Below are 60,567 nucleotides of genomic sequence, written 5' to 3' on the forward strand. Positions count from 1 at the left end.
GTTGAAATAGAGCATTATGAAATGGTGATCATGTCATAGTTGTGAAAATTCGATGACCCTGAATCCCTACTACAACAACTGATTAAATTTCTCCTACTTGTTAATTTCTTAATCAAGTTATTTACAAGTTTACATAGTAAACATCGAAATAAAATCTACTGCAGCCTTCACAACATAAAATACTGTGGAAACAAAACACTGCACATGAAGGAAATAAACACACACACGTACACTGTTATTTTTGGACCAACATCCCCAGAAAAACCCAACTTGGGAAAATCAGTGCAACAATTGAAGGTTTATTATTAAGCAGTGGTTTTTTTAGTACAAATCATTAGATGCCCAAACTGGTTATCCGCTACAGAGAATAAACTGGCAAAGAGGTGGTGAGAAAATATCTCACATTGTCATTGGAGATCTGACATTGATTTGGGCTCTAGATGAGTTTCCCTACACTATCTTTGCACAGTGTCTATGTGGGCTCACGCAGTGACTGCGTCACAGCTCAAGGGACTGTGTCTCCTCCTCCTTCTGACCTTCTGCCAACTGGAAACCTAACCCTCTGGCCCTCCTGACTCACACCCCAGCTTCTCGCACTGGATCTTGACCACTCAACAACATTGCAGACTCCCTCTGAAGCACTATGTTGCCTCTGTGTGGCACTATGTTGCCTCTGCGTGGCACTATGTTGCGTCTCTAGACCTCTCGATGCCTTCTCTACCTTGCACCCACCAGGACTGGAAAAATCCCCTCCGGTCTACTATCTCAACCCCTCGTTGCAAGAAAATCACTCAATCTCTCTCCGGCAACTCAGCGCTGCTACTCTAGAGAATTCGATCTCTAGATCTCAATATCTCGGTATGTTCTCCAAGTGCCGATCAAGCTCCTTATAATCTCTCGTTGGAGCACCAACGACCAAGATTAAAACATAATCAAAGGCTAAAATTAACTGTGAGTTGATCCTCGTCTTTATCTAGAAGATTCGCACTGGATTTAAATAATATTCTTTAATAAATCACATTTCCTAAGTTTATACTTAGGAATACATTAAAAATGATTAATTATTTTAATTAAACCATCTCTTGGTGGAATTTTCCCAAACGATTTATGGGTTTTGGAGAATACATGTATTCTAGCCTCTCCACAAATTTTCGTGGCTAGAACACATCCGATGCTACAAAAATCAACAATAGTTTCATTGTTGTAGAGAACAGTGAAGTGCAGATTGGGTTTACACCAAAGTTATTATGCCAACATATAAATTGTAGAGTGAATGTTTTATTGAACAAGATAAATTCAAACTTGGGTGAGTTTCCCCCGAGTCAAAAGAGAGCATTTGAGCTTTCTATCCAGAGTTGCGAGAATTTTAATTTCCTATCCCTAATAGTTGCAGGAACAGTTGAGGAGGAGGTTTTGAGTGAATTGATAATTGCTGGTAGCATTAACAGCCTACCAGCAAGATGTGATTATTTTGTACATCAAAATAATGAGCATGTCAAACCAACTGGGTCAGAGCTGGAAAAGAATAGAACTGACCAATAGGGTGGCAGGTAACATTATAGAAACACTTGGGTCAAAATAGCAAATTTGATGGGTTAAGCTAATGGCAGACAAGATGCAGAAATGGCCACAACTTGTGGCTCTTGCACAATTGAGCAGGCTAGGAAGGCACCTGCTCTAACACAATGTTAAAACACAAACAAAATTGATAGCCGGAATATAAATAATCGTGGAATGCATTCAATTAAAAATATGATACACAGAAATACATATCTCAATGACCCTTGGTTTTCATTTTCCGAGAGGTCTATCGGACTCCCTGTTACAGTTCACATTCGTGCACACCAACCCTGACAGATTATGTGTCCAACACGGGGACAAATGAACAAACAATAGATCTATTATTATCCTTGATTCAAACACGGCTAAGCCAGTGAATATCTTGGCCCCGGTCAAGTGAGCCTTCACCGCTCAACTTTGTCATGTTACAATGGAGAATCTCCAAGCATTTTAAAGCCTTCCTCAAGTGTAATACTATGGGCTCAATATCACTGGCCACTAATACCAAGTGCTTGAAACTACAACTGTTAACCTAACAACCTTAACTCTTTCACCTAATCAAATTTACCTAACAGTGCAATGATCGTTACAATATAACATACCCAAAGGGGCATTCTACAACTCACTAGGGAAAGATGTTCAAAATGCTTCAAATGTGTAATTGTTTTGTGTCTCTGCAATAACATCAGAAATGATAATTCTTAACAATTACTTTGTAAAAAGGTAAAAATAAAGGAAACTCCAAAATTTCAGATAGAATAGTATGCGAGGGAGAATGCGTCTTTAGTGAAAGAAGAAATATTAGTGAGGTAATAGTTTTACTTTTAAAGGAGGGGAAAATAATGCCAAATCATACACAAGCGCATATCCTTTTCAAAATGTCCCACAAAGAAAAGGCAAAGGCAACTTAATTGCCGAAGTGAAACCACAAGTCAAGTAATGTCCAAGAAATTAATTATGCACAATGGTGTTATTTTCAGATAAACACATTCATAATATACAACTGAATCACATTTCCTTTTCGCAATGCTGTGCAAATTACTCATGTCGACTCCCGGATCTATAAATGATTAAAAAAATTAAGATACAAATTTCAACCTTTTTTTTCCAAGTTTATTTTTTCTCTCTCTATACTTAGAAATAGAGGGTTAATATAGATCTATCCTAGAATTTGATCTGCTACTCATAAGCCTAAATTGACCTAAAACTAAAACCGTATATAAATAGAATCCACACCTAGTCGCTGAAACTCTGCAAGCTGAAAACGCACACGTCTAAACCTCTCTCGACACTACCAGACCTTTAGAAAAAACATAGGCGTAATGTTGGGATCCATACATGTTCAAATAAAATATAGTATTTACATGTTTACAAACCCTTTGGAAGGAATGTCATCCAAGGTTAATCTGGCCAATCCTGAACAACTTTTTCTTAATCTGGTCAGCCATAATCCATTATTCAATTAAAGTGTATTGAATCCGTTCTCCAGCAATTTCTAGGTTATAGCTAGTGTATCATCCTAGCACAGGCCGTTCAATGTTGTGAATTTTAACTGGCTTTTTTGTACTTGTACCAATGGGCACAAGAAACATATACCAGCAAATTCAAGAGACTGAGTGAGGCTAATACCCAAAAGTAGTAATCCAGGTGGCCTTCATTCAAATTATCAGGTATCCATCCTATTTTCCCTCCTTTCGTAGTTGCAAACATAACAACTGTAACAATAAGGCTACTCAAATAGTTCCCTAATCCTATAGTAAGAAGAGAAAGTGCACTGCATAAACTGCGCATAGCATCAGGTGACTGGTCATAGGAAAATTCCAGCTGTCCTACGAAGGTAAAGACTTCTGATGCACCAACCAAGAAGTACTGGGGAATCTGCCAAAAAATGCTCATTGGAATTGGTGTCCCTTCATCATAGACCAACTCATAAGTCTTGGCAATATTCAACCGTCTGATTTCAACTAAAGCAGCTGCTACCATAGGCAGTATCGATATAAAGAGACCAATTCCAATTCGTTGCAGCTGTGTAAAGCCCCGCTCTCTCTTAGTGTACTTGCGAACAATTGGCACAATCAAACAATCGTAAACTGGAACCCATACCATGACGCTCAGAACTTCAAATACGGATAACGATGCTGGGGGAATATGGAACATTGACCCAATGCTAGAGTCCAATGTCATGCCCTGTTCAACAAACATTGTGGAAGTTTGGGAATAAACAGCAGCATACACAATACCAGTCGCCCAGATGGGAACCATACGAAGAAGAATCTTCAGCTCTTCCACTTGGGTCACAGTACATAGCCTCCAGGGATTAGAAAAGCCACCCTTCCTAATATCATCATCTGTTATTATTGCTGCTTTGTCAAGACACCTTCACAAAAATCAAATATCAGAAACTGCAATAATTTGGCTTATACTGCAACATGCCAAATTCCAATTTCTGAACTGCACGATATTTTAGCACACATAGACGACTCATTTAAAGGACTTTCAGATCAGTCTACAAAAAGAAGAAAATACAATGTAACATATATATACAAGAGACATACTTGAATTCACTGGTATGTTCCAGCTTTCGGCTTCCTTGAATTGCAGAATTCCTGTCTTGTACTTCGTATAAATGGAAATAGTCAAGGGGCACTTTCTTTCGAAACTTGCGCAATGATGCAACTACAACCTGGCACATCCGTGTCACAGGACTGCCTCCAGGCTTTTGAAGTCTATAAAGTGGTGTACCATAAAAGAAACTCCCTATGGCTAGTCCCATAAATACTGTAGGAATCCCAAAGCCCCATCCCCAACCAATATTATCCTGGACCCAGACAAGAATGCTATTTGAAACAAGAAGCCCAACATTGATTGAAAAGTAAAACCAATTGAAAAAAGAGCCTTTTTTCTTCTTTTCTTTTGGATTAGTGTCATCAAATTGGTCAGCTCCAAAAGAAGACACACAAGGTTTGATGCCTCCAGTTCCTAATGCGATGAGGTAAAGTCCAAGGAAAAATACAGCATACTGCCCTATGCTTGCCGCTAGGCAGACACTTCCTACGCAGGAAAGAGGCTTCAACGAAGAAACAGACGCTGAAAGAGTCAAAGTCGTCATTCCCTGCAAAACTTAGTGCATACTTGTCAGTAGCATTGTCTCAACAATGCAGCAATCAATATAAAATGCGATTAAACTATTACAAAGAATGGTAGATTTAGAAAAAGAATCAGCATTTGAATTTCAAAGTTGAAAAATGAACTCAGGATTTCGGATATGTTTAGGTATACAATGAAATAAATTGTTGAGAAGGCTGCAATGGTCCAATATCGTCCCCAGTATGCGTCAGCCAAAACTGCCCCCAAAAGAGGTGTGACGTAGCAAGTGCCAGCCCAGGTAGTGACACTCTTTGCAGCAGCGGCATTTCCCTGGTGCAGGCTTTTTGTCAGGTAAGTCACTAGATTTGTATTGATTCCATAGAATGCTAGTCGCTCACAGCATTCATTTCCTGCAATGCAAAAGTGAAAATTTGTTTTTGAAACAAATTAGTGGGCTTCAGTACCTGAACCCATCAGGCAGGCATTGATAACGTCAATCAAACATTTCACATGGATTTTGAAGAACCTAAAATGAATGGGCAGGCCCTCCAATTTCCAGTATTGTCTTTCACAGAAGGCCTTCCCCAAAAATCAACAGATCCATCCCCCGTGAACTTTTCTTCACTGTCCTGAGAAGTGAAAATATTAAATTGAGTTAGACAAAAAATCAACCAATCCATGTCCCATGTACTTCCATTCTTAAGTGGCCTGAAAAGCATCCAAACATCAACCATATAACATTGTCATGGACGAAATTTGAGACCACCATTTATTGTCAAGGACTTAGAAAAAATTACCATACTAGTAACGAACAAACCCAATTTCTACAGAGCGATGACTTATGCAGAGGAACACCATATAGGAACCATACTAGCAACTACTGGCTCACCATATGACAATCAGTGGGAGCACCGGTGAGAATCAGTGGGCGAAAAAAGGCAACGCAATCTGTTAGCGCCCTGTAATTAACCTCTAGGCTGAAAAAGGATCACAGGGGTAACCTCCTTTTAGGCTAGAATCCAGCCTTGTTAGCCTTGGAGAGGGCTCTCTCCTTGTGTTCTTCTCTCAATCAACTAAATGACAGAAAGTTTCTAGATCTTAGGTTGGCTATGATGGTCAAAGGGTAGTTTTAGGCTTGATGTCTGAAGATAAGTGTAGGGAAGTAAAGCTACTCCAGATCAGATCACTGTTTTAGATCCAAGTGAATAAGGGATGTGATGAAATTTGAAAAGAGGCAAGATAGGCAGACTTATTGATATCAAATCAAATTTCGTTGCAGTGAATGGGTGAGTGGAGCATGAGGAAGGATGACAAATTGAGCATCGAAACACTGATGAATTCATATTGCCATAGAAGAAAAGAAAACACATATATGATCAACTAATCTAAAACAGAGCACTAAGTGAATTCAGAGATAGTCTTTTCAAGTTGAACATGAAGAATGTTTACACCATGGAGATATATATTATAAATAGATCAGAAGGAAACACATAAACAGATCATAAGGAAACACACATACCAATAAGTACTGACACAAGAATCTCTGTCAAAACCAGTGAAACATGAATCTCCGATCACTCACGATTAATCGCTAGTCAAACTCTTGTTGACCGAGTTTGCCTCGTGGTCAACACGAGTTTGACCTGCAACTGACCGATTAATTGCGATTTAGGCGACTGAGGTGAATTTCAGCCCTCAACTCGGCAAGCACGGGTCTTAAATTTTAGGGTTCCTGCATTTTTGCTGCGTGGTTTAGTTAGGTTAAAAATTAAACATCGGTCTGTAACTAACTTCTGACTGCTCAGGCCCGTAACTCATACACCGAGAAGGTAATAGAGGCATGGTTTCAGTTTCAATTTTCCCCGCGTATGGGAGTCATAGTGTGCAATGTGCTCCAGTGTAGCTTCAGCATGTGCTCTATCAAAGATTTCAGTAGCAAACCATTATCATATCATTTTAGCACCAATCAAGAGATTTCAGTTACTGTTTTTTCACTTATTAGTATGCAGTATTTTATAAACTTTTAGAAGCAGATACTTTATGTATTCACTGGTTAGGAGTCAAGACTTAGTGCTTTGTGTGAGAATTTCTGAATCTACACATCAGAAATCCTACTGCAATCACTGGTTTATCATCTCCTACTTGTTCTTTACATTCAACAAGTTATTTAATTATTTAAACAGCGATGAAAACACTATTGCAAACTACACATGCATACAGATCATGAACTGAAATAAAATGAGACAATGACACAAGGGACACCGTTATTTTTTGGACAATCGTCCCCTGAAAAGCCCAATTCGGGAAAACTTGTGCGGCATATAGAGGGTTTGTATTATTAAGCAGATTTATGAATACAACTAGGGTACCAAATCCGGCTCACCCAAAAGAGAATAAACCTGGCATTAGTACCTCTATCTGGAGACAAATATTTTGGCAAATCCAACAATTGGATGATCAAACCCCACAGATGACAATGTTGTTCCTAGTACTAGGCAGTGATGGTTGCTCCAAGCTTTGCGCTAGAACTGTGTCACCTCCTCTAGGAGCTGCATCACCCTCCCAGTGAGTCTTCCTTGCTCAAAAATCAATATGTTAAATTGTTGCTCTCTGCCTCACAGAAACCCCAGCGCTGCCTCTAAATGACTGCGTCAACCCCTCTGGCTTCTGTGCCACGCTCTCTAGAGTCACGTTGTCTCTCCTGTTGTTGCTCTACCTCTCTGTTATGTATTCTTGGCCTTGGACTGAAGTCCCTTTGCCGAACTGCCCCTCTCTCACTGCAACTCAAATCACTAGCTCGATTTTCTTTGCAAACCACGCCCCAGAAAAATCGAATTGATTTGATCACTTGGTGTGTCTCCAACTGACCCTCAAGCCTCCTCTTATACTTTTCCTGTTGATAAATCAACGACCAAGATTAAGTCCCTAATAAACAGCTAAGATTAAAATAGACTTGATCCTCATCACTTAGAAGTTTCTCACCCATATTCTTATTAATACCCATTAATATTTTTATTTTCCTAAGTTTAGACTTAGGAACCCATTAAAAATATTAATTATTTTAATAACTCCTCATCTGGGTGGAATTTGTCCAAACGATTTCTAGGTTCTGGAGAATTCATGTGTTCTAGCCCCTCCACAAAATTTTGAAGCTAGAGCACATCCAACGCTACCCAAAATCAACACTCCCTCTTAGCGAGGAATGTGCTCTAGCAATACTTCTCAACAGAAGCATCACACTGATCCACGGCATCAGTCCTCTACGTTGTTGATGCTTGGCCTACTGCCCTTCATCCACTGCACTGCTGCAACCTGTACTGCTGCCCATGACACTGCCATTGTCACTGCTACATTTGTACTACAACTCCCTCTCAAAACGCTGCCTCATGTTGCCCATAGCACTGCCAATCTGCCACTACTAGCGACTGCGCTACAACTCAATTATTGAGAAGTAAGTAACTAAAACTTCACCCAAAAACTGACATGTTGGTCAGTCTGGATGCCTCGTGATGTTGAAGCTACCTTTGCTGCTAAATTGTGTTGAACCTCTGCTGCTACTACGTTGCTGCAACCCGCTATGTGCCTCTCGCACTGCTACAACGTCCACTGCGCTACCTCAGACTTTGGCACTCTAGCTCTGCCAATGTCGCTCCATCACACCACACTCCAACCGATACCCGTCATTTTGCTACTATCGTTAAGGGCTCCCGTAGCTGTATGTGATCCAAGAGTTTGGTACCTCAAGGATCCTGCCCCCATGTAGTCTTCTCGACTACAACTCCATGTCGCCGCACCTCTTCTCCAAAGGTGCATGAACACTCATGGCGTAATCGTCATCCTCTCCTTCCTTGTCAGCTTTCGCTGCAGCAACCTTCGATTCAGAAGCTTCCCCCTTGCCCTTCTACCGGGGGCACTGAGTGGCATAATGTCCCAGTTCCCAACAGTTGAAGCATCTGACCTTGGTTATGTCCTTCTTCTTTCTCTTTTATTGCCCTTGTTGTCCCGATGATGTGAAAGCTGCATCCTCCTCCTCGTCCTTCTTGACCCGGGCTCCTTTGTCGCTACTCCCTGTCTTGGTCAACCTCTTGAGCTCTTCTTGTCGAAAAGCTACTCACATCTCCGCCCAACTGGGGAGAGTTGCTCTGCCCAAGATAGTTTGGACAAAAGTCTCCTAGTCCTCGGTGACTGCATTTAGGGCAGTCCTAACCATAAACTCAGGATCTAGTGTAGACCCCACAAAAGTCAACTAGTCGCGAATCCCTTGCACTTTAAGAAGGTATCGATCTCCTCTCCTTTATGCATCTAGTAGTGTCTCAATGGATTTTCTAATAGCATCTTCTGTTGGACAGAAGAGCCCTGGTACAAAGTGGTCAGCACCTCCCACATCTCCCTTGTTGTGTCCTTCTCAACAATGTGTGGTACTATATGATCTTTGACCCCATTTAGGATCATGCACTTGGCCTTATCCTGGGCTTTCTCATACTTCTTCAACAGATCAGCGTCAATCGGCACAGCAACTACCTTCAAGGCATAGTCCTTGATGCGACGTTTGTCCAGGATTGCCAAGATCCTAACCCTCTAGATGACAAAATTGGATTCTCCATCCAATCTGTCTTGATCCCTCAACACATTCACTGCCATCTCCACTAAAAAAATAGGACTAGTTCTCTTCTCTCTCTCCTGCTGTCAACCTAGCAAGACTTGGATCTGGATTTCTTTGGCGCAAGAAACTCTCTAAGGAACAAGCTCCTCTAGACTCCCTCTGAGTCATGATTTCCTTCACAGAAATCCTTTGGCCAAATGTCGAATCACTCCTCTCAAATCCTCCTTTGCTGCTGCAACACGGATCTAGATTTCTTTGGCTAGAAATTTGTCAAGCCAGTGACTCCCTCTACCTCAGCTCTGTCTCCACAGACATTGTTCTGCACCAACAAAAACGTCTCACCAGCTCCTCAAATCAAATTTGCTCTACTCCTCCAGCCCTAGCAACTGGTTGATTCGAACCTTTTAGGCTCTGCGCTTGCCCAAAGAGCTGATGCAGTCACTGTGTGGGCTCCTCTCTGGCTCTGCGTCACCCTCTGCAGGCTCGAAATGCTGACGTAGGCACTGCGTGAGCCTCTGCGTCACTCCTACAGCTGCTCCTCTGCCTCTGAAACAACGTTGTCACTCGGGACAACTGCTTCTCTACAGCAAATTCTCTGGATCTCTCGGCTGGTGTCTTCAGTCTCCTATGATCTGCAATGCTCTAATACCATGTGAGAATTTTTGAATCTACACATCAGAAATCCTACTACAATCACTCGTTTATCATCTCCTACTTGTTCTTTATTTCAACAAGTTATTTAATTATTTAAACAGCGATGAAAACACTATTGCATACTACACATACATACAGATCATGAACTGAAATAAAATGAGACAATCACACAAGGGACATCGTTATTTTTTGGACAATCATCCCCGAGAAAACCCAATCTGGGAAAACCGGTGCAACATATAGACGGTTTGTATTATTAAGCAGGTTTTTGAATACATCTAGGGTGCCAAATCCAGCTCACCCAACAGAGAACAAACCTGGCAGAAGTACCTCTATGTGGAGAGATATTTTGGCAAATCCAACAACTGGATGATCAAACCCCACAACTGACAATGTTGTTCCCAATGTTGGGCAGCAATGGCTGCTCCAAGCTTTGTGCTGGAGCTGTGCCACCTCCTCTACGAGTTGTGTCACCCTCCCAGTGAGCCTTCTTGCTCAAAAATTGATATGTTGAATTGTTGCTCTCTCTGCCTCACGAAAACCCCAGCGGTGCCTCTAAATCACTACGTCAACCCGTCTGGCTTCTGCGTCACCCTCTTTGGAGTTGCATTGTCTCTCCTGGTGTTGCTCTGCCTCTCTGCTATGTATTCGCGGCCTTGGACTGAAGTCCCTCTACCAAACTGCCCCTCTCTCTCTGCAACTCAAATCACTAGCTCGATTTTCTTAGCAAACCACGCCCCAGAAAAATCGAACTGATTTGATCACTTGGTGTGTCTCCAACTGACCCTCAAGCCTCCTCTTATACTTTTCCTGTTGATGAATCAACGGCCGAGATTAAGTCCCTAATCAACAACTAAGATTAAAACAGACTTGATCCTCATCACTTAGAAGTTTCTCACCCATATTCTTATTAATACCCATTAATATTCTTATTTTCCTATGTTTAGACTTAGGAACCCATTAAAAATATTAATTATTTTAATAACTCCTCATCCGGGTGGAATTTCTCCAAACGATTTCTGGGTTCTGGAGAACTCGTGTTCTAGCCCCTCCACAAAATCTCGAAGCTAGAGCACATCCGATGCTACCCAAAATCAACACTTTGGATCATGTTTGGACTCATAACATATATGAGATACTTATTCACTCATGATATTTTGGACATCTATTGATATTATGCATTGTTTGTACATGGCTTTATTGAATATCAATGAAAAATCTTTTTTTATTAATTTAATATATGTGTATATCTTCATTTATTGAATTCACTGATTTTTCCCCGATCCAATTAAAACTCTTTGCTCTTTTGCCTCGCCGATTTATTGTCGGTTTTGAGTCTGATAACATTGGTCAAAACTACACCTGCCTTCTTTTCGCTTGGGCAAATGATACAAAAATTTCACAAAATGTAGACTAGCTCCCTTTCCACACTAACCCGAACCTTTCACAATGTTTTTACATCATTATATACAATATGGAATTCCTATTACCACTCTAGGTGGTCGAAATCCCTTCATAGAAGTCAAAACTAAGCTAGATACATTGCATTCTTACTTACTGAGCTGAAAAATAGGAGCAGTTTCACTATTGACAATACATTTTCAAAACACTAACTAAAAGGAATATTTGCTTAACTTGAATTGCATAATTCAATGCTACTAGACACATATTCAACTACTCAAAACTGCTTCGCGAAGTTCAAAACTTCGAATTTGCAAAGAAAATAGCTGACTGTCTACTTGCGCATCAGATGCGTAGCGGAGTGTAGCAGACCTCATGGTTGATATGGTTGCAGAATTTTCCTGGAAAAACATAGCAATTGGGTATGTTTGGAATGGCAGCGTGATGGTGTAGAACCCCTAAAGTAGTTTTTCCAATGCCTGCAGTCCTTCAAGATAGTTGACACCAACTTGCGTAGCAGACTCTGAACTTCAAATTTGTAATTAATTTTTCCGCCTCAAATTGATTGAGGAGCATACTTATCATCTACATACACATTATAACACCTTGTCCATGCTTCACAACTCTAAAATTCCCATCATTTCATCAAAATATGGCTCTATGCAACTTGCGTAGCAAAACCTTGCTACACAAGTGTAGCTTCAACAAAAATTTGACTAAACAAGGCATATGCGCAAAATTTCAAAGAACAAAAACTGATAACTTTTCTCCTTTTGCAAAATTTATTTTTGGGGGATAGCTTCAACCAGAATATCAAGTCTTTTGCTCCTTCTTTTCCTTCCAAACTCCTTGGCCTCAATGAGCTTTTTCTTAACCAATCTGAATCTTCTTTTAAATTCAAATTTTGCACATACAAACTTTTCACTTGCCTATGCAAAGGCAAGGTCCACTTCAATTTGTATTTAGCCTTGTCAAGGATAGGCTCAACAACTTCTAACTGCCTAAACAAATACAATTTATCCCTGTGATCCTTTTCTGCAAGTTGGTCCACCTACTGTTGAATTCCTTCAAGTTGTTCCAATAACTTCTCATATTCCTTCTGCTCATCAAATATTGCCTTTTGCTCTGGAGGAAGAGTGTCTTTCATCTTCTCTTCTATTCTAGCTTTTGACCTTGTTCTGGGCTTCCTTGGTTGTTCAGTTGTCTCCTTTATCTCTTCAACATCAATAATCTGTTTACTTTTTCCTTTTGCAACATGTACCGATGTTTTCCCTGATGGTTCTCCTTCACTGGGCTGAACAGTTCCTTGGGATACTTTATGCCTAAGTTCTTTGTTTTGTTGCTGCAAATATGCCACCATGAGATGAGCTTTGTCAAGTTGGTCTTGCAACTCCATGATTCTCAGATCCTTGTCTTCCATTTCAACCTCTTGGTCACCCACATCAAACTCCTCTAGTACATCATTTGATGGCTCTATGGTCTTTTTAGGAGTAGGCTCCTCAATTATCTTCTTTGCTGCATATCTGGTTCTTGGTTTGTGAGTCACTTTCTCTTCCTCATGTGCAAATTGCAGTTTCTTACCTTTCTTTTTGTTTGTTGTCCTTTTTTCCATCAAAGGCTTCTTAACTGATTCTTTTGTTGTTGGTGAAGCTTCATGTGTTGTCACAAAAGGAGTGTCCCTTTCTGTCTTAGTACTATCAGAGTGAGTCAAAAGGCTTGAAGTTGCTAAGAAACTATCCCAAGTCCTCTTCCTCTTCTCAAGCTCCTTCAAAACTAACAATTTGACTAAAGAAAAATGGAATAAGTTGGGCACATGATTTTCTCCCTTTGACTGGACCCTGTCTGCCATCTTACACAAGCTCTTAAACAGATAATGAGGCAAATTTAGACTTCTCTTTCCAGTAAAATGCATCAGGAGCCTTATGTGATATTGATATACCTTGCTGAAGCGCCCCTCACAAGTGAAGTACCTCTGTATGACTTTAAGAAGTTGGTTGTAATGATCTAACAGGTAGCTTCTTGGAAATGTAGGCTCAAATTTGTTCTTATATTGAGGTTTGAGGAAGTCTTTGTAATGTGACACATCCAATTCCATGCCCTTAAACCAGTTTTCTCCTGTCAAGGGTATTGTGAGATGGTTTCTTCTGAAACAGTGAACTCAAGATCTCCCACCTTGACTTCATTACATTTGAAACTAAATGCAAAGAGTCTAGTGAGTTGAAAATGATGACCTGTGGCTTGAACCCTCTCACAAAAAGTAATGCAACCTGTTTGTTCGAAAGCAATCCGAATGGTTGGGTTTGCATTGACTAAATCAAGATTTTGTGGTTCATAATGCACTACATCTCCTCCTATGGACTTCTTTTTGTTTTTTGGAGTCTCCATTTGGACTGTGCAGGATTAAAAACCCTCCCCAAGACAAAATTGTGCAGAGGAAAATGGAAAACAGAGTCTCGATGAAACATGGTATTTCGCGTAGCAAATGCACAGCAAGACGATGGAGAGTTTCGAATGGGGATCTGGCTCACTCTTAGCTGCGAGTAAGGACTTGAAATTTTGAAGGATGATAATTAAAATGCAAATTAACCAATAAGATGACCAAAAACAACATTACACGCACAAATAGATGATACACAGGCTTGCATAGCAAGGGCGAATGCACATCGAAGGTTATCATATACCCGACTAAGTCACTTGACACGGGGACACGGGCCACAAAGGACACGGGGATTCGAGTGTTGGACATGGACACGTTGACCCCCCAGAACAGGACACGTTAGGACATGTTATATATTATTTTATTAAAATATATATATATATTAAAAATTAGATATTTCTTACACAAATTCTCATTCATGATACAAATTCATTGATTCAAACATAGATCTTCATCTAGATGTAAGTTTTACAAAGTAACATTATGCATACAAATACAATTGTGACATAAATGATAAATCATAATACATATTCAATTCACCAATGATCCAATAGGAGAAAGACAAGATATTGTAGTTTTCTCATTAAGTCATCAAAATCAAAATGTGTTACATAGATCGTACAATGCTAATGGAAAATAGAAATAGCAAATACAAAACAACTACAAGTCTACAAGCCTCAAGGCAGATGGTAGCTCATGAGTCATCAATCCTCATCATCAAAATGAGCATCATTGTACTCATCATCATGGTCACCACTGCTCTCCTATGTTGCATTCTCCTTCTCTATATCCAAAGTCATCTCTGCATCTACTAGAGTGGAGGATGACCCCTCTACAGTATCACCATCATTAAATGTGACAGGCTCTAGCACTGGCTCATTGAGATCCAAGTTGGCAAATGCCAACTCAACACTACTATCCAGACCCATATCATCAAGAAAGACATCCCACATCTTTGCCTTTCCCTTCAACCACTCATCCCTCTGCCTGTAAATAAGACGAAGGTTGGTGTGCACATACACCATCGTCTCTGCCCTGGATTGCTCAAGCCTGCTCTTCTTGACACTATACAAATTCCCATATGTGCTCCAATTCCTCTCGCAACAAGAGGATGAAGTCTCCTGAGAGAGGAGCCCCATGACTAACTGTTGTAGAGGAGGGCTTGTTTCCCCATGAGTTGCCCGCCAAGAATAGGGCTTTTTAGGCCCCCTGTCTCTAATCACATCATATCCTGCAAATCGACCAGTGTCAGTGGAAAACTCTACAAAGGCATCCTCCACCTCATCAAGGGATGCTCTATCATAAAAAAACTGCCTGAATGCATCTTGAGATTCTACTGTGAGGAGGGAATTTGTGGGAAGGTCCACCATTCATCCACTCATGGTCGTAGTATATTGGGTTCAATGAGTGAGCCAAACAATGTAAAGGTGTGTGATTCTTGTCCCATCTGCTGACAAGAATATCTTGTATGGGGGTGAAGGCAGCCTCTGATGATGTCTCATACTCGAGGCACTCACTCTGTAAAATAATGCTCCTCACAGACTCAATCATGCAATCACATCACTCATAAACCTCTCCTAGGATGGGTTGGTCTGTATCTGCAAATTGAAGCAAAGAAATGATAGCGTCCATGATCTTAATAAGTAGATCTACCCTCTCCCACCAAGCATCATCTAACAATATGTCCTTCACTTTTTTTGAGGTTGCTTGATCTCTCTTTCTCCAAAAAGGCCAAAACTCTGAAATAACCATGGCCCCAAGAGCGGTCTTGAGTTTGACCTCCCTCAACCTCTTCAACATGATGAATGAAGAGGCAAACCGTGTATCTGCAATCTTCAACAATGAGGTGTACTCCTTGTAGATAGTGAGGGCATTTGTATGATTTTGTACAAAGTTGCGGATATGTTACGCATCGTCAATAATGCTTCCAATCCAAAGCACATCAGAAGCAATAGATTTAAGTGCTAAGTTCAATGAATGGACAATGCAAGCTATCTAAGTCACCGGATTCGTCCTAAACCCCCTACGAATCCCGAATCCAGCAAATCCGACACGATTCGGTCTGGATTCGTGTCCAAATCATATGACACGTCGTGGAATCCTCCCATGTGGAATCTTCAGCTGATAAGTTCTTCCACTTGATAAGATACTCTGAAATTGATCGATTTCGTAGCTGTCGAGTTCTTGTTTCTGTAACTGCTTCCGGTTCCAATATAATTTTTCCTTCCTCGTCAAGTTTTGGCAATATTGTTTGAACTGGGAGCTTGTCGCCTATAACCTTCTTTAAACATAAAACATGGAAAACTGGGTGCAATCGAGAAGCTGCAAGAAGCTCCAATTTGTATGCCATAGTACCAATCTTTTGCAACACCTTGTACGGACCATAATACTTTGGTGATAATTTATTATCCTTCTTAGCTTGCTTGAGGGACATTTGCTTATATGGTTGTAGCCATAGGAATACCCAATCACCTACATCAAAACTTCTTTCGCTGCGATGTTGATCTGCCTATTGTTTCATTCTATTCTGTGCCAACACGAGTTTATCCTTTAAGAGTTGGAGGACTTGTTGTTGATGTTCGATGTGATGTTCCACTGCTTGAACCTTAGAATTTTCCCTTAAATATGATGTGATGGATGGTGGCTGATATCCATAAAGTGCCATAAATGGGGTCATTTTTGTTGCTGTATGGAAGGAAGTGTTATACCACCATTTAGCCAGAGGCAACCATTTGACCCATTATGTCTGTTTATTAGTTACAAAGCAATGAAGATATCCTTCCAAACATTTGTTTACTATCTCAGTTTGCCCATCAGATTGAGGATGATAAGATGAGCTATGAGCTAACTGAGTACCAAGACAAGAAAATAATTATGTCCAAAAATTTCCAGTGAAAATGGGATCTCTGTCACTTACAATAATCTTTGGGTTTCCATGTAGCTTTTGAATTGTTTCCACAAATGCAGTAGAAACCGTACTGGCTTTAAATGGATGTGATAATGCACAACAATGTGCATACTTGGAAAGTCTGTCAACTACCACCATGATGACACTCTTTCCCTCAGACTTGGGTAAACCTGTGATAAAATCCATTGAAACCTCCTCCCAACGTTGGCTTGGAATGGATAAAGGTTGTAATAGACTCGGTGTCTTAATTGTTTCAACTTTATTTTGTTGGCAAACCAAACATTCCGCCACAAATTTTTGAATGTCCGATTTAAGGCCATCCCAAAAAAATTCCTTCTTAACCCTGTGGTAAGTTTTTAAAAATCCTGAGTGCCCTCCTAAGGGAGAAGTGTACAATTCCATAAGAATCTTTTGTTTTAGTTGGGAATTCTTACAGAGGTATAAGCGATCTTTGTACCATAAATAATCATTTTGCCAGCTAAATGTATCATACGTACTGGAATCTTGTTGTAACTTTCGAATAAGTGCCCATACTTCTTCGTCATTCTTCCATTCCTTCCTTGCTTCGTTTATCCAATCTGGTTGGATAATAGAAATGGCACACAACAATCCTTCCACATCCTCATCCTTTCTTGAGAGTGCATCTGCCACCACATTTTGCTTCCCTTTTTGTAGATGATTTGCCCATACTTCTTCGTCATTCTTCCATTCCTTCCTTGCTTTGTTTATCCAATCTGGTTGGATAATAGAAATGGCACACAACAATCCTTCCACATCCTCATCCTTTCTTGAGAGTGCATCTGCCACCACATTTTGCTTCCCTTTTTGTAGATGATTTCAAAGTCATAACCCAACATCTTTGTGACCCACTTTTATTGCTCTTCAGAGGATAATTTTTGTTCTAAAAAGTATTTAAGGCTATCATGATCCGTTTTTACCTTGAAGTGTCTTCCCATTAGGTAGGGTTGCCATTTCTTAAGTGCATGGATTATTGCCAACATTTCCTTCTCATAAATAGCTTTGTGTAAAAACTTTCCCTTGATTGGACGACTTTCAAAAGCAATGGGTCTTTCATCTTGCATTAAAACAGCACCAATTCCATTTCCTGAAGCATTGCATTCCACAATAAAGGTTTTTGTGAAGTCTGGTGTAGCTAAGACCGGTGCTTGGCACATTGCCTCTTTAAGATGTTCGAAGGCCTTTGTTGCTTTTGAAAATGCATCTTTCTTCAATAATGTTGTTAGAGGTGCTGCTATTCTCCCATAATTCTTAACAAACTTGCAATAATACCCTGTCAACCTGAGAAATCCTCTCAGATGCTTTATGGATGTGGGGATTTTCCATTCCTTAATGGCTTTAATTTTGCTAGGGTCTACCTTAACTCCTTCATGAGTTACAATATGACCCAGATATTCCACCTCTTGTATTCCAAAGAAACATTTGGATCTTTTTGCATATAATTGTTTCTCCTCCAATAGTTGTAGCACCCTGTCAATATGTTCAACATGATCCTTCCAAGACTTGTTGTAGATTAGTATATCATCAAAAAATACTAACACAAATTTTCTAAGGAATGGTTTGAAAATGGAATTCATCAAACCTTGAAATGTTGAAGGTGCATTGGTAAGGCCAAAAGGCATGACCAAAAATTCATAATGACTCTCATGAGTTCAAAATGTTGTTTTCGAAATGTCTTCAGTCTTCATTCTGATTTGATGATATCCTGAACGAAGATCCAACTTGGTGAAGTAAATTGATCCATGCAATTCATCCAGTAATTCATCAATGATGGGAATGGGAAATTTATCTTTAATAGTGAGCTTGTCGAGCTCCCTATAATCCGGACACATGCGCCGTGATCCATCCTTCTTGTGCACTAATACTACTGGAGCAGAGAAAGAACTTTGACTCGGTTGAAATATACCAGCCTCTAGCATTTTTGCAACCATACGTTCAATTTCACTCTTTTGGGCATAGGGATATCTGTACGACCTGATGTTTGGAGGAACACTTCCTGGAATCAAATGAATAGCATGATCATGATCACGAATAGGTGGAAGACCTTTGGGAGTCTCAAATACCTTGGAATGATTGTCCAAGACTTTTTGAACATCTGGAGAAATAGATGATTGCAATGTGGAAACATCTAGCGAACATAATTGTGCAATTACACCCCTTTGTTCCTTTTTTAGAAGCTTTGTCATACCATTAGAGCTAATTATCTTTCCTGGTTTCCCTGCAATACCCCTTAATTCAACTTCCTTTCCTTCCACGGAAAAATTCATGAAAAGTTCTTGAAAATTGAAAGCTATTGTACCCAAGGATTGTAGCCATTGTACTCCTTGTACAACATCAGCACCTCCCATTGGAATGGAAAACATTGGGCTAGTCAATACATATTCTCCCATCGATAGCTTGATATTACGACACTTTCCACAGCGATTTATTGCTCCTCCATTTGCAACCATCACTTGACACTCTGGTGCTGGGTATAAGAAGCAATTCAATTCTTTTGCTACCTTACAATGAATAAAATTGTGGGTACTTCCTGAATCAATCAACACTAGTACCTTTTTCTTCTTGACTTGTCCTTCTATCTTGATGGTTTGAAGAGTGGTAATTCCCGCCAATGCATTGCAAGATATGGTCGGATTCATTTCTTCTTTATCTAGGCTTTGTTCCTGGAGTATATCCTCTTCTTTTGACCTTTCTTGCTCCTTTTCTTCTTTCTCTTCACAATCTATGTAGAATAATTTCTTCTCAGCACACTTATGACCTTTAGTGTATTTGCTATCACAACTGTAACAAAGCCCTTTTGCTCTTTTTCTTCCAATTGTTGTGGTGTCAACCTTATAGGTTGTGGAAGACTAGGAGCAACAACACTTCCATCTTTATAGTTGTGAGTGGTATGCTTCCTGGTTGCCATAATTTTGCTTTCCATTTTTCTTGCTAACCTGAATGCCTTCTCTAATGAATCAGGTTCCCAAAAGCGAACATCATGTTGGATATGATCCTTTAAAGTCCCTATGAACACATCAATCCTATGCTCCTCTGGAATATCTTTTACCCTTATGTTCAATTTTTGGAACTCCTCAATGTGCTCTATTATTGAACCCTTTTGTTTGAGACTTATCAATTGGCTAAAAAAAATGTTGCTTTTTGTGTCCTCATAATGTGCTATCAATTCTTCCGTAAAAATTGCCCAAGTGATAATTTGTTTACGAGAGCAAAGCCATTAATACCATACAAACTGATTTGGTTCCAAATATAAAGTTGTAATACGTACCTTTTGTGTGTTTTGCACATTATTGAGATCGAAAAATTGCTCCATTTGTAATATCCATGTTGCGGGATCCTTGCCATCAAACTTCCTCATATCAATTTTTGGAATATGGTGGGTTTTCGATCCCACATTAGAGTCTAAAAAATCATGATTAACATTTCTGTTGTTCGCATCATGAGTTTCCTTTACTACCTTTTCACCATTGGTAAGTATTTCTTGTAGAAAATTTGTCAAATCTGTCTTCAAATCTGCCATGCCTGTCTTCAAATTTGTGTTCAAATCTATCTTCAAGTTGTCCATCTTAGCTTCCATGCCATTCATCTTAGCTTCCACACCATTTATCTTAGCTTCTGTTAGCTTTTGTGACAGTGACATTTGTTGCACTTGTTCTTGTAATTTTGATATATCATGTAGCATTTCAGGTTCCTTACTAGATGTTTTCATTTTCTTTCCTCGGGGCATCAGTTACCGATAATAATGCTCTACTATGCCCTTTGAATTCCTTCAAAATAAATTTTCAAACCAACCTTAAGCAAAAATTTAAGAAAATCTACACACCTTTTTTCACTTTGTAGAAGCTCGATATTGCCTCTGATGTATCTTTGTACTTTCCGATCATCTAGTTCTGAATTTGTGACCTGCAGTAGCCCTTTGTGTCCTCTTTCCAATGCCACAAGTCTGACCCAAATTGGATTCTCCAAGGAAGAGTTATGCAAAATCTCCCGCAGTGACTTGATTATAGACTAGTTCAGTAGAGCGAACTTGTACGACATGCCACGAGTCACTGTTTCAATCTTTGGATCTGAAAAATGCATATAAGAAACTACAGTCCGTCCTCTTTCTGTACCTTCTTACAAAATTTCAATCCGATCCCCAGAGAGAAAGTTATGACGATTTTCCCCAGGTCACCTGTTTGGAATGTAATTCAGGAGTCTGCAAAAAAACCAACTTCCTCAAATCATATCTCCGCAAATATAGCGCGAAAAGCTCTGAAATTCGGACCCGAGCTTCAGCGCAATTTCTTCTCAAATGGGTTTTTTTTTGCAACTTCTGAAACATCGCAGAAAAAAAGTTATAGTGAAAATGCCACGATGACCTGTTTGGAGCAGCAAAACCCTAGAATCCAAAGCTCTGATACCAAATGTTATGGAACCAGCTCAAGAAAAGATAGAAAAGATAGATCAACGCCTTATAATTTAGCCTCTTCGAGGGGGCAACCTCCTTTACATTACATAAATGAACAATTCTTGGATGATTCAAATGACAAAACCTTCTTTCTATATATAGGAGTCTAAGGAGTCACAATACAACCCAGCCGACCTAACAATAATAATATAAAGCCACAAAAATAACAATAGAGGGATTCTATGGGGCACAGTAATAACAATATGGGGATAATAGGGGCACAACAATATTAATAAGGGATGCAACTACAATAGTAATGGGGTAATTACTAGTATTATAGGGATCCAACAAAAAAGGCAAATGATAAAGTCATAAAATGTTTTCACACCACTTGTTAATGTGCATAACCTTTTTTAACTTCTTAAATACGTGATTAATTTGAAACGCACAACATACTTATACAGTCATGGCAATCTTCCTCTCATACTTGCTCATTCAGGTGTTTGTATCTTTTTTCAATTCCAGGAATTGTGCTCATATCAAATAGTTTTTTCCCAGTCAACATTTATGGGCCAAAATGCAAAAAATCTATAAAAAAATCAATAACTTTCAAATACCTTATAACCCCTTTCAAGTATGTGAAAAATAATATGCCTCGACTCCTTTACAAAGTTCAAATATTATTTGGCAACAACTCTAATGGAATAATTATATGAAATACCTCGACCTAAAAGGCACCAGGAGATAGAGATTGCTAAGCAGCCTAGGGTTTCATATGCAGGCAAAGCTTGCAAGCTTCTGGCAAGCATGGATCTAGGTTCTGTTAAGCACCACCTGTGGGTAGTGTATATAGGAGAAAAAATTTCTCTTAGATGGTCCTCAACTGGCAACCAGAAGCCTGTTGCAGCCACCAAATAGCTCGATGTGCCATTATCTCTGCCACCTGAGCCAGCCATGTGGTCCCTCACCCACTTGTTATGATTGTATGTTTGAAGGTGGGCCTCCCAACCCCGAAGGTATGGCTTTTCATTGGTGTAGTTGAGTAATTTTCCTTACTTGTAATGGGCACTTTTGGGCATGGATTGGTGGGGGGATTTGGCAAAAAGAGTGGGCTAAATCTGTACTCGTCTCCACGGCCTAATTCCATGGTTAGCCTTGTATCCTAGTCCCATGGGATCTCCTTTACTGGCCACTAGCTTTAGGGTTGGCACTACTTGGAAAATCCCGACTTTGGTTCTGTGGTCCCACTTCCCGACACCACATACATCACCCCTTCCACTCATTTTAGCCTTATTCATCTCTTTTCCCATCTGATTCGACATGTGTCCACTGGGTCCACCAAAGGTTAGCCTCCCCCTCCCCTTGTCCACACCTTGGGTCGGGCTTGGAACGACGCCCCAGAGGTTGATGCGGCTAAAAAAAAAAGAAGAAGCATAATTTGGCCACTCTCAAAAGGAAATGTACCACAAAATGCAAAAGATGGTCAGGACATACAAATTTAGCATGTGGGCAAAAGCCAAACATGAACTCTACCCCTTATCAATGGCCATCACCCTAGTTCCTATGGGCCCTAGATGAGCCCCCTTCATCATTAAGGAACCCATGATTGCCCCAACCCTTGTTGGGCAATGAACTAGCCCACCTTAAAGGGGTATCCACCGCTATATACCACACAACATGCTCTTATCCCCCAGAGCCCCAAGCAGTTATGAAGAAAAATCAATCAAAGGCAAAAGGCATATGAAGAAGGGTGGAAAAACAATGGTCGGGTAACTCATGTACCATGATTTGCTCCCTCCTACACTCATATACCCAAGTGTGGGCTTCCCTATTATAGATACCCTTGTACCATGACATGTGGTCTGGATGATTCCCCTCATCCCCATTATGTTTCGTCACATTGTCATTTGCCACCTACCACTTGAGGGATGTACCTTGGACATGTCACACCCTTTAAAGGATGAAACCACCTAACAAGGTCCTTGGTTAACCCCCCTATTGAGCTTAGAGACACTTAAACATGCCAAAGCCTGTTATGGAAGGGCATGCCACATGAAGTGCCCCATTGATTCCATGACTTGTAAGCTATTTTACTTGATTATTTTGATGATTTGTTGTATTGGAGGGCAATGGGACGCATTGGATCTTATGCAGGATTGCAGGTGGGTCTCCATTTAGGGCTTGGTCTCCCTATACAGGGTCCTGGCCCTCCAGAGGGCCACATTGGCACTTGTAGGGTGAGCGTTGAGAGCCATGGGCCTCCACCATAGCAGAGATTACTTCATGGATCCCCAACACTGATCATTGATTGCTTGTGTTCCACCTTTTGGATGAGGATGATGCACCTAGTTCACCATGCCCAGTCGGCTCCACACTTGCACCATACACTTGGCAGATGTTCCAGTGTCTAAAGAATGTCTCTCGTTGCAGAGGGAGGGCTTACATCACCATCCTAACCATACACTTGGCAGATGTTCCAGGGCCTAAAGAATGTCTCTCGTTGCAGAGGGAGGGCTTACATCACCATCCTAGCCCTTACAGTCGATCCACTTGGAAACCCATGAGGATGTCCTTGTACCCCCACACCCACTTGGGAGCACCACAAGTTCTTCCTTGGAAAACAAGGGGCCAACCCCTTGTCCACTATGTTGGGAGTCAAGTTTCACATTATAGTACCCTTTGGACTTCATTAAGCCTCCTCAAAGGCCTAACGACTCACTATATTGATCATTTCTCCCTCTTGAGAGGCTTATTCTTATGTTGTTGAGCTATTTGGTGGGCTTGTCACCAAAAGTATTGTTATTATGCACATTATTTTATTTTAGGGGCATTATTAGTCCAAATGTGGCCATTCAAATTCATTAGATATAGTATAAATACAAGTGAGGTAATTCATTTTCATGATCATCACTTGGATTGGATTAGTATCTCTTGAGAGATTTTTGCACTTTTGTTAGGTAAACTTTTTGGAGCTTTCTTGATGCACTATGATGTTTGGATTTTCGCTATTGTCTTTGGAGCTTCTTTCTAATGCAAAGTTGATGAATGGATATACTCTCTCATGTAAATCGAATGTTGATGATATTCTTGTTATTTTACTGGTTTATTGCATTGTTATTGTTATCATTATTCATGTATGGGTTAAAGTAAATGCGAAATTCTTCTAAGAACCTTGAATAAGTGATTTGATGCATGTGTGGTACTTGAAGAGAGCAGGTGAATGTTCCTAGAGCCACCTAATAGGTTTTAAGCCTCGAAACTTCATCTCTTTGGCAAATTTAAAGTATAAATCCCTATTGAGTGTTAACCTAGTTGTTGCCCTTGGGGAGGCTAGCAAAGATCAAGTAGTGCTCCTTAGCTCACGAAAAATATCAATCTGTGTATCTTGACTCCATTAAGCCCAAGCAATAAGGCAGTGATCCTTGTATCCCTTTGGTGGTCAATTTTTCCTCTCTTTTCTTCATTTTTCCAAATTCTAGGCCTAACCCTAGAGGGTCACCTAGGGAATCAAGCGAAATTTTTTGTATCCATCCAAACACCTTGAAAATTGGTCCACAATTGCGTTGGGGTCTTCTAAATTTGAGCACAATCTGATGGTGCAATCCCGAGATATCGCAAGCCCTAGCTCGAGGACCATTTCTCTCCCTAAGCTACTTTGGGTTAGTGTCCTCCTTTGGATCATTGCATTCAAATTTCAAAAGAAGATTAGCCCTTTGATCCTTTTCTCTCCCCTAACTAGGTCAAGCCCCTCCTTTGGTGATCAACTCCATACCCTTGACCTAGTCTGGGTCCACTTGGGCTTATTGTGGTCCCACAACTCTACAACTCAAATTCCACAAGAATTACATAGAATCCATTTCTCCACAAGGATCGTTAGGTCTAGGAAGCCCCTTGTCAAGGCATATCATCCGAACCTAGGCTCAAGTGTCCTCTTAGCCCTTCCTAAAGAGCCTATCAAGCAAGTAAGTTATTTAATTGAGTCTCTCTTGTAAGCTTTAGGAGTCACTCCATATCTTATCATTGACCCATCCATTCTTGTGATTCCTCTCATACCGGGACTCCTCCCATCAGTGAAAGTCCGTAAAGAGCAGGGAGTCTTAGTTGAGGTGATAGTGGGTTATCGCTCCATTGTTGCCCCTTGACCTAGTAGTTGCTCTATAGGATCCCCTCCCAGAACCCCTACTAGTTTGAGTAGTAATAGGTTCCACAATCGTGATACGCAATAGATCTCTGTCACTAAAAGGCAATGAAGAGCATAGATGCTTCTAGGGCGAGGACTGACGGCAGATCGCGGTGCCTTGGGATGAGTTTTGAATGCCAATATCCCCAAGCTTTCACCATATTTCTGTGGCCTTGGATAGAAGAGCGTCAGTGGGCATTTTTTCTCCAATTTTTCTAACAGAGGATAAGTTGGTGGTTGCACATGTGCCGAATGGGTTTTGACCCTTGGTCATGGGTAAGCGGAAGAACAAGGTTGTGGTTTTTGTCTATGAGACGTGCACGTCATACCTTATTGCAGCAAGCTTTGACAGTGAGGTTAGTCATTGTAAGTTCGTTGTTGGGGATAAAAGACGACGTGAGCATGATGTGCATGATACCACAAATGTAGAGGCTTGTATTTTTGAACATATATATTCTCCGCTTCTCAATTTTGTGGCCTTTAGAAGGCTAGCATATCAATCAAGGTATCATTATGGCCGAATAATGGCAAAGGAGGCATTGGTGGACTGTGATGGTGTGAATGTCATGTCGGCCTCTGGTGTGGCCACTACGCATGGGTTCGCAAGGGAAAGTAACCTTCCCTTGCAACCTCGATCCACGCAGATTGGAACAGATCAAGATGTAAAGCCACTTGATCCATCTCTGCCTAGATCTTTGGGGGGTTCTTAAGATCCTTTATAGAAAGTAGATTTCCAAATTTTTGTAAAGACCCTTAGAGGAGACATGGTCCAAATCTAGGTCTCTGGATCAATCCTGAGGGCCAATCTAAAGCAGCTTCTTGAGAATCAAGTAGGGGTTTCTGTAGCCATGCAACGCCTTCTTTGCAAAGGGAAACTGTTGCAGGATTCTGCTCAACTAAAGGATTATGGTATTGTTCGTAACTCTACTATCGTCTTCCTATTGTGGTTGCGACAGGGTGCCTCAGGATCCAGGGACCCAAGAGGATCAACCTCATACAAGGATGAAACATGGGTTAAAGACCATAACCCACTAAATATTCCACATTTCAACCCTCGACCATACATTGTTGAACATTAGCAACAAGTGCCTACCATGGAGATAAACCTAAAGAGGTTAATCAACTCTTTTATGTTCTTCAATCTAGGGAAATAATATGTAAATTTAACAATTTTTGGCCTAGATTAGATGCTCTACATAAATGGATATTTACAACTTGGGCCACCAACTGCAACATATACCTCTGTTCAAAAGGTTTCTTCATTGTCCAGTTCGATACTCAAGAGGAACAGGAGAGAGTATTGAAAGAAGGGCCCTAGTTTTGGGGAAATGCAGGGCTCTTCATTACCCCATTGTTTCCAAACTTTAATGCCACAATAATGGTGGTCTCCAAAATTTCAATATGGGTGAGGCTACCAAACCTTCCCCTCCATTTCTGGCATCACAAGGTCCTCAAGAAAATCATAAACACTCTAGGGTCTTTCAAAAAGATGGACATCGAGAGGACAAAGAAAGGTATATTTACCTTTGCAAGAATCTATGTGGAAATAGATCTTAGTAAAGGGCTACTTGATCACATTCAAATGAAACATCAAAGTTTTCAGTGGACCCAACTAGTGGATAAATATGGCATTCAAATATCGACTTTTCTATCAAAGTGGACATTCATGGGACACGTGCCCTCTAGCAAAAAAACACCCAAAACCGAAAAAGGGGTTGGCACGTAAAAGAAATGGGTGGAGCCTCCTAATCCCTACCAAACGAAGGAAAAAGAAACGGAAATCACAAATAACCCTACATTCAAAGAAGAAGAGAGCACTCATGATCATAATGACAATGCTACCCATAAGCAGAACAGGGTAGATCCAATAGTAATCCAGGAATTAAAAAAATAGATAAAAGTGGCACACAAGGAGGATGGGATGGTGGGCACAAAGCAATTTCATGTCTCAGAAAGGTCAAATTCGAATAAAGAACAACCACAAGAGATAACTGTGAGCGAAATGACTTTGGTACCCGTTGGCCCCAAGTAAGGGGAATGGCAGCAGGTCCAGACAAAGAAAGAAAAGAAAGGGAAGATAAGTGACTTTTACATTACTTAATCTTCCCCCTTGTATTTTTATTTTAGTTTTAGTTTTTTGTTCCACTTCAAAGCCGTTAAGGCTGCTTATACTGAATTCTTATAAACATATGCAAAATTTAATTTCGTTTTCTTTTTGAAAAAATTAGCTTTTTTCCTGTGGGAAGAAAAAAAAAACAAACAAACAAAAACAAAAACTACTCTAATGGAATAATTTGCCTCGTAACCTCTAGTTCGTAACATTTTTTTAACATCAACTTTGATGGAATAATATACCTTCCCTTTTTCAATAATGGTTCTAAACATTTTTTAAAATCAACTCTAGTGAAATAATATGCTTCTTTTAACATCAACTCTGATGGATTTATATGCCTACGCCTTCTCAATATTTGTTTATATAACATTTTTTTTAAACATCAACTCTGATGGATTTATATGCCTACGCCTTCTCAATATTTGTTTATATAACATTTTTTTTAAACATCAACTCTAATGAAAAACTTCCAACGAAGCATATTTAACCCAAAGTTTCTTAATTGAAATTCCATATATTATCATCATTTGTGTGCTCCTTATCACAAAACATAGGTACAATTTATTTAATTTTTTACCGGAATTTCTGTTGGAATGATGCTAGAACAACAATAAATGTTGCAGCAATTACTATTCTTCGATGCACTTGTTGCAGCAATTACTATTCTTCGATGCACTTGGGAGTGTTACGAGGATAACAAATATTCTGACCAAGTGAACTCCTTTTTTGAACATTTTAAAATTTGTTGTATGTCGTATGGTCATATTTTTGTTTGTGTTAGGAGTTTTTTTCCCGCCATGTTACTTCTATACCTGGGGTCATTATGCTAGTGGTTTTGTAAGCGCAATGCAAGCTTATATATATCAATATGTATTATAATTAGCATGCGCAATGCAAGTTTACATAAATTAATTCTTGTTGAAGAATCATAATACATCTTATATCGCCGAAGCCAGTAGATTCATCATACAATATCATAATATATCTTATATCGCCGAAGCCAGCAGATTCATCATACAATATCATAATACATCTTATATCGCCGAAGCGAGCAAGCGAGCAAAATACGTCATCATCCATCACATTTCACATTACGTCATCATCAAACACATCGAAGTGCTGGCAGCACCAACGCGCATTGCGCAGGATTCGAACGTGGTTGGGGGTGCGAAAACCAACCGCCCCAACCACCACATCGTGCACACCGGGTGCAGCTTACATAAATCAATATGTTTTATGTAATTCTAGTATGGTTTGAAGGATAAGCTTATGTTAAAATTGAACCAATGAACCCATGACCTGCCCCAGTCGGTGCTCTATGACTGGGATAAAAACCCCTTCATGTTGGGCATTTAACAGTTGTGTGGATTGCTGCTTCCTACAGCTTGGATTTCATAATGCAACAGATTTCCAACAGTTGTGTGGATTGCTGCTTCCTACAGCTTGGATTTCATAATGCAACAGATTTCCAAGAGCCCTTCGGAATGAAGGTGAATCTCTGCTGCTTCTCAAAATTCTGGATTCGCCTTCAAATAAAGAAAACTCAAATTTCCACCTTCTCAGATTATGTACTTGATGTCTGATTAAGTAATTACGCCCTCAATCTGTTTCTGCTCGCATACTGGGCAAATAAAACTAAGTTTCATGTTATTCTGTTTATGACTGTACACTGTGTCCATTAATCCTGGCTCTAATTTGGCCCAATTTCAGAGTTCGTAATACACACATAAATTTCTAATTCCAAGCTTGATAGCGATATTGCAAAATTTCATGTTATTTTGTTTACGATTGGACACTCTGACATTATCCGATTGGATAATGGTTCGCAATACCCATATTCTTATATAAATACAATTTAGAAGAGTGAAAAGCGAAAGCCGAAACTTATAATTAGAAGCATGATAGCTAAACTGGAATTTTCTCATTAAAGAAAAACCCAAAAGTGAACCGCAACAGAACAAATCAAAAAGGTACCAAAATGTTCCTAAATCCAACATGCCTTGAGATCCCATAGCCCTAGTTAATTTCTTCTCCTAATGATGCCTGACAATACAAACAGAAGCACAGTTTCTCTATTTTATCATTATTAAGCTTTTCTCCTGGTCATCTTTCTCAGCCGACAGCATTCTTCGACGGGGCAGCTCAAAAGGGTCAATGTGGCTGTGGATTCCACATAAAGATATCTGAAAAGTCTCATTTCTCTTCTTTCTGGCACAGTGGTCAGGGTTCCAACAATCTGGCTGAAGCCATAGCCCTCACAGGTCTTTTAAAATTTTGTATATTCCTAGACATTCAGCAGGTGGCTATCTTTGGCGATTCGAAGCTATTGGTAGATTTGGTAAACAGGAAAAATTCCATTTTGGCACAGCATCTGACCGGATGGAGAGACAGGATCAACTTCTACTGGAACCGCATGGAGAATTGCACTATTCAGCACATCAACAGGGACAAAAACTCAACAGCCGACGCACTTTCTAAAATGGGTCTTTCTTCCTCTCCTGGATTCTGGCATCTTGAGATAGTATCGGATGATTCAGTGCTCTGTTTTGCATGATAGTCACTATATACAGAGATTTTGATACAGATATTTTCAGTTTGGTTTCATAGACATTATGTTTTTCTCTATAGATCATAGGTCTTTTGCTCAAGACTATTTGTAAAATACAGATCTGAATCTGCAGATGTATCTCAGTTATTTTATATTCCTCATATAATATATTAAGTTTTTTTCTCTGAAAAAAAAAAATTCTCTTGACTTAACGGACAACCAGATGAAAGAAAATGGATTTGTAAAAAAGTACCCAATAAAATTATTCCATCAAATTCCGAAAGCAAGCTGAAATCGTGCACCAAAAAATTAGATAAGAAACCTAACAATGCCCTATACCAGGAGCACAGCTAAGATTTTTCTCGCTTTTTCATTTGGGTGGCTGGATGCAAACATATATACCAAAGCAAATGTCAAAACCAAGCATATAGAGAATGACTAATTTACTGACCTTCCCTGACTGTAAGAGGGCAGTATTTCCCTCTTCTAAAAGAGCATTTTCCACTGATCCTTCCCCTTCAATGCCCATCTCAGATCTCTGTGTTTCTGAACCTCTGTGTTATCTGATTAGAGAAAACACAATGAAATCCCTGGCTGTTTATGCGGAGATGGATGGGCCAAGGTGACTTATCAGATACAGCCAAGAACATGCTTAGTGGTCGCCAGGGTAGAAATTTAATATAAGCACCGGTCAAATTTTTTCTTCAACTCTGATGTCCATTTCGATCAGAACGTTGACGGGCGGTATAAAAATTTTAAAAAAAGAAAGTTGGCTATGGAAATCCATTCTGTCACCGTTCTACCAGTCCAAATGAATATCTTGGCTATTGACAGACAAATCACCCTAAAGGCAATTTGCCCGTCAAAATCCATTCCTGACTGGTCGCCCCTCTACCAGTCCAAATGAATATACATAATTAACACATCATTCGGGCACGAATATCCATCGTCACCAACTATCAGTCCCAGTAGAGAGGAAAAGCACGTAGCCAACTCATCCAATGAGAGCGAGGCTGACGTGTCTCGCCCTTTGAAGGGACTCGGTCACGCCGCGGAGGAGGGAATATTGAGGAGTACTATAACTCAGAGCGCCGTCATGTTTGTCTCAATAATATCACCATTTTCGTCATGTACGGGTTGAGAAGAAAATTTTCATTAATACAGATTCGAGAATTGATTGGTTATCTGAATGTGAGGATAAAGGTCGTATTAATTTAATTTAAAAATAAATTTACGTTAATTTTTTACTCATAATAATTTAAAAGTTAATGATTTTTAATTATGTTTTATTTTTCATATGTTAAAATAATTTTATATTAAATATCTCTTACGGTCGCCTAATTTTCAAAATAAATATTTAAAAAAATTAGTTTATTAGTAATCTTAGAGTTTTTTCGGAGGATTATTAATAATCTTAGAGTTATTAATTAAATTTTTTATTTTCTCTTTGCAGTTGATTTGACATTAATTTAGTAAAATATATTAAATATTTTCTAATTCCACATATTATTAATCAATGCCTAATTTAACGATCATGATTCATTTGATTTGACATTAATTTAGTAAAATATATTAAATATTTTCTAATTTCCTAAAATATAATATAATTTTATTTCCACATATTATTAATCAATGCCTAATTTAACGATCATGATTCATTGTTTAAATTTTTTTTTTTCCTAATATAATTGTTTTACAAGGATTTCACTACCATACCATTACACTGGATTTAACATTAATTTAATCAAATATACTAAATATTTTCTGATTTCCTAAAATATAATTTTAAAGTTATTTTTTAAGTTTTTTGTAATTTATTTTATTCATATTTATCTGTGATATTATTGATTATTTATTTCAACATGTTATTAACCCATCCTTAATTGAATTTAAAATTATTTTTCTCCATATAATTATTTTACAATAATTTTAGTGTCATACAATTCTGAGACCAGTACTGAAACTGAAACCAAAGGGTTGCACATATATTTAAATATTAATTGGGTCCCATCGACACTTTACGTTACGGAGCATGATGCGAACCATTGATTGAAATCCAGTATTATATTCTGCGAAATAGTCTTCTGCTTAAGAAATTTCAGAGATTCTAGATATGCTGACTCTGTAACTTGTACAACGAGCAATTTGAAGATCGCGTGGAAAAATTCGATAGGTGTGTTGGGGTTTTGAAAGTGGGTTTCACGAAATACGAGTGTCGTATGTCTAGTACGCTCAATCCAAAATAAACAAATACTTAGACTTCTTTTTGGGAAATAATAATAAAAATAAAGGCAAAATTAAAGAGAGGGGTCGTTCAAGAGGTAAATCAGTGTAACATAGTAATGTGATGATGATGATGATGGTTAACGTCCGCTGAGACCAAATAATGGTCTATCGGACCTAAATAAACAAATTATCTATTTTGATTTAAGATTTTATTCCTATGCTCAAAAAGCTTGGAGAGAAGCCTCCCGAGCTCACTATAATTTTGACATTGTAAAAGGTTAGGAAGGTCAGTATTGTAACAAAGATTGTGAAACTGAGATCTAATGTGGTTATACGCGGGGCACTCTAAGAGGAAGTGGTTTTCATCCTCGATGTTCCTATTCTCACATATATGGCAGATCTTTTCCGTCCATGGCGTTTTAGGAACTGCCCAACGACCTGTTTCACTATGGAGCTCATGAGAATTCGTTCTAATCTTTGCTATATTAATTTTCTTCTTTGAGCTAGTTAAAATAGAGAGATACTTTTGATCTTCTAGGGTGGGGTTGATGACCTTCTTATAATAACTTAATTTTCTTTTAGCCGCTAAGTCTTTCTCACACCACATTTTTTCTTTGAACTTAGAAGTAACAATATCTTTAATGTTATTTATGTTTTGCAATGCATCATTTTCGTTGATCTCCCAATAGTTTAACCAGGCCCTTGTGTCTTTATGCCACCCTCGATTGAGCCTTAGGTGGTTTTGGCTAGAATTTAAAGCTAGCTTAGGAAGTCTATGATCGTCTATGTTACTGATTTTGTACTTGTACAACAGAAACCTAAGCATAGCTAGGCTCTCAATAGGGGAAAGACCTACTTCTATAAGGAGAATAGGATAGGGTGTATTACTTTTAATTTTCAGGTTATAAGTTATAAAACGCTTCTGGATTTGCTCAATCTTTCTCCATGATTCTCTAGAGATGCTGCAACCCCAAACCTCACAGCCATATAAGATAACAGGAGTGACTAAAGTTTCAAAGAGGAACTTCTTTTTATCCCACATTACAAGGTTTGCTATTTTACAATTATTTTCAAGACCAAAGTAAGCTTTCCACCCCCCATTAATCCTTTTCTCAATGCTATGGTTCCAGTTGAGCTGTACTGATATTACAGTGTACTTATTTAGCACATGCCCATAGTACGTTGCTGCCAAATACAGGCATGAAGTATATTGAAGCAAGTCCAAACTTCCCAGGTAGATTCCTTCGATTCTATGGAGTCTTGCTTAAGGTGGTGGTTCAATAGAAGAGGGAGGTATAAATCACTTCCTTTGTATACTATATGGGATATTTGGTGAGCAAGAAATCTGGTTACCTTTGAAGACAAACCACCCAATATCTCCATATTTGTTCGAAAATTTTGGCTTCATTATGAGTGCGGATGCATTCCATTTGGGCTCATAACACTTCCCACACATGTTGTACCCCATTACAAGTGGTCTCTTCTGCAGCCTTTTTCAATGGCGCGGCAGTGAGGATGCGGGGCGTGGTTGAGGATTAATCTTCGCATACATTTCTCCTTTTCTAGCATGGAGGTTCAGGTTCGAACTCAAAGGCTGAATTATAGGCACTTTGGGCTTTGTTGATTTTTGCCAAACGCCTACAGTTGTTGAAGTTTTTTGTGTATGGGGACTCTAGCTCCATTATTGAAGTTGTGCCTCGGCAATCCTCCTTCTCAGCTCCCTCCTTCACTGGATGGATGGATCACATAAAGTTGTTGTTAGGTTCTTTTGATCTTATCACCCCTTCACATGTCTACAGGGAGAGTAACTCGGTGGTGGATGAGCTCTCAAAACAAGGTTTAGTTGTTGCATCAGATTTAATACGTTTCAGATTTTTAGTTGATGGCAAGTTGATGGAGGAGGGTAATCTTGAGATACCTTAAACTTTGATTTTGGATTTCTCAGTTAGCTATTTTGTTTACACTAATATGGTGTTCTTTGTTTTATGCTTCCTAGTTACATGCTCGACTCTTGTATATGGCAGATTCTGGAGAACTGGATTGAGTTTTTTTTCATGTAATTTTGTGAATTTTTTTTTAATAACCTGGGAAGCAGTAAAGGATTTTTGTTGATGATCAAGTATATTTTGGATATTTACATGTATATGTATTGGAATTGCCTAGTACTTAATTTAAAGCGCCAACATTTTTTTATTTCTGAAGAAAAAAAAAAAACCAACCAAACAAAACAAAACAAAATATTGGGAAGTCCATATTGTAAACAAGTTGTGTTAAAAAAAAAAAAAAGTTAGAAATTGAAAGCATAATGTACATTAAAGATAGAATAATAGTGTATCATAAATTTTAATTTAAAAAATGTATATATAAATTTTAAGTAAAAAATGTGAATTTAAAATAATTAGAGAAAGTTTATAATATTTAAATTTATTGATTTAGTTTTTTTATGAAATTAATAAAAAGATAAATTTTCATTTTTGTGAAGTTTTTTTTTTTCCTTTATTAATTTTAAAATTAAAAGTACTAATCTAGATCTATCTTAACTCCTGATCTATCAAGCACCAAGAAGCATCAAATTTTTTGAGGTGCAAACCTCTTTTAGAGTGAAAAGAGATTTGATCCCTCTAGGCAATTTGTAGATCCAAAATTAAGATGGATATATGCAAGTTTAATTATTAGTTTTTATTACAGATTTTATGGCATGTGTGCATAAATTGCTCTCTATTTTATATATATATATATATATATATATTGTAAGCTTAGCAGCACCTTTCATTCATTCATCTATAAACAGGCAGGTTACAAATATATAAGTCATTCGGTGCCCTCAACCTGCCCAATGGGAAACCAGGTCTGTTGACCACCGAATCGCATTATAAGTCATCCAAAACATAAATAGTTTGAGTCTATTTAACCAAGCCTTGTAAGGTTGATAGTTTGGAAACCAACTAGTAAGCATAACACTAAAAACATAAATGTTACCTGACATATACAACCAAAATTAAGCCAAAATTAACAGGCATAACTTCGACCAACTAATCATCTAACGATTCCACCAGAGCAGGATCTTTAGCACTTGATCCTGGCAATTCAGATTGTAGCAGACATGGGATATGTTTCTCAATGCGACCCAGGTGAGCGTTCTGATTCTGCAACTAAAGTTAGATAAGTTGAAGCTCTTTTTTAATGTCTCGGAGGCTCGGCTCGACCTCACTTTGCGTTGTTGTGTTGTTGGTCGCAGCCATTGTTTTGGCCACTATGAATATCATTAACCAGTAGAGATGGACGGATTGTCTAAACAAGGTGAGACAATCATGAGTGTAACCAAGGTCCATGATTAGTTCCCCCCAATCTTCGGTTGGCGGTTCAAGCTTAGCTTTCAAATTCAACTCTGCCTCCCAAGTCATAATCAATTGTTTCACCTACGCCGGGCTCCCTTCACAATATCCCTAAACCATGGCCTGAAGAATCTCAGAGTTTGTTTTTCGACCCCTCTGTCGCACAGTCTGACCAGAAGACGAACCAACTTATTTTCCTTTGCCTTCTTAGTGTTTGTGGCTCCTTCCCTCTCGAACTGAGGCTGCACTGCGAGGCTAATACTTCACCACATCTACCAAGGTCAGGCCCCCTTTCTTCACCCTTCTCCCACCTTCCCACACTAAAAAACTAGGCCATTGTATAGAGGCTGGAAGTGGATACAGCGTAGGCAAACTTGGAGTATGATTTATACAGAGAACCACCCGAAAGATAAGTATTAATTTAATGTATGGCCAGAAAAACAAATGAAGCATTGAACAACACTGCGTCCCTTCAAAATCCCACCACCTGAGCCAGCAAGCATACATAAACAGTAACCCTCCAAGAGTGGGAGGCACCACCAAAATAAAAATGATGGCCCCCATGCACCCTTGAGCCCTGAGTCTATAGACTCAACCCTGATCATTTACCAGAACCCTTATTCTCCACAGGGCTTGCCCAGACAGTTCAAGCTTAAAACGGGGAACCCAATTATCAACATGCAGAGGAAACATCATGAGAAAAAACCATAAACTAGTAAACATGCCCATGCGAGAAAGGATGGTTCCAAAAAAGATAGAATCGACATTACATAGTCAAGAAGGCCAATATTGTCAGTAACAGAAACTGATAATTTAACTAGTGTTTCCTTCCCCTCTGGACGCGAGTCTTATCACGAGTAGCAGCCCCCAACCCAGGATACAGAGATAGCATTATAACATACCAGACTTTCTATGCCAACCTCGAACATAGACAGGTGGCAGTGGGTACACCTCTCGCGTTCTGAGCGCCGTGAACATGTAAACATCAAACTTAGGCTCCCTAAGAAGTTGAGGACCTGAGTTTATACGCCGGACCGATGGTCTTAACTCCACCTTCGCTCCCACCACTTGTAGGCACCGAGGGTTACCAACCTTCACGTCGTGGATCTACCTTGATTTGCGACGCTTCATGTTATCACAATGAATAAGTGTGTGAGGGCATGGGGGATACCACCCACCGTCCCAAACCAATAAATGCTCTGTCATATCAATCAAACCCATGTGGGCCTCCCACTGTTTCGTACCCCGATCGAGGAAAAATATATATTCATATATTCAAAAATGTTTAAAATCCTTTTTATTGATTTAAAATGTGGAACATATATATATATTTGTGTTAACTTTTCTACATTTTAAAATGTTTTTTACTATATGTTTTAACTAATTTTACTTATTGTTAAAATTGTAGGAAATTAATCACACAAAATTGAATAAACATTTTCTTAGGAATCACTTTTTCTTGAATTATAATATCTTAAACCATATTCTAAGATAACAACTCAAAATTTAATTAAAAAAAATAGCATATTACCCATTTCCAATATTATCATTAATGTAAGAGAATTGATACGCAGTATATTAATTTCCAAACTTCGAGAATAGGGAACTCTGAGAATTAGGGTTTCTCATGGAGAATTCTTACTTAGAGAAGCTTGTTCATATAGGAAAACAATGGTGGAAAAAGTTTCTAGGTAAACGAGATATTCATTATTGAGAGCTTTGTGCATATAATTTTTTGAGGATGAGGGTGTTAAATTATGGCAGGGAAAACAATGGTGGGAAGAGTTTTTGGGTCAACGAGATATTCATTATTGAAAGTTTCATGCATATAATCTTTTAAGTATGGTGGTGGTAAATTCTGGCAAATAATCTTATGTGGGTGATAATGATAAATTAAAATTACAAATTGGTAATTCAAAAGCCTCAATGCCATAGGCCTCTTTTGATCATGTAAATAGCACTCAAATCCCCAACTAACTCTTTCCTTTTGGAGAAAAAGAAAATCATAATAATTTTATGTCTTTAAATAGTCTACATTAGAGATGAATACCATGGGAAAAACCATGGGTTGTCAAAACGCAAAGCCTAGATTAGTTGAGATTTGTCTTACTCCCACTTTCTTCAACTTTGAAGGAGAATTATATGAACAAACATGTGGTATTGCCATGTATTCTCCCATTTCCCTTATAGTAGCTAATATGTTTATGCGGGACTTTGAATCTAAGACTTTGCCCTCTGCTCAATTCAAACCAAAGCTTTGGAAGAGATTTGTAGATGACATATGTGTTATGTGGCCTCATGGTCGAAAAAAGTTAGATCTCTTTTTCCAACATCTCGACAATCAGTCTAACTCCATAAAGTTTACGATGGAGTATGAAGTCGATGGCAACTTGCCTTTCCTTGACGTTCTTATTTCAAATAAGGAGGACGGTTCTTTCTCCCACCAAGTATTTCGGAAGAAAACTCATACTGAGCAATATCTTCATGCTAGATCCCATCATGTCCCTGCTCAAAAGCTAGGTGTTCTCAACACCTTAGCTACTCATAAACTGGGGGCTTATGACAAAAAACACCTCTCTAATCAGAAGACTCATCTCCTTAACATTTTCAATAATAATGGATATAGTAGACACCAAGGTCTTAGAGCCTTCCTTAAAGCTAGCAAAGGTCCTTTGATTAAAAAAGGCCCTAAGGATCGGATTTCGGGGATTAGTCTTCCTTTTATCCAAGGGACCACTGACATGTCTGCTAGGATCCTTAAGAAACATAAGGTTCTCTCAAACTTTAGGCCCCTAAACACCATTCAAAGCTCCTTTAGATCTGTAAATTTAAAGACCTAGTGGACCCGAAGAATATGGAAGGTGTTTATGCAATCCATGTTCTTGCGGGAACCCCTACATTGGTGAAACAAGTCACTCAATTACTCAAAGAATTCAAGAGCACGTAGCCGACATCAAACATGGGAGAACCCGCTCCTCAGCTTTGGCAGAACATGCGGAAAAGACGAAAAATCACATCTGCATTGAAGAAGCCCAACTCATTACTAAGATTGATCATTTTCATCGCCGGAAATAAAGATTGAAAAGAGGCCAAGCAATCTAAATAGAAATGATGGCTAGAAAATTAGTAGTTATCTGGCCTCTGTCCTTTCCTCCTGATGTTTTTGTTTTTATCTTTAAGTATTTTTATAATTAATTTTTTACTTTTTTATTTATTGAATTTTTTTTTCTATTTTGATTATTTTTTTATTTTCTATTTCCTTTTTTTTAATTTATTTAATACCTTTTATGGTTGGTTCTTTTCTTTTTCCTTTCTATTGTTTACCTTTTCCTTTAATCTTTATATATATATATATATATATAGATATATATATAATCCTTATTTTCTTAGTATATTTACTTTTATTATTCATTTTTCCTTTTTATATTTACTTACTTTTTTAGTCAAAAATTAAATAAAATATTTAGTCAAAACTTCAAAAAAAAAAAAAAAACCAACAGCATTTGCTTAATCAAAACTAAATTATTTATTCATTTATTTCTGTATTTCAAATCTTATATGTAGTCTAAACATATTTATTTTTATTCAAAACTTTAATAAATAAACATAAAATAAATAAATAAAATATTTATTTAGTAATTAATCTATTTATCCAAAATTCAATATTTATATATTTAATCCAAACATATCTATTTATTTACTCAATACTTAAATAAATAAATAGAAAGAAATATTTATCTATTTATTTGACCTTAGTTATCCAATTTTGTCTTCAATAAATTATATTAATAAGACCAAAAATATTAATTTATTTATTTTTAAATATTTCTATTTAATTATAATTTATTGAAAAAAAATTAATTAACCGTTATGTTCTAACGGTTACTTTCATTATATTAAAATATTTTATTAATAAATAATAATTTTTTAGTCAAAACTAACTATTAGATTCTAACGTCCAAAAATTGATTCTCTAATTCGATATCCCTATTTAATCTGATGCATTGCCCATCTTGTCCTGGTGATGAACCACACTAGATGGTTCTAAACGGGTGGAAAAATGAATTTATAAATATTTTGATTGTAAGATGAGTTATGGTTTTTCAGCATGCGGTATTGATAAACCATGGCATTGGACCATGATATTGTAACAAAATCTATTTACAAGTTATTAATATCCGTGATAGAGTGGGGTTGAATATCCATGGTTAAGAATCTTGTTATATTGTAAGTATTAAGTTTTTATGCACTTATTAATTAAATTTAAAGACGGTTGCAAAATCATTATTTTAATTTATATGATAAAATGGATCTTAATTTATGGCTATATGTTATATATTTTAATGTGATATGTATATTATGATTTTCTTTTTATTAGTTTTTACCTTTTATTATTAATTGAGCCAACATTCAAATGTTTACACTCGTTTAAGAACATTGCAACATCTCCCACATACTAGGCTTTATATTACTTTTAACCTTTTATTATTTTTTTACTAAGCTGACATGTAAATGTTTACAACCAGCCTAGATCCATCTTAACTCCAAATCTACCAAGCTCTGAGAGGGATCAAATTTCTCTCTTGAGGTCCAAATCTCTTTAAACTGAAAAGAGATTTGATCCCTCTCTGTGATTGATAGATTAGGAGTTAAGATGGATCTACGTTGACTTAATTATTAGCCTTTAAATAGACCACAATAGAAGAATACCATGGGTAAAATCCATGGGTTTAGAATACCATGGGAAAAAGCCATGGGCTCGAGAATTTTTATTTATTTATTTTTATTTTTCACTAAGTCAAAATGTTAAACATTACAACATCTCTACTACTCTGGAGAGTGTCTCTCGGCTTAAAAATTTACACCACTACAACGTCGCCCCCATACTAGGTTGTAGAACGCTTCTCAACATTTTCTTTTTTTAAATTAGTGTTCTATTGATTCATCAGAAAATAAGTACATCAGCAACAAAATGCACGTAGTGTCACCCTGACCAAGTTTGTTGACTATCGCGATCAACATATGATAAAGAAACAAAAAGACAACCAAAGATATAGTCCACAACTTAGGAGGCCAAAAGCACCAAAAAACACATAAAACAAGTAGAACACTTGTAACCATGCTAGTCATCTGAAGTGATTGAAGCTGGGTTATCTGGGGTTGTTCTAGGAGGAGGTGGAGGGCGGAAAGAACACTGGACATGCTCCTTGAAGTGGGTCATCCAAGACTCCAACTTCTCCACTTTCTCAGCTAACAGGTTTTGGCCACGCCAAACCACCACGACTCGCTCTCGGACATGGCACTGGAAGTAGTGCATCTTGTTCAATGTGGCTATGAGCTCAACATGTTCTTCCTGGCGTACTCGCTCAGAGGTTTCCAAGCGATCAAGCACTGACTGGATCAAGTCCCTGCAATTTTCTAAACAACACCGATGGTCATCGATTTGTCCACGCCCCGTACGCCTTGCCTTCCCTCATCTTCCCAAAACTCCATGTCGCACCACTCCATCTCGCTGGTGAGGTTACGAAATGTGACCCCCACAACCAACCCTCGAGCCACCACGACCGCGACCACCGTAGACTCTGGACGTCCCTCGACCCGACCGACCAACACTCTTGCCACCTCGCCCAGTTCCAATTTTCGCCCCTTCCACCACTGTCACCTGCATTGGAGACTCCTAACCCCCCTGTCCAGCCGAGCTAGGCTTCGACAAGGAAGAGGACCAACCGCGATGAGGAACTAGGCACATTTTTACAGAACCAACATTGATTCAAGGGGACAGAGCAAACCAATGAACTAGTATACAAATGACAACTTCAACCACCAGGGTTTTCCCCACCCACTCTGGTTGGGCTACCGATAACCAGACCAACAATTTCCAACCGGAAAATTGGAGTTGAGCCCATGCTTCGTCGCCCTCAACCCTTTGTTGGCAGCCCACCGGTCCAGCCACCCGAAAGCATGTACACCCTTGACGCAGAAACCACTGAAACATACAAAACCCCGAGGAAGAGTTGCAAAGGAGGGCGATTCATTTTCCACGTAGACGCAGATGGGAACCCACCCGCTCGTAGCAAGACCGCCGACTGGCCTGCACCACCGAAGGTTCTGCTCCTCTCTCACGCCAAGACACCAAATTCCACACACCAAAGAAGAAAGTGATCAATTTACAAACCCATAAGCCAGGGAGGGAACGTCGGTGCCGTAGTTGCCACCTTTTCCAAACAAGAACTCCTCACCTCTTCCACCTCCCGCTCATAAAATTCCAATTGAATTCACCAAACTGATACCATACCCAGCAACACACACCAGTCTCCATAAACCTTCGTCGTTCAGCTCCTCCCACTTGATCCGAGGTTGATGGAGGTTTTGCACATACTGTTATAATGCCTCCCGTACACAAGTAGTTGTGAAAGGTCGAGGAGGTCAATCCTCGTACCATCAACCAGGTGGATTTCATAATTGCCCATGCGTTACCTTGTGTCGGTCACCCCATCGGGGACTCATCATTATTATTATTAATTATAAAGAGAATATATATATTATGAACATAAATATGCATAAATAATAGTTAATAATAATTAATGATTATTAAATGTATGTCTTGAAGGACGCAACTCTTCATGGAAACACACCTTCATATGTATATAAACAAGGGCCCTCATTTGTAACCATCATGTCACTTCTATATTCAGACATTCATATATAAATATTACATGTCTTATGATGGATATTCCCATATTCCAATTATTTTGAATATTTGTGTGTGTTCTAACTTTGTTCGTTACAGGGGTGAGGTGTCTCGCCATTTAGATAAAGTTGTGGAATCTACATAAAGAGGGGAGTATTGAGGAGGTACAAAATCTCATTAAGGGTAGGGCACTGTAATGTTTGCTTGAATAATATCACCATTTTCGTCATTTATTGGTGGGAAGAAAATTATCATTAATATATATTTGTTCTCAAGATTCGACTAGTTATCTGAATTTGATGGATAAAGGCAAATTTAATTTTTATTTTAAAATATTTTAAAAATAATATTAATAAATAATTGTAAAATTTTTAATTTTTTTACAAAATTTAATTCTGAAGAAAATGGCTCCTCGCCTCGCCTCAAATATTATCACAAAAAACCCTAATCCCAAAAGGGGGAACATTGGAGGTGATACACTGCAGTAGACAATGCCAAAGGTCGAGCCAATGCTAGTTGTCACCATTAAAGTTGAAGAGCAAAAGTGGCCATTGGCCAATCTTAAGGGAGTAGAGGTGGCACCTGACACCAACATAGTCAAACACATTAGAGCCCCCGATTATGGCACCTCATTGGATGTTGGTTGCCCTACGCTATTGCCAACCTTTCATGGTGTCACGCTTGGCTCGACCCAGCATGTAGATTTTACTAGATCAATCAGGGTTTCCATGATCAGATCACTACCACCCAAGGCCAATGTGAAGGGGCTAGCCCTTGAGTTGAGCTCTACCATGGCAACCAACTTAGCGTTCACCTTCCTGAGGTCATTGAATATGTTTCAACCCATATTTAAGGCCATCACCCCAGGTTTTGTGCACTTTATGATCTTTGTGAGGCCAATCTCAAGGGATTCCTTTTGTATGCAGGACAGAGCTACATATCTAGTCTCTACACTCACAATCAAAATTCATTGTTCGATGTGTATCCCCTCTATCTATATTCGGCTCCTACATGAAGGCAAACAACTTCAGGATCTAAAATCCCTCAATGAGTACGATATAACCAATAATACCTCAATTTATATAGGCTCAAGATTAAGAGGTGAAGCCAAAGGTTGGGGTGTGCCATATGCCTCCCAAGCCAAAACCTTTAAGGATGCCCAAAAACTAGGAATTTCACCTCCAAATCTCTAAGATCTCTCAGAGCTAACTTTTGTTATTGATCAGGTAGTAGATACTCCATCTCTTGAAGTTGATGATATTGTAACCAACTTCATTTCCGCAAATTATGGATGACATGCAATTATTTGTCATTTTAATGGATTTTAGCCATTGGCATCTACTCTTAAGGAATGGGTGCATAAGAACTAGTCCCCAAATATAGAGATGTATTTTTGAAAGAATTATTTATGGTACTCTTTAAAAATTTAGAGGGACAGTAGAAGGTTTTTGATTAGGGAGCCTAGTTTTGGCGCTGATCTGGTCTCTCATTCCAACTGTGGTTTCCTTATTTTAATTCTCTTTCTATGAAGGCTCTGGCCACTTCAGTTTGGGTAGGGCTTCCCAACATGCCCCATCCATTTGGTACAAGTAGACATCCTAGATAATGTGGGAAACTTACTAGGTCACTTCATCAAAACAAACATTAAGAGGCTTGTGAAAGGAATTGTCACATTCTTTTACATATGTGTTGAAGTAGACCTCAACAAAGGGCTACCTAATAAAATCCTTCTCAAGTGGAGGGGTAGGGTTTATTCACAACTAGTGGACTATGAAACCATAGCCTTTCGCTGCAAGAAATGTCAACAACCTAATCATGTTCAAAATTCCTGCCCTTTTTCTCAATGCCCCATTTTTACTCAAATGTTAAGAAAAAGAGTCAAAATGGCAAGATCCAAAGGTTACAAAAGGATCCAAGAATACTTTGGCTCCCAAGTAGGATAACATTTAGCAAAAGAAGACACCTACTGTCATATAGACTCCTTCACATTCAGCTCAACCACAGGTAAATCCATCTCATCCCTCAGCAGAGGAGGTCCATCCTTTGACTGAAAAATAAAGAAACTTAGCCATAAATTTGGCTTCACCAATGAGAAGGCACAAACGTATCCAGGAATCGCACTCATATAGTGATAAGGAAACATAAAATACTACAAAGCCTCTACAATGTAATTGTCTCAAAGAAATGATGTCATGGTACCCTCCACATGTGTTCCTAACAACTCTTCGAAATGGATTAGCATCTGCAAGAGAAAAGGAAAAATCAATGACCAATCCTGAGAACTAAGACCAGGACAAAAGTAAATGCATTGTCTTGCACTGTTGAATTGTGATGGATGGAATGATGTAATTTGTTATTATGAAATAATACAGGTTAACTTTAAATTATAATAATAATAATAATTGTTTTTATTTTTGCACCAAGAGGCCCTCTACAACCTAGTATAGGGGTAATGTGTAGATGTAATGTAAGAAAATTTGTAAACATTTTTACATGTCGGCTTAATATGTTCAATTTATAATACGTAAATTGGTAAACATTTACATGTTGGTTAAAATTAATATAGAGCCCAAAGGAGATGTTGTAGTGTCTTTAAAAAGTTAAAAGTAATCAAAATAATAAAATTCAAATTTGTTACATTGTAATTTTGTTTTTATTAATAAAATTACGAATAACTTTTTAGATTAAAAAAAATCATAATATACATATTACATTAAAATATATAAGTAGCAACAATAAGTTAAAATCCATTTTACCTTATAAAATAGAATAATGATTATGTAACCATATTTAAATTTAATTAATAAGCACATAAACTTACAATATAACAATATGTTTAACCATGGATATTCACATCCACTTTGTCATAGATATTATTAACTTGTAAATAGGTTTTGTTACAATACCATGGCTCATCAATATAACATGTCCAAAAACCATCTCTCATTTCACACTCAAAATATTTTATAAATATGTAATTTGAATTTAATTTTATAACAACTTTTTTATTAAATTGAAATGAAAAATATTATAATTACTTTTGCCATATATATACACTTCTATCGCATAAAAATATATAAGATATAAATAGTAGCTATAAATTAAGATCTATGTCACCATATAAATTAAAATAATAATTTTGTAACCATATTTAAATTTCATTAATAAGCATAAAAACTTTATACTTAAATATAAGAAGATTTTTAATGAGGGATATTCACCACCACTTTACCATGGGTATTATTAACCATACCATACCATGGACCAATATGATGGCTCATCAATACCCCATAAGGAGGGATATTCACCACCACTTTACCATGGGTATTATTAACCATACCATACCATGGACCAATATGATGGCTCATCAATACCCCATGCCCAAAAACCATCCCTCATTTCAAGTCAAAATAATACTTACAATTAACAAGACTTTTAACCATAGATACTCACCCCACTTTACCATGGATATTATTAACCATACCATACCATGGGCAATACCATGACTCATCAATACCAGATGTCCAAAATCCATTCTCATTTCACAATCAAAATATTACATTTTTGGGCCAAGAGACACTCTCCATCCCAATGTGGAAGAGTTGTTGTAATTTCCAGTTACATTATGTTATTTGAACATTTTGATCTGGTCAAATTACATTAAAATAATAATAATAATAATAAATAAATAAATAAATTTAATTAAAACATTTTGACTCACTGAAATTATATAAAAATAAAAATTAAACTAAAAAATAAAATTAATAATTAAACTCGCCTAGATCCATCTTAACTCCGGATCTATCAAGCTCCAAGAGATATCAAATCTATGAAGGTGCAAACTTTTTCTTGGAGTTTTGCGCTCAAAAAGGAGGTTTGCACTTTGAAAGATTTGATCCCTCTTCGGGCTTGATAGATGCACAGTTAAGATGGATCTAGTTAATATGCTAAAATTATTTATATTATATATTTCTTCCACTTTCATTGTAGAGTGTAAATTACTTTTCATGACAAATACTAAAAGTCTAATGGCAATCTTATTGCTTCGCCTCTTATCTAGAAATTAGTATTTAAAATATTTTCTAAAATTTTATTAAAATAAAAATATAGAAAGTTTCTTGCATAAAAAATGGTGACAACTATCCACACCACATTTTCTTGTGCAAAGTTATGGCATTTGGCCAATAATTTTTTTTAGATTTTTTTATTTTGTAATATAATTTTTATATGTCATTTAAAACCACATAAAAATAGCCATCAACTAATTAGAAAAAAACATTTACATTTAATATATATATATATATATATATATATATATATATTAATTTTCAAATTATTTAGTTTAATATTTAATTTTTTCAAAACTTTAATAAACTTCATTTATTAAAAAAAGTCAAAACTCATTATATCATATAGTGCATTCCTGGTTTAAAAATTTTAATTTACTAATTTTCATCAAAATTTTATTTTATTTCGAAAAATAAATTAAATTTTTTATTGTTGTTATTATTTTATGAAAAATAGAATTTTATAAAGTTGAAATTAGAAATTATAAACAAATTGTGTTGAACACACAAAAAAAGAGGTTCTGGAAATTGTAATCAAACTATGCTTTAAAAATAAAATTTTAGTTAAAATTATGATTTTTAATATAATATATTTTTATTTTAAAAAGTAAAAGTATAATATGCAGTATAGACCCTTCAACTCAACTTTCATAGCTCTTATTCCGAAGAAGGATGATCCGGATAGTTTCGAAGACTTCAGACCAATATCCTTGTGTAACTGCATCTACAAGATTATTGCAAAGGTTATTGCTCTCAGATTAGCACCAATCCTATCACAAAACATATCGATGGAACAATTTGGATTTCTGGATGGAAGACAAATTCATGAAGCCATTGGGGTTGCCCAGGAGGTTATTCATAGTATCCGGATGAAGAATAAGAAGGGTGCTGTGCTCAAAATTGATTTATCAAAAGCATATGACCGGATCAGTTGGCTCTATTTGCGAATGTTGCTTACACATCTCGGTTTCAACTATTCTTTTGTTAGCTGGGTCATGGGGTGCATCACAAATGTCAGTTTTGCAGTTTTGGTTAATGGTGCGGCCTCCTCATTTTTCAACAGTCAGAGGGGATTAAGGCAAGGGTGCCCTTTATCTCCCCTTCTGTTCCTTCTTGTGGCAGAAGGACTAAGTAGACTAATCCATAAAGCCAGAAGGACGGGAAAGGTAAAGGGTATAGAGGTAGCAATCAATCTCTTCATCACTCACCTCCTTTTTGTTGATGATATTTTGATTTTCACTAATGGCTCCTCTGATGAACTAAAGGAATTAAAATGTATTTTTGATCTCTTCCTTAAAGCCACTGGAATGCAGATTAATTCTGGAAAGTCCCAAGCTTGTGTGGCAGATTTTGAAAGAAGGGAAAGGAACAGTCTGGCTAATTTATTTCCTTTCCCTATACAGCCTCTGGATACTCCTTTCAAATATTTGGGTTTTTGGCTAAAGCCTGTAGGCTACAGAAAAGAGGATTGGAACTGGCTCATAGCCAAAATTGAAGCTAGAATATCACACTGGAGCTTCAGGTGGCTTTCCAGAGCTGGGAGGCTGACTCTTATTAAATCTGTTCTCCTAGCTATTCCGGTATACTGGGCTGCCCTGACTTGGATCCCCAAAGGAGTGATGGAGAAAATCAGGAAAATATGTAGTAGATTTCTTTGGGCCGGCACTAAGGAATCCTCAGTTCTGCCTTGGGTGGCTTGGGACAAAGTGGCCAGACCAAAAGAATGGGGTGGATGGGGCATTAAAAGACTCCCAGAATTCAGTCTCTCTTTAGCTGCAAAATCCGGATGGAGGCTAATAACTATGGAAAACTTATGGACAAGAGTGGTAAAAAGGAATACATTGACCCCATCCCCCTGGAAGACTTGATCCGGAGTCAAAACAAGAATATAAAAAATACTTCTGCCATATGGAAGGCCACGGTGGAAGCTTTCTCCGTGATCGAACAAGGCTTAGCTTGGAAAGTTGGTGATGGTAGTCTAATCAAGATTGGCAGAGACCCTTGGGTAGGATGCAATGAAGATTATGCTCTGTCGCCTGGACTTCTCAGACATCTGGACAGCAAAGGTATTACATCACTAAATCAAGTGGAGAAGGTGGGACAGTCTACTATCTGGGGACAGGCCTGGAAGGATGATGTCGAGTTGGGAATCAATGTCAGGTGGAAGGCTGAGTGGGAGGTCTTCATAAAAGAACTTCAACGTTCAAATGTCAGGATAAAAGATGAACCTGACTGCCTGCTTTGGGCCCAGAGTAAAACAGGGGATTACTCGCCCAAAGATGGATACCTTTTCTTGATGGGAAAGAAAGGTTGGGGCATTCCGGATTGGTGGGCCAAAAAATTGTGGAAACTCAAAAGCCCAGCAAAGGCCAGACTGTTTCTATGGTGTATCTTAAAAAGGAAGATCCCAACTTGGGAAATTCTACAGGCTAGATTCTTAGTTGGGCCTGGAAGATGCCCGCTGTGCAAGTCGGATGATGAATCCATAAACCACCTTTTCATATCTTGTGCTTTCTCTAGACAGGTCTGGGAGGAGGTTTCTGCACTGCTCAAGATAAATGCTAGGTGGGGCCTCGATTCTTTGGAGTCAGCTTGGAGAAAATGGTGGCAAGACTTCCCTAATGGAAACCTGAGAAACCTGCCTCTCATATACTGCTGGGGAATATGGCTTGCCAGGAATAAAAGCACTTTTCAAGACAAGGACATTCCCTCCTTCGTCACTGCCACTAACATTGCGGCCATTTACTCTGCATTACCGCCTCCTGAGCAAAAAGAACCTAAGCAAAAGCAAAAACAAATCAACATACAAGAAGGCATTCCTTGGGGTTTTTTTGATGGGGCTTCTCAAAATAACAGGGCAGGAGCTGGCCTGTGCATTCATATCGATCCTGATCATACATTAAAAGCTTCTGTTGGGCTGGGTTATGGCACTAATAACTATGCGGAATTATCAGCTCTTCGTTACCTTTTATGCTGGCTTATTCACAGAAACATAAACATGATACAGATTTTTGGGGACTCCCTTAATGTCATTAATTGGGTCAATGGAAAAGCATCTTGTCATAATCAGATATTGAGAACTCTTGTGGAAGAAATTTTCTTATTAAAGGCATCTTTTAATATTTTTTCTATCTGCCACATTTACAGGGACAAGAATGAAGAAGCAGACCAGCTATCTAAAGCTGGTGTACAACAGGATTTGGGCAACTGGGTCATAGAAGAGATTAGACAGGGGCATTCAGTCAGATCAAATATGCCTCCTTATGCACAGTCTCTTTGAATTTTGTCGTCCAGTTTCTTTTTGACAGCAGTTTTGCAGCGGCATTATATATTATATGTATATTCTTGTATTTTCCAGCTCTATTTTTCTTTAGATCTTGATTTCAGTAGCAGCTTTTAAAATTCACAGCAAACAGACTTTTATACTTGCTTTCCGTTTTGAAACTGCTCACGGGCCTTGAGACATCTATATTTTTGTTTATTGGGGTTGTTTTCCTTCTGTTGAAGGAGATCCCAGTTTTTGTTTCACATTTTTGATACATGGTTGTTATTGCACCTCCTTTGGGAGGTTGACTGTAAAGGTTTTGGGTCCTACAGAACAGCAGAACAGCTCCTTAATTGTTGAGCAGAACAGCAGACTTATGAGCCAGATGTGGTGGCATATGTTTCAATAGCTTGTAAAACTTTTTATCGCTCTTAATAAAAAGTTGTGATTTTTCCCCCGGAAAAAAAAAAGTATAATATGCAGCGTTGTTGCTTAGTACCTATATCTTATGCAAAAAGTGATTAGCTAATACATTTGAGTTTTTTCAAATTTGGTAGAGATTTTTTGAAAAAAACAACAACAACAAACAAACAACTCAAAACGTATAATAGTTAAATTGAACCATATTCTAATAGGTTTTAAATAACCAAAAAACTAAATTTGACTAAAAGTTGTATAATTAGATGATAGAAAAAAAATAAGCTCAAAATGGTGTATATGGTAGATGTTAAAATTGGTATTGTTGGAGATATAATTTTTACTTGTCTTATGAGTATTGAATGATATTCCTTATCATAACTGTAATTGTTATGTGAATTTGTTGATTTTTCATTAGTTGGATTGGAAAGATTTAGTTAGACTAAAATAACTCTTAATTTAATGTTTGATTGAAATATATGTTCAACTAATTAATTATATCGTCAAAATAACATTTTTATTTTAAACCAAACTAATACTTAATATATTTATAACCAGTACTTAATATATTTATTAATTATATTGTCAAAATAACATTTTTATTTTATAAACCAAATTAATACTTAATACATTTATAACCTATACTTAATATATTTATAAACCTATTATGATGATGATGATGATGATTGTGGTTAACGTCCACTGAGACCAAATTGGTCTATTGGACCTATAATTTTCTTAGTTTTTAATTGTCTGGCTCCTCGTCTTTCTTGGCAACATCAACAACATCATCTGGGTCTTCTAGCAGTTCATCCGCATCTCCAAGCAGCCACAGTTCTTCTGACAGTGATTCTCCACATTCTTCACCTGAACGACGAACATCAGTTTATATTAATCCTCTTTACAATGATGGGGACTTTATAGAAGCGCAAACAAGTGAGCACCAACTTCCGAAATGGGCAGTTCAACTTTTGAAAGATGTAAAGCCTGATGAACAGAATAAAACTGGCACTAGAAGGACACATAGAAGTGAAGGCAATTTTGCCTTGATAGCAAATGATGTTACTGAACCTTCCACATACAAAGAAGCAGTAAAACATAAAGAATGGCAACAGGCTATGGTTGAAGAATATCAAGCAATAATTGATAACAACACTTGGAAACTTGTTGATTGTCCAGCAAATGTTAAACCCATAGGATGCAAATGGGTTTACAGAATTAAATATAATCAGAAGGGTGAACTTGAAAAGTATAAAGCATGACTTGTCGCAAAAGGTTTTGCGCAGCAGGAAGGCATTGATTATGAGGAAACTTTTGCTCCTACAGCTAAATGGAACACCATCCGATTAACACTTTCATTGGCCGCTCAAAAAGGATGGAAAGTTCATCAAATGGATGTGAAAAGTGCTTTTCTCAACGGGGATTTACAGGAGGAAGTGTATATGATCCAACCACCAGGTTTTGAAGTTGAAGGACAAGAACATAAAGTCTGCAAATTGATCAAGGCTTTATATGGACTAAAACAAGCTCCCCGAGCTTGGTATGCAAAGATGGATGAATACCTTAAGAAAGTTGGTTTTCAACGAAGTGAATCTGATGATACTTTGTATGTGCGACAACAGGGAAAATATCTGGTAATTCTTGTTATGTATGTGGATGATTTGATCATTACTGGAAACCATGATGATCATATTGCACAGGTGAAAAAGGAATTACATGCAGGTTTTAAGATGACAGATTTGGGATTACTTCACTACTATCTTGGCGTTGAAGTCTTCCAACGTCCACATCATATTTTCATTTCTCAGAATAAATATGCAGCAGAGGTTCTTCAGCGATTTGGCATGCAAGATTGCAAGCCCGTTCTCACCCCCATGGAGCAAAACTTGAAACTTTCAAAATTTGAAGGGGAGGGGGGGAAAGGTGGACAGTATAACTTACAGACAGTTGATTGGCAGCTTGATTTATTTGACAAATACTCGTCCTGATCTATCTTATGCAGTCAGTATTCTTTCACGTTTTATGCATGAACCACGAGACAGCCACTGGAATGCAGCCAAAAGAGTTCTTCGATATATCTAAGGAACAAAAGATTTTGGTCTTCTTTACACAAAGACTAAAAATTTTGTACTTGGTGGATATTCTGATGCCGACTTTGCTGGGAGTATTGATGATCGAGCATCAACATCAGGTTATTTAATGAACATGGGATCAGCAGCAGTATCTTGGAGTTGTAAGAAACAAGCTACAGTGGCCACTTCTTCAGCCGAAGCAGAGTACATTTCAGCATGGGAAGCAGCATGTGAAATTGTTTGGTTGCGCCGAATTTTGCAGGACTTGGGCATTTCTCAGGCAGAAGCTACATCGTTATTTATTGACAGCCAGTCAGCCATCAAACTTGCCAAGAACCCAATTTTTCATTCAAAGACAAAGCATGTGGACACCAAGTATCATCATATCAGGTCTCTCATTGCCAAAGATGTCCTCAAGCCAGTTTATTGTCCTTCCGAAGATCAGATCTCTGACATTTTCACAAAACCGCTTGGCTGAATAAAATTTACTAAGTTCAGGGATGAACTTGGTATCTGTTGTAATGTATCTTTGGATCATAGGGAGGAATGTTAGATGATCCAAAAATACAATTTTATCATAGGTTATAAAATTAGAATAAAATAATTATTAATTTAAGATATTAAATTAATAATTATTATTATAGAATGTTTAATTATTTAATGGAGACTTTTAGAATTAGCATATTGTTGTAACTAGATATGACTCTCCAAATGTGTCGTATCTTAGGCTCTATTTTAGGAGATTAGTTAGCTAGTTGGTTTGAATAGCATTTATTGTAAATGGACACTTGTTATTTAATAAGTGATCCATAATTAGAGGTAGTTAGGACATGGAGCTTATATATAGCTCATTGCAAGAGTGTTTGTGTTGTTCGGGCGTAAACTCTTGCAAAATCAATTATGTAATTTTTTTTTTTTTTTTTTTTTTTTTTTTTTTAATAAAATTACGTGTCTGAGGACACTTCTGCCATTAGATTGGTGCTATATCTTTCTTTTTTTTTTCTCTACGGTCTTCCAACTTCCTTTATCTTGCATCTCCTCCATCTCTTCTGGTTCTTGGGACATTGGTGTCTTAGCTTCGCGATTTGTTTTGTTCGTCTTTTTGAAGATAGTCGGAGAAGAAGTTGGATCTAGGAGATCTGCTTTGTTGTTAAATGAAGATTTATTTTGTGTGGTATTCGAATCCTCATAACTGTTGATGCTTGAAGGATTGTCGAGTTGGGCGGGGCTTTCCCCTTGCTTGTTTTGAGAGTTGTTCCTTTCTTGCCCGATTTCTTGTGATTCAGAGTTTCTCGAGAGTTTTCTTCTTTGATGACAATGTAGTGTTATTTTTGTGCTCCTTCCCACCATGTAGATCTATGGTGATTTTTTCTAGCATTTTTCTGGGAGGCTTTTGGGCAATTTTTTGCTAGATGACCTATCTCAAAGGAGGATCGACATTTGAAGAGGACACTTTCATAATCGAGTTTCTGGTTCCACACATAGTCTTTACTTGTTAGGTTTATTTCAGCTAGAAATCCGGCGCTGAAGTCTGTTTCCACACAGATGCATGCATAGGTGGTTCTGACATATTCCTCTATTTCTGGGCATTTACAGTAAAATTTCCCAATTGCATTTCCAATGGCTTTTAGCAAGGAGAAATTCCAGAGCTGCAAGGGTAGGTTTGGCAATCTCACCCATACTAGTGCTGAGGTTATGACTGTTGTTGAGGGATCAAATGATGGGTTCCATGGCTTCATGAATAGGCCTAAGTTTTCCCAAAACCAAGGGCCAAAATCTAGAATGCATTGTCTGCTTTCAGGGTTTTCAAAATCTACTAGAAAGAAACCCCTAGCACAGGAGTAGATATTAATTGCATCATAAATGACAGGCTTCCATACCTCCGAGATCCAACTGTGGAGAGCTGTCAGCCGCGGCCAAAACCATTGAACTGACAGATTATGGCACTTTCAGCAAACTTTAGAGCCTCATCGAGTGAGGCCTGGACCACCTGGACAGTGGGAGCTAGGGCTTCACTAACGATATGGGCAGGAGCTTGCCCCCCATAAGCGGACGGAACTGAGCCAACAGCGATTTTCGCGAAGCTGGGAGCCATCTGGAATAGAAGATACTTAACTGCAGAAGATCCGAAGACCCAAAAACCGCAGAAGCTAGAAGATCTGACAAAAAATCAGATGCTCTGAAAACCACAGAAAATCAAAAGATCCGAAAACCACAGAAGCTAGACCATTGAAGACCGCAAAAGCTAGACCATCGAAGACCGCAAAAGCTAGACCATCGAAGACCACTCTATATTCGTTTAGGATAATACAAATAACATTTTTATTTTAAACCAAACTAATAATTAATATATTTATAACCAATACTTAATATATTTACTAATTATATCGTGAAAATAACATTTTTATTTTAAACCAAATTAATACTTAATACATTTATAACAAATACTCAATATATTTATAAACGTATTATATGTACGTTTAGGATAATACAAATATTGGTTCAGTATACAATTATTCTGTAAATTTATTATATAGGGGATGGTATATAACATTCTATAATGACATGGTATATAACATGTAGTTTGCATATTAATTTATGAGTTTGAACATATATTTGTGGTGTTTGGTAGATATCATTTAGTTTTGCATATTGGTTTACTTGAATTGAGTATACTCAATTTATAAAGAAGGTATCATATTAAATTATATCTAAAATCTTTTTCAAATAGTTAAAATTATTTATTTTACAACTACTCACACTCGAATGGAAGAAACTATCTTTTAAATTTATAAAATTGATAAAAAAAATTCATATTCTATGTAAAGTTTTCATATTTTATTTACATCTAATTTTAAATTGACAAGTTTATGGAAAATGACAATGTCGCACTCTTTGTGGTCCATTTGTAAAAATGTCGTTAAAATCTATTTTAAAAGCGGACTATTTATGAAATATGAGCAGATAGATTCCAACTCTATTTTGAGAATGGAAGTATTTATGAAAAGCAGTAGTTTAATTAGTTGGAAGAATTGTTTGGAAAGTTATGGAAATTCCACTTATATTTAGAGAAAATCTGGAAGGGATTTTCGTAAATTCAAGTTATAGTTGTTAAACTTCAAAATTTTAAGTTTTCTATATGTTTTTGATGGTGCTGAATCCATTTCCACTATCAAAAACACTATCTCTACAAGATTTTTTGAAATTTTTTACCCGAATTCCGACCACTTTTGACCGTCGGGACAATTCCTCCACCTCATTAAATGACTCCTTCCTGAAAATGACTAGATTGAAGGTGTATGAATTCAATGAAAGTATATGAATTGTTTTGTTTTGGCGCGTGCAGGGTCATTCTCTTTAAAGAGCGACAGCTATATTTAGTGAAAAAGTGACTTGCGTATTGTATTTTAACGACAAAATTATAAGTTTTACTCGTCTTGCATGAACTACTATATTTAGTGAAACCTATCTTGCTTATTGTTTTTAAGTATCAGAATACAATATTTAAAATGGAGTTGTCTATAATGCGACTTTTTGGAGATTCCGGTGACGGAATCCGGCGGAAGAAATTGAGGTTAAATCTTGATTTGTTGCAGTTAAAATGGTTTTTTAACTGCATATATGGATTCAGCACCCTCGAAAACCCCTGGGACGCTTTCATTGTGCAGAAACTAGCTATCAAACTTGCGATTCTAATAAATTCCTGCCGAATTTCGATCAGAAAAAACCGCCGAAAAAACTTTCAAAAAATCACGTTATAGACAACTGCATTTAAAATTATAAGTTTCCCTGTCTTGGTGAACTTTTCTTTTGTTTCTGTTATTAAAATAAATTTTGAACTGTGATGGTCATGTCCATGCCTCGCAACGAAAAATTAAATGTCAAATTCCGTTTTGATGGACCTTTTCTTAAAAAACGGTAACGTTGAAGCGCATGTAAGATCATCTATGTAACTCAGTGATTCAAGTCGCACCATGTCAAAGATGATTGGTGACCTGATGTGTTATTGTAAATTGAAATGTTATAATGATGGGTGACATGATGTGTTATTGTAAATTTAAATGTTATAATGATGGGTGATATGGTAAATTCAAATGTTAAGACAGTAATATTGTTCGGATTGAATAGTAATATTTTTAGGACTGAATTGTTTACTGTACAAGCAAATTCTATTTTAATCATTTATTCAATAAGAAAAAAATTATAATATTTAGATTTATCAATTTAATTTTTTTTAAATAGATTTCTACTTGTCAATATTTTGTAAAACTTAAATTATTAAATTATTTAAATATATATATATATATTTTGTTATCATGCTTTCAAAAGCTCTTGTACTATCTGTTCTATTATATGGCCTCTATATAATACATCTCAGCTTTTTCGTTCTGAAATATATATATATATATTCTAAAACCATAATAAACTAAATCTCAAGAATAATTTTCATTAAACTTATATTTGCTTTATAATTCTTGTAAAGTTTAGATGGTCAATTTATTCCTTTACCAATTAATTAAAAAAGAAATTATATTCTACTATTACAATAAATTAAATCTGAAGAATAATTTTCGCGAACTTAAATTTACTTTATGATTTTAGCTATCAACGTTTTTTTTCTTCTTCTAAAACCAGCATAGATCCATCTTAATTACGGATCTAACATGAGCCCATGAGCCTAGAGAGATTAAATTTCTTCAAATGCAAACCTTTTTAGATTGCAAAATACAATGTGTTATTTTTTATTGTTTAAATTGTATTTTTTGAAAACTAAATAGAGTATGTATAGATCCAAATAAAAATTTTAAACATAAAAACTTATTTTTTTTCTATATATAGCTATATATAAAATTGATATCAACATAAATTAATTAACATAGATCTTCAAATAGTTTATTTAAATCTCTTGTTGAATTGTTTTTGAAAAATATAAGACTTAAATATCTTATTTTTGAAAAGTATACCATTTGAAAATTAGTTTTACTTCTAATTAGTTTACAACATATTCATTTTTTTAAATTACAGCCCACATTATTTTTTTATTTAGAAAAATATTTTTATTTTTATTTTTATTTTAAAGGGGCACGGATAGATGAACAAACTTACACATCCCCTTATACTAGGTTGTAGAATGAGCCTCTTGGAAAGCTAAATTTCTTATATCTTAATTAAGGACTAATTCTCATCAAGGGTTGTAGAATGAGCCTTTTGGAGAGCTAAATTTCTTATATCTGAGTTAAGGACTAATTCTCATAAGGGTTGTAGAATGAGCCTCTTGGAGAGCTAAATTTCTTATATCTCAGTTAAGGACTAAGTCTCATCAACTTTGTCGTGAAACACGACGCTAGAAAAGGCCAAAAGAAGTGTGGGAGGAAAGAGTATGCAATTTTTGTTCTTCCGGAAAAGTGGAAACAGAAAAATGTTTCATTTTAGAATGTGAGGCCTTCAAAGACGACGTGGAAAATTATGTAGATATGTTAGCAGCTAGCTCTTGGGATAATCTATTGAGCGAGGGGTTTATCAAGAAGCTGGGAGCGTTTATTGTGAAGCTTCACAGAAAAAGGGTTGAATACATCAAGTAGATGAAGAAGCAATATGTCCCATAGGCTATCTTTATTAAAATAATTTATTTCCTCTTTCTTTCATATATTTTCGTTCTAACCAGATCTTGTAACAACATAATGTAACAATGATTTCCTTCTTAAGTATATACATATTAAAATAAATATATTTTAAAATAAAGTATATAGTTAAAATTTGTTTTTATTTATTGATATTAATTTATTAATCTCATATCTTATCCTCATTTGAGTATATAAATCTTAAAATAAATATTTTTTGTTTTCAAAAAATAGAGTATAGGCTTAAAAATGTGTTATAGATATATATATATATATATGAGTAGTTTTTAATGTAAAACTTCTACAGTTTAAACAGCGATTCTATATGCGGAATAACTGAAAGAATCGTTTTGAACTTAATGTCCAGGGATACGAATTACCTCCAGCCATTGGTGAAACTCTTGATGCAACTTCTTTCTGAAAAAAAAAAAAAAAAAAAAAAAAAAAAAAAAAAAAAAAAAACCGCTCCAGCTGCCCAAGCAAAAAGAAAAGAATGCAGAAAATCTGAAGGCACTTCCAAGCTCTGTTATCTCAACTAGATGGTGTGAAAAACTGAAGGGGATTGAGATGCAAGCTTGGGGACCAAACAGATGAATTTATAGCTAAGCTTCCATCAAGCTTTTGATAGCTATGTGTCAGATGTCCCACAGATCAAGGCAGAGAACTCCAGATGGGAGTAATGGACCAATTCAGTAGCTCCTAACAATAAATTTATTAACTGCAGTTGATTTCCTTAACTTGAGGAAACTACTGCAGTTGGTTTCCATAAATTAAGGAAAGACTGCAGTTTAAATTCCTTAATTGTAGGCAGCATTTGTGCAAAAATTAATGGAGCTTAACATTCTCCCACTTGGTCCATACTTCCAAACTTAATGTCTCAACTTAAAAACCATTGATAATCTGTATTAAGTAATAGATACATGAATCATGGCGATAAGTCCTCTAATTGGCGATAAGTCCTCTAATGACGAGTATTATCTTCCATGTATTACTATGCATTTATTCTTATTATAATTTATGTGGCAACAATTTCTTAATGAATAAACCTTATGTTTATTCTTGGTCCTACTTAAAAGAATTTTCTCAAATCAACTTAAAGTGCACATAAATATGAGGAAAAACATCACAAAACTTAAGAATTTCATTAAAATAACATTGTCCATACAATGAGAAACTACATAAGGGAACCAAGTCCCATATTCAATACATGATCCTTGAATTTAAACGGTGGCATGCCCTTAGTCAAAGGATCAGCGATCATCAACTCAGTGCTGACATGCTCAATGACCACTTTCTTTTCTTTAACACGTTCCCTTATAGCTAAATACTTAATGTCGATGTGTTTATTTCGACTCCCACTTTTATTGTTTTTAGCCATAAAAACAGCAGCTGAATTATCACAATATATTCTCAATGGCTTAGAGATAGAATCCATAATTCTAAGCCCAGAAATGAAACTCCTAAGCCATACACCATGTAAAGTAGCCTCAAAACAGGAGACGAACTCGGCTTCCATAGTAGAAGTGGCAATCAAGGTCTGCTTGGCACTCCTCCATGATACAGCTCCACCGGCCATCATAAAAATGTAACCTGATGTTGATTTGCGTGAATCAACACATCCAGCAAAGTCAGAATCTGAGTAGCTAATCACTTCCAAGTTGTCCATCCGTCTATACATAAGCATGTAGTCTTTGGTTCCTTGAAGGTACCTCATTACTTTCTTTGCAGCTCTCCAGTGGTCTAAACCTGGATCACTCTGATATCGTCCCAACATTCCCACAACAAATGCAATGTCAGGTCTTGTGCAGACTTGAGCATACATTAGGCTTCCGACAGCAGAAGCATATGGAATGTTCTTCATTTGTTCCCTTTCAAAGTCGTTCTTCGGGCATTGGTTCAAATTGAACCTATCACCCTTCACAATGGGAGCTACACTTGGTGAACAATCCTTCATCCGAAATCTCTCTAAAATTTTATTAATATAGGTTTCCTGTGACAGACCCAAGATGCCTCGAAATCTGTCTCTATGGATCTTAATGCCAATGACATAAGATGCCTCACCCATATCCTTCATATCAAAAATTTTAGAGAGGAATTGTTTCACCTCATGTAGCAAACCCTTATCATTGGTTGCTAGCAAAAGGTCATCCACATATAAAACAAGAAAACAAATTTTACTCCCACTAACCTTCAGGTATATACATTGATCCATAATGTTTTCTACAAAACCAAAAGAAGAAATTACATCATGGAATTTCAAATACCATTGGTGGGATGCTTGTTTTAAACCATACAATGACTTCTTGAGCTTGCAAACCAATTGCTCACCATCACTAGAGGGGAATCCTTCAGGTTGTCTCATGTAAACCTCCTCCTCTAGATCTCCATTAAGAAAAGTTGTTTTCAAATCCATTTGATGCAACTCCAAGTCAAAATGGGCTACTAATGCCATAATAACGCGCAAAGAATCTTTCTTAGATACAGGAGAAAAAGTCTCCGTGTAGTCGATTCCTTCCTTCTGAGTGAATCCCTTAGCAACAAGTCTTGCCTTGTATCTCTCAATGTTGCCCAATGAGTCTTTCTTTGTCTTAAAGACCCATTTACATCCAATGGCCTAGGCAACTCAACAAGATCCCAGACTTTGTTACTCTTTATGGAATTCATCTCTTCCTTCATGGCATTGTACCATAGTTCTGATTCTTTGCAACTCATGGCTTGTGAAAAGGACTCGGGATCATTTTCGGCTCCAATGTTGTAGTCAGATTCTTGTAGATACACAATATAATCATTAGGAATTGTTGATCTCTTAGGTCTAGTAGATCTTCTTAATGTTGTACCATCATCTTCCTGAGAAGTATGTGGTTCAACTTGTTGTTCAAAAGTTCTTGGCAACTCTTGAACTCCTTGATCTACTGGAATATCGTCAGCGGCTTGTGGAACTTCAACAATTGGTTTTCAACACCAGTTTGTACTT

General features: G+C 37.4%; 1 protein-coding gene across 1 annotated transcript; it reads right to left on the reverse strand.

The window, feature by feature from the left end:
* Nucleotides 1-2,669: 2,669 nt before the first annotated feature.
* LOC149234139 (protein NRT1/ PTR FAMILY 8.3-like) lies at nt 2,670-30,443 on the reverse strand. The gene is made up of 5 exons (XM_089371760.1): nt 30,351-30,443; nt 5,174-5,276; nt 4,840-5,057; nt 4,116-4,672; nt 2,670-3,937 (listed from the first exon to the last, which is right to left on the reverse strand). Exons 1-5 carry the CDS (start codon nt 30,426-30,428, stop codon nt 3,109-3,111), a joined length of 1,785 nt encoding a protein of 594 aa, XP_089227886.1. The 5' UTR covers nt 30,429-30,443; the 3' UTR covers nt 2,670-3,108.
* Between the last annotated feature and the right edge of the window lie 30,124 nt (nt 30,444-60,567).

The sequence above is a fragment of the Pinus tabuliformis genome, chromosome 8, assembly GCF_031772625.1.
Source record: "Pinus tabuliformis cultivar Carrire ecotype Pingquan chromosome 8, CPIR1, whole genome shotgun sequence".
NCBI lineage: Eukaryota > Viridiplantae > Streptophyta > Pinopsida > Pinales > Pinaceae > Pinus > Pinus tabuliformis.

Bases quoted from the DNA above. Each gene is read 5' to 3' on its own strand.
- LOC149234139 (XM_089371760.1), bottom strand. From the start codon at position 30,428: ATGGGCATTGAAGGGGAAGGATCAGTGGAAAATGCTCTTTTAGAAGAG. The intron at 5,277-30,350 runs GTCAGTAAATTA...TTCACTTCTCAG, and splicing joins CCCTCTTACAGTCAGGGAAG to GACAGTGAAGAAAAGTTCAC. The intron at 3,938-4,115 runs GTATGTCTCTTG...ATTTTTGTGAAG, and splicing joins GAACATACCAGTGAATTCAA to GTGTCTTGACAAAGCAGCAA.